Source organism: Aotus nancymaae, unplaced genomic scaffold, assembly GCF_030222135.1.
Source record: "Aotus nancymaae isolate 86718 unplaced genomic scaffold, 86718_ANA_hifiasm-v0.15.2.pri h1tg000006l, whole genome shotgun sequence".
Taxonomy (NCBI): Eukaryota; Metazoa; Chordata; class Mammalia; order Primates; family Aotidae; genus Aotus; species Aotus nancymaae.
Window position 1 is genome coordinate 9,606,217 of NW_026988417.1, and position 64,026 is coordinate 9,670,242.

The 64,026-nt window shown below is 42.4% G+C and overlaps 2 pseudogenes; one reads left to right on the forward strand and one right to left on the reverse strand.

Moving 5' to 3' along the window:
- Nucleotides 1-25,237: 25,237 nt before the first annotated feature.
- On the reverse strand, nt 25,238-25,534 carry LOC105727226 (cystatin-B-like; annotated as a pseudogene).
- Nucleotides 25,535-52,906: 27,372 nt separating this feature from the next.
- On the forward strand, nt 52,907-55,830 carry LOC135269467 (dynein light chain Tctex-type 1-like; annotated as a pseudogene).
- Nucleotides 55,831-64,026: the final 8,196 nt, after the last annotated feature.

Below are 64,026 nucleotides of genomic sequence, written 5' to 3' on the forward strand. Positions count from 1 at the left end.
TCTGAGGGTAAGGAGACCACTTTGGCATCTTTGGTGTTGAGCTTGGGATTAGGGGGTTATAGCTGGCTAGGGGCATTGTACAATATCAAAAGAATTTTCAAAGGCAGGCCCTTAGTGCTAAGGTACTGCCTGATTTCAGAGACAAAGCATCATGGTAATCCAGAAAAGTTCTCATTGTCTTTGCCTTGTTGTGCAATCTAAAGACTGACAGCTGGTCTCTTTTCAAAGCTGGAGGGCAATTGGCTTTATATATACAGTCTTCATCAGACACCCTACTGCCTTTGTGTATAATAGCATTATCCTCATTCATCCTGCCTTAAATCATGGTGCACCCTACTCTTCCTTACCAATTTGCTTTGTGGCATCTATTGACGTTAGGGTACTCTTATCTGCACTAGAAACCTATTCAGGCCAATACCCATTTTCCTCAATGATTAATTGATGTCTTAGAATTTGTTTGCTACCTCCTTGTTGGCAGAAGCTACCTCTCATGTTACCTTAAACTTTTTTTTTCTTTTTTTTCTTTTTTTTTGTCCTCCTTTCTTTCTAAAGAAGAAACTATAAACTTTTTAAAGCTGAACTTCTCTAAAACTAATCAGCTAACCATCATTTTCTTCCATCAAATGCTCCAGCTTTAAATTCTTCACATTCCTTTTGCTAGAAGTTGTCATAGGAAGGACATTACTTTTTCTAAATATTAGTCTATAGGTATGCCTTAGTGAAATCCTGTACTACATAAGCTGCATTTAGTATAAGATGAAAAGATTTTATAAAAAGTACAAGCTTTTCCCACCTGATTATATAGTTGCAATGGATGGCTTCATGAGGATTTTTAACTGTGGTCTTTATGCTAAATTCATTTATCTTGAAATGGTGAGCAACTGCAGCAGCAGACCTCAATCTTTGGAACCAATAAAATGATAAGCCTGGTCAGATGAGAATGGTGATCATGCTTGACAATATGATACCTTCTCTGGGCAGCCAGGGTCCATCTGGGGGAAGGAATTTTTAAACCATTGTTGTTCCATGGTGGCCACACTACAGAGAAAGACTTAGCCCAAAACTGATCCAAAGACCATTTTCTGTGTAAGAGTTAGGTGTCGGTTATGCCCTCTAAGCATGAGTTCCTGTCTTGAACTTGATGGCTTTAGAGAGAAAAGCTTGAGGACATTGGTGGATGGCTAGGATAAGAAAAACAGTGGTAGGGCTTTTCCTAAGAAACTGTTTGTCAGTGTGCACATGGGTATATTTTTTATTTTGGCAGCTTTGCCCAATAACCATATATAAAGCAGGGAGCTCACTGTGTAGCTGTGAATCTTGAAGGATCATGCCTGTTAGTATAACTTGTAGAGCTGGTGAGGATTCAACCAGTGGACTTACTGAATCTACTTGGTCCTCAGTGATATAAGCCCTTTGGGCATCTGGGCAGCCTAGCCAATTTTTCTGGGAAAAAGTTCAAGGGAATCATTACTTTGAAAATATTTTTAGCTTCAAATTGACTTCTCTTCCATAGTTTAAGTTCTTGCTACTGGAAAGGTGGCTATGAGCTTTCCTGAGCCACGCTGGATTCCATTGAATAGAAAGAAAAGATGCTGAAAATCCATCGTGACAGCCAACCATTGAAGACAAACCAAGGCAAAGTGCTTGTAAGTCTCCATGATGTTGTTGTTGTCTGCTAGCTCGTAATTGCCCCATGAAATGACATGTTCAGACTTGCTTCATTTCATCTAACTTGTTATTTGATTCCTGTTTGCTCATCCTACTGCTGGGATGGGCCACATTGTTGAAAAAGAGGGTGGAAAGTTAGTTCTTCATTGGTATAAGGTGAAGGTGTCTGAGAGTGAAAATAAGGTTTCGATGGCATATCTTGCTCTCTGAAAACTCATTAGAAGACAGAAGTCTGGACTCTCTCAAAAGCTGGTGGTAGGACAGAGGCTGTGTGTCTCTTGAGTAGAAAATTAGACCAGAGAGCTCATTCCTGGCCTCTACACATCCACATGCCTAAGAGTAGTCTCCTGAAAAACTCATTGTCTGATGTGGACTACCTGGCTCAGGAGCTTAACTTGCAAAGCACTTAGTTTATGTCTAGTCAAATGTGGGAAATGAGACACAGGAATCTTGGGTGTTTCTCAAAACAGTCTCTTATCCCAGTCAGGGAGGATTTTATTGCAGGAGCAGATCCCTGCAAGAATGCAGCTATTCCTCACTGCTTCCTCCACTCACACAGCATCTGGAAACGGATGGGATCATCAGTAGGCCTCAGCCTGAAGAGCAGCAAGATGCTGTCATCTTGATCATCTGTAGATGTATATCTACGGTCTCAGATTCTAAACTCTGTTGATTTCCTGGCTCTTGCCATCGGCTGTGCCTTGGCAATTGGGTAGGTGAGCACCCAAAGTGGTGGTATACCAACTACAACTCTCCTTAAACCATGACTTTCTTAGCCTTAATAACATTCACTACCTTAAATCATTTCAGGGACTCCTTCATGGGACCTAAACCACTCCTACAATGACAAATCATTAGTGATAATTATGTTCTCCCTTATAAGTTTGATGTAGGTATTCTCTTACCCACCTGCTCTAGGTCATTAAAGCTACCTTGGTGACATTATCACTATCTTGTTGTAGTCTTCCACTAATAAGACTTAGATTTTTATGCTTCTACTTGATCGTTTTCTGGAATTTGCATTGGGCAGATATAGCTCATGATGACTCTTCCTTTCATCCAGAGTTCGTATATATAATAACCTGGAAGATAAATTTTCTTGGAAGAATGGGCTAGACTAATATCTTAACATGCAACAATTTCACCCTGAATCTCATAGCTGAAAGCTTGATTGCCAACTAGAAGGTGCTAGTAAGATGAAAAATAGCAAAGATAGTTAAGAATGTTACTTAGTATAAATACTTATGACTTAACTCTTCATCTTTTGCCTGTTCCGGGGGTTATGACATGAAAGTCTCTTTGGGGACCACCTACAATTGAATAAGAAACCCTCTACTCCTGAGTATAGTTGTAATTTTTCCCAAAGTGGGCTTTGTGTTAGCTGGCAATTGAGGAGCTCTTGGCCTTGGAAAAGAGCCTAGGGTACCTACCATAGTTCCTCATAGGCACAGAGAAGCTATAGTTGTAGGCCTAGGGCCTTGGCCTCAGCAAAGTGGACAACTAGAAACTGCAGAGGAGGTGAGAAGAGGGCTCTATTCAAATGGATTGGAAATGCTTTCAAGGTACTCTCGGCATATACTGTGGGGTATATAAACTGAAATCACTTCCTTGTCCTGTTGATGTGACGGGTTTTGCTTGCATCTTTTTGGGAAGGTTTTGTTGGATTTTTGCCATACAGAGCGTGTGCCACTGTTGGGTTCCACTTTTCAGACATTGCAGAAAACACTCTGCATGGTTCTGTTCCCCTGTACCTGCTACCCAATAGCTGTGAACAAGCTTCCAGGTCATTTTTTGCAGGTCCTTGTGGCACATTTCACAAAGCCAGTGGTCAAAAGTAATATAAGGAGTATATACCACCCCCGCAAAACTTAAGGACAGGCATGTGTTGTCTTTACCCACACTTGTATTTGTTTTGGACACTTCTAGTTTATCTCCCTGAGCAGTCTGTTCTCAGGACTGACAACTGTAGTCTTTCTCCTAGAAGGAATAGCAGAGAGGAGACTGCATTCCCATAATGTAAGGGTAGATGAGTCCTCATTCAACCTGAGAAGGTGTATTGCCCCATGGTCAGTAAGCTGGGGACGTAAGTTCTATACACTGGGTTGTGAGGTCCAGCTGAAGGTGGCATCCAGACTTCAGGATCTTTTCCCCTGACTTTACTGCTGTGACTGGTCAATGGGATCTTCTGGTGTACTTGGGAAGAAAAGCCAGTACTCCTTTGCAGAGAACAGGGTACAGTTTCTGGTGCATGTTAGTGTGTAGAGAACATCCTCTAGTTTATAACACAATATATGGTATGTCTCGTCTCCCCCCAACCATTATTGAAAGTATGACTGTCCAATGGGATATTAGTTCTCACTCCATCTTAGATTTCTTTAAGGATGACCTGAATCTTGACCTCAACTAGTTGCACAACTAGTAGTGTGGTGAGCCTCTGTTTCCCATTTTGATGTAGCTGCTCTCCCCCTCTGGTTATAGTTGTTCTCTTCTGTATTGAAAAGACCTGACATCCTACCAATGTCTCTTTAAGATCCCTTCCCCTCCATAGGACATGGAGGATTTTGTTTATAGTCCAGGTGGCTGGCCCTTATGGCTGGATGTTCCTAGAATTCCTTCCTGTCAGATACCTTGTGATACCACCCACCTTACCTCTCAAACTGAATGAAAAATAATGTAGATGGGAAGAGAAGTCTTTTTAGAAGACAGTTGTGAAGAGAACTATTCTGTCATCTTCACACATGCACACATACAGCAATCCCCCCTGAAGTGGAAAATGAATGGTGTATTAGTCTGTTTTCATACTACTATAAAGAAGTGCCTGAGAATGGATAATTTATAAAGGAGAGAAGTTTAACTTACAGTTCAGCATGGCTGAACTTGGGAGGCCTCAGGAAACTTAGAATCATGGTAGAAGGGGAAGCAATAACCACCTTCACATGGCAGGCCAAGCATGAGGAGGGAAGGGGGAAGAGTCTCTTATAAAACCATCAGATTTTTGTGAGAACCTGGCTCATTAGTAGAACAGCATGAGGAAAACAACCTTCACAATCCAATCACCTTCTACCAGGTCTTTGCTTCAACACCTGGGGATTACATTTGGGTGGGGACACAGTCAAACCATATCATGTGTATTTTCTTGAAAGCAGAGTAGTCTAAGTGAATCCTTAAAATTCAGCCATGATGGCAAGAAGAATGATGGGTGGGTGGTGTCCTAAGCTGCCTCTTTGCTCATCTGGCCTCTACTGCCTTGTACAAGAGAAAGGGTGTAGAGGGTCATTGACCTGTGGGGTGGGCAGCAGAGAAGATGCCAGTATTTCTGAAGCTCCACTAATGGGGGTCACATTAGTTCCTTGGGGGTTAATTCAATGAAATATGATTTGTCTGCTATTTTGAATCTATGATCACATTACTTGAATACGCAGAAGTTGTGTCTGACCTTTCAGGGTCATGCCTTTAAATGGGCGAGGCTTCACCTTCCTGTTATTAGGTGTAAGCTTGAAACTGACCTTCAAGGTCTTGTTCCTGATGTACTGCTTATGACTGCTCAATTTAATTCACCCTTGATCTTCAAAGTATTCTCTTGTAGGAAACCCTGTACATTTCCTGGCTCATGTTGCAGAGGACATCCTCTATTTTGAAATGTTAATTTCTGCTACAGCTATTCTTCCAGAACATAATTCTAAAGGAATTTGTTATCTTCCTCCATCATAGGTTGTTGGAGAATTTGAACCTTGACCTTTAGTATGGGAGAAATCGACCATCTCTCTAGCAACATCAGAGTGGAATGAATGCTGAGGTCTTAGTTTTCTTTCTGTGAATATCTTAATATCAATTAATACACTGACACTAATGAGTGATAGTCTTCACTATCTTACTGTTGAGGGAAAAGACTGAATTTCTCCTGTGCAGGTGATATTGAAGGTTTGTACAAATTTGAAGGAATCATAGCTTGTGTTTAAAAGATGGTAACTTTAATTCTGCCTTCGATATTTCAACTTCAGCCTCATGGATTATAGTGACCCATGAGAACCCCTTCCCCTTGGGTCCTCTGAGGACTGAATCAGAAGGAAATGAGACACATTTGAAATCATCTGTGCTGCCTTGAAGGGTCTAATCAGGTGTGGCGTTAGACTGGACACTGCACTGACCCACCAAGGCAAAGCCTTCCAAGGCTGTCTCCCATGCCCACAGAGGAGGTCTACATGGCTTTTATGCTTCTCATTCTGTGAACCTAAGCGTAGTAGGTTGCCCTTTAGCTTGTGTGTCTGATGGTCTTCTTTGTGTTGAAATGAGTTCATTCCTGTCGAAGTATTTCAGATTGTCCAGTGAGGTTTTCCACCTTCCTGATGCTCTGGAAGAAATTTCTGCTTCAAATTGTTCTGAAAATGTCCACAAGATATTGATTTCAGACACTGATGGTGATTTTAGCCCATGCAGGTTGTCTTCCTACAGATTGCACACACTGTATTCTCAGATGTGGACTTCCTAATGTGTTCTGCACATTTCCATGAGTGTGCTGAGCTTCAAATTGCTGAGTTGGATTTGGGAATAACGGAGAAGGGAAGAGGCAATGTATGCTGCTGTGTAGAAGCTCAAAACTACTCCAGACGGGTTTGAGGAATTGGCTCTTCTTATTCATGTATCTCAGTGGACTGAGCTTGGCCCTAATCCATGGCTTCCCAGGCACATTGTACCTGCTCTAGGCCTTGCCTTGATCCATCAGTCTATAGGTAGAAGGGCCTCTCTTCTGTACTCTAGGTGGGTCGGCAGCTTTGAGTAAAAAAGTACATACATATGTGGACCTCTGAAGGTGCTGCTTCTCCTCTGAATACACCTTGATGCTTTTGCATTTCTCCAGCCCCACTCCTGTGCTTCTGGAACAGTCCATCAGGATGATGTACCTTAGGGAAGAGGCCCTGCACTGGACCTGTGCTTGAAGCCAGAAACACGTGGTTTAACTTTCCTGCTTTGTGTTTATAGCTTATCTTCCGATACTGGACACTGGAATGTCTAGAGAGGTTGCAATGACTTTCCTCTAGCTCAGCTGGAGATGTGGTGCATTGGCTATGCCAGGCCCTGTTTCTGTGTGGGATCTGGTGAGTTTGACAGTTCTGGCCTTGTTCATTTGTTTAATCTGAGTGGGGAAATAATTTAGGCACTGTCCTAGTAACCTCAGTGAATGGCTCTTTTCTGTAACTGTTTATTTTTTCCTGGACTATTCAGCAGAACTTTGAGTCTCATCAATGTCAGTATATTTGTAAAGTAGGTGTTTCCATGTATTAAGACTGTTCTGAAAACTTCAGAGAAACTCCATGGTTTGGAGCAGCAGCTTCATAATTCATCCAGATCAAGAAAATGAGTGTATGAATAATCAGTACTGTCCCTAGACTTGAGAATGTTTGATTCATAGCAGACACACTGAAAGAGAAGCTTACAGCTCTATGGTTAACAATTGCTCTTTCTCTGGGCAGAAAGGGCTCATGATTCTTCAATCCATAGAACAGAATTCTCAAGTCATTCCCATCAGCATGTCTTCATGCTGGGCCTCTCTGGCTGCTGTGGAGTAAGAGCATGAGCCGGAGTGCTCTTGTGATGTGGAAGCAGCTGCTGGTCTTTTGCTTCAAGGCTTAGCTTTCTTCCAGATACATATTTAAAAATGCTTTCTGGTGGAGGTTGTCAGGAAACTTGAACAATGGGTGCTGCTAGGGAAGGTACTGCTGTGGAAATACCTTACTGTGAGGTGAGAAATGTTCTTTCTCTGCTCGCAGCTGTGCTGACCTCAGCTCATGAGACCTCAGCTCAGGTCTTTGGTCCCCTCTGAAGCATGGGGCCTGTCAGCACAGCAAGCCTTTCTGAGCTGAGGATGCAGAATGCATGCTGCAGTGGTCTTGGTCAATACAATTTTGTCTTCAGGGAAAACTCGTGTTTTTCAGAGGCTTTTTTTAGCCAGTTACCGGCCTCCTTGTTTTCCAGCAGTTCTTGTGTATCTTGCTAAGATCTAGAAGGGTGGAGAGATAGCCTCAGCCTACATGAAGTTGATCTGATCTGGGTTGTTGATGTGAAAGAAAGGAAGGAAGTGCCCCTCCCATTGGCTCATAAAATGAGATGCCATAAACACTGACAGGGACCTGGAAGCGGAGTGGGTTTTTACCCTGCATTCGGATCACCTCTGGGACCATTGCCTGTGGGTTGCCTCAATGTGCTGAGAACCACTCCAGTGTGACTTTTGCCAAACCAAAGTGTCTCCAGTTTCACCAATAGACCTTCATGGAGAAACATATTGTTGAATTTTATGTCTCTCTGGATGATCTCTGTGTGCAACTAGTCCCTTCCCTAGCTGCCTGCCAGGCAATGTCAATTAAATAGAACGTCTGAAATTTGGTCTCCTGGACATGCAGGTAGCTATAGCGGCTGCCTCTACACCACTGAGTCACAATGCTGGGTTGTCCTGTGTCATGGACCCCAACAAAAGCAGAATGTTCACATGCCCTACGCTGCTCAGGACAGCCACCTCCTTTCTGAAGGCCTGGAACTGCTCTGGGGGTTGGGTTGACAACTTGGAAGATCTTGACTGCAATGTCTCTGTGCCTTTTATCCTGAAACAGTTCTGATGGATCCTGACCCGATCCAAGCAGAACGTGCCACTACGTGGGCTTGTGTCTCCCATGAGTAGCATGAATCTGTCCATGAGGCCTAACACATTTTTCTCCTGGGTCCCAAATCTCAGTGACTTTCCTTGTGTGCTGGTACAGGGGTTTTGGGCTGTGACCAGCTCGCTGGGCTGAGATGGCTAGAACTACTGGGTAGGGCTGTGAAGGTAAGGCGGCAGATTGGCTGTGACTTGGAGTTGCATCCTTAATCATCCTCCTGTCCACAGGAAGATGCTGATCATGTGGACATGAAGCATGGATGTTGACCTCTCTCCCTGGGAGAGGAAACCTTCAGAGGGCTGAAGGAGTTGAACGTAAAAGCATAACGCAAAGAACACCCATGTTGGGAACAGGCATCCAGGAACCAGACTGTCACATGCATACATTGTCACAGAAGGTAGTGCTGAGACCCCACTGTGGCCAATTTGGAAATGAATGATCTGATATTACTGCAGCCCACATGCATAGTGGGTACTTGGGTGCTATAGTGCTCATGAAACTTGTAGCCATGAGCATGATGCTAAAATCCACTGAGCAGGACTTTCTGATGTTACAGAAGGTAAACCTCAGGAGTGTCTTCTGAGAAAAGTTGTGTATTGTACAGGAAACATGATTCAAGAAATCTAGCTGAAGCTCCTCCCCCATCAGATGCAGCATCAGTGTTCCAATATAAATGCCTTTTTAACCTCATGTCCATTAAGTCTGAACACAACACTGCACTTGCAGCCTCTTGCCTTGAGGCAGCCACCTGAGCTCCTTCCACTTTGCACACTGACCACTGTTCCTTGCTCCTTGGCAAGAAAACAGTGTTGCTTTCCTTAGAAGAATCTGAGTTGGCTGTGATACGATGCCTGGTGCTGACAGACAAATGGCTGAACTCTATTTCAAGTGAGATGTAGCTAGAGCCATAAAACTCCAAGGCTTAGAATACAAAACCCTTGCTGCTGGTTCAAGCTCCATTGATACCATTTAAACAACCACTATACCCGAAGGAGCCAGGCTATGCTAGTGTCCTGTTGCTGAGGGCAGCTTTCCCCCCATTCCTTCTCTCCACAGTGTGTGGGAGAGCCAGAGGAGTTACATTTGGTTCCAAGCCCAGAGGACAGGCCTTGAGGCAGCCCCAGTGTCTCAGTACTGGAGCTCCTTGCCTCAGGGAGCAGGACCTAAGGCCCAGCCAACTGACTTTCTGGACCTTGAGAGTAGTGCAGAAACCTTCCTACCTCATATTTCTATCCTCTTATTCGGAGGCTAGAAGCTTCTGCTCTTTACACTGTGAGTAATATCCACTGCCTCTTGCTTTTCATTGCCACATGACCCACTCTTTTTTTATGGAGAAATGGGACTTGAAATACTTTGTGTAGTTGTATAAGGGATGCTTCTCACCATTCTCAGAGCTGGTAAGAAGTATGTGTACCTTGTCTTACTTGGACCATTAATGCCCTGTTGATGAAAGACGTTATTCTCTCCTGACACCACTTTCTTGCTCATGATTTGAGGAAGCTTAGCCAATGTCTCACTGCTTCCTCTAGTGGAAGCAGCTGCCACTCATGCTGGCCTGGGCTTTGCCTATTTCTGCCATTTGATCACTGCCATCTGGGCCACTGTTACAAACTAGGTCATGCTTTGACCTTTGACAGACTCGTTGATTATGGACACATATGGAAGTCATTTTATCTTTTTTTTTTTTTTTTTTTTTTTTTTAGAAAGAAAAGAATAAAGAAGAGGAGGAAAAAGAAAGAGAAAAAGAGAGAGAGTGGGAGTATTGCTTTCTTGCCCAGGCTAGAATGCAATTTAGTAATGAGTTTTGAAAACCTCTTTTATATCGATAATTATACTTAATGATGTAGTCAGGAAAAAATAAGGGAAGAAAATAACAAACAGCCAACCAATATTTCATTTAAACCTATGATATGCTATGCGATTACTGAGGAGTGATTTACTTCCAATTATGTAGTCACTTTTGGAATAAGTGTGAGGTGGTAATGTATGTTTTGTGTATTTGAAGTGGAGAGTTCTATAAATGTTTATTAAGTTTACTTGTTCCGGGTCTGAGTTCAAGTCCTGAATGTCCTTGTTAATTTTCTGTCTCGTTGATCTATAGAATCGTTAGCTCTTCTTGTTACATGAATCCTTTTGCCATTATGTAATGTCCTTCTTTGCCTCTTTTGATCTTTGTTGCTTTAAAGTCTACTTTATCAGAGGCGAGAATTGCATTTCCTGCTTTTTGTTTATTTATTTTTACTCTCTGTTTGGTTGGTAAATCTTCCTCCTTCTCTTTGTTTTGAGTCTTTGTGTATTGTTGCATGTAAGATGAGTCTGGATGCAGCATACCGATGGGTTTTGGCTTTTTATCCAATTAGAATATATATAAATTTAATACTGGTATTTGATGCTAGCTGGCTGTTTTGCCCATTAGTTGATGTAAATCTTTCATTGTGTTAATGTTCTTTCTTTTTGATATATTTTTGGAAAGGTTGATATTGGTTGTTCCTTTATATGTATAGTGCTTCTTTCAGAAACTCTTGTAAAGCAGGCCTGGTGGTGGTGAACTCTCTAAGTACTTGTTTGTTCGCAAAAGATTTAATTTTTCCTTCGCTCATAAAGCTTAGTTTGGCTGGATAGGAAATTCTGGGTTGAAAGTTCTTTTCTTTAAGGATGTTAAATATTGGTCCCCACTCTTTTCTAGCTTGTAGGGTTTCTGCTGAGAGATCTGCTGTAAGTCTGATAGGTTTCCCTTTATGGGTAACCTGACCTTTCTCTCTGGCTGCCCTTAGTATTTTCTCCTTCATTTCAACCCTAATAAATCTGGCGATTATGTGCCGGAAGTCATTTTAAATCCAGAGACTAGGATGGTCTACTGAGATTTGTCACCACCTATGTGTTCTGGTGGAGATTTTCTCCCCTAGGGAGATTTCATGGATGTGGATTTCATGAGTACCATTGATGGTGGACATGGGTTACCATGGTCTCTGCCTTTGGCTCCCACATCCATGGTTCTGAATCTCAAGATTTCAGTCTTCTGTGGGCTCCATTTGAGTGGTGAAAACCTGAGGTTAAGGACCCAGCAACATGAATTATGTGTATAGATCTGACCCACTGGCAGTTCCAATGTCTGACAAAAGCATTTCCCCTCTGCCCTGATCATTGGTTGAGCTTCAAACACGGTTTCCAGAAGGTTGACACAAATTTATCCTCTTTGGGAAACATCCCTGCTTTTCCTTCCTGTGGTGAGTTTGGTGAATTGAGGGATATGCCCAACTAGAAAATCTCCTTGATACTTTATGCTGCAGAAGGATGGCGTATAGCCTTGTAGCTTCCTGACAATCATGGGACAGATGACTGACAGATGTTTCATGTCATTCTAACTTTGGGTGGTTGCCTCATGTGCTACCCCCCCCCCCATTGAAAGCCATGAGTTCCATCTGAAATTGTTCTACTAGAGTCTTGATCCCTAAGTCCTACTGGATGAATGATTTGTCTACAAATGAAAATAAAATTTAGCACTGCCTGTCCTTTTGAGCATCTGAAGTCACTTCAAGATTGACTCAGGAATTCAACACTGGATATTTCTGGTATGTGTAAGTCCTCAGAAATTATGAAGTCCTGAACTCCAAAGAATTCTGCATCAATGCCTACGTTCCAGTTAGTAGGGATGATAGATTATACTAATGGAAATTATTTTAAAAGTCTAACAGAAAGGAACTGTTTCATTGCCTTCTGCAAGCCACACTGATTTCCAGAGACAGACCTACTATGTCATCAGCAGGTCCCATTGCTTATCTTTCAAGATAGATGAGCTGTTTCAGTGGAAGAGAACCTTTGTAAACCACAGGTCCATGACTGTGGGGTGGTATCCTGAATCAAAATGCCTGGGAGTCTTGTTTCTTTCTCTATAGTGCTAAAATGAGAGGAGCGAGTGACTTAACACATCAGCCCCTTGTTCCTCCACATGTTAGCCTTCCCTCCTCTGCTTTTACGTATAGGAACTTTTTTCCTTGTCTTCAGCTATACTTAACCCATTTATTTCATTTTAACAAGTACCATCTTTTTTTTTTTTCTTTACCAGCCTTTAATGAGTTGATTCTCTAATGTCTGTTTTGTGTTGCTATAACACTACCTGAGACTGGATAATTCATAAGGAACAGATTTGTTTCTTACAGTCTGGAGGCTGGGAGGTGCACAGTTGAGGCCATGTATGGTGAGGGTGGAGGGTGGAAGGCCTGGAGAGTGCATGAAGGGGGACTGAACTCATCCTTCCACCAGAAGCCTGGACGCCACCCTTGAGGGCAGCCAGAATCCCTTATGACCACAGCACCTCAAAAGGCCCCGTCTCTCAACACTGTTGCATTGAGGATTAAGTTTCCAACACAGGAACTCTTGGGGGGAGCACATTCAAACCATAGTGCCTAGTTAAGGTAATTAATGAGTTTTAAAAACATGTTTATGAATCGTGGGTGTAAATATTTGTTTCAGTCCTTTACAGTTATAATCCGCCTGTCCTTCCAATTTCCGGTATCCCAGATCATCTCATGTAGCAAGTTTCCCCGGGTTGACTCCTTTTTTGACACAACCTTAGTTGCCTTTAAAACTTCCTTGACTTGTGCTACAGTACAGTGTCTGAAGTTCATCCTGTACCATTTTCTGCCCTGGACCCAGAATCGGGCATTTTTGAAAGAACCCAGTCCCTTCCCTTTGGTATGAAAAGGGTGTTTAGAGACCACAGTGTGGGCAGAGGTGGGGGGACGCTCATTGCTACTGGGTTCCATATCTTAAGCTGAATGCTTTCATGGATGTTTGACTTCATGTTCTTGGTCTGGCCACCATCTGCTGCTTTGTCTTTGAGGTGTGATCAACTCTACCTTGAACTTAATTTCCTTCTTGCTCTATAAGTTTTCTAAAAATGATTGTGCACCTTAGGTGACTACCTGGTCCTGTGAGTTCTTGTAGTGACTTTCTTGCCCAAGCTTATAAACTGATAGGCTCTATTGAGAAATATTTGGCTTTTCTAACTGGCTAAAGTGACCTCCATTTGTGTTGAAGGTCATTACGTACTGAACCTGGATGTCCTCTGAAGCTATGACATCTCTGCTACTCTTAAAATTGCCCTGAGGATGCTAAGACCTAAATACTAGGAGACTAGAGCTCTGGACCTCACTGACCCGCTGTGAAGCCTGAAGATTTAGGTATGTTAGTTTCTCTTGGGAGTAAAGCTGGTGAGGATTCAATCATCAGACTTGGTGGGGCTACTTCGTCTTCAGCAATGAGTCCATTGTAGTTTATACCTTTAGGTGATATAAAATTTTGTACCACAGCAAGACACCCTCTTTACATCTTCATTGGACGGCTTAGGAACCACTAAAAATAGAGTGCTCCCATGGGCAACACTGCACCTTCTGTGGGTGGACAGGTGGCAGCTGGAGACATGGGGTAGAATTCTGAAATCATTAGTCTGCAGTGGCACTGTCAGATGAGCCAAGCTTTGGCCCAAACTTTGAGCCAGTGAAGTGTTCTAGGTGGGACAAGCAGCTATTCATATTGTCCAGTCATTAGCCTTTGTTTTTCTGGGGAGAAAGGCTAAGAAGTCCTGCGGGGCATGGCTATAAGAATAAATTTGGGGCTAGTTTTGTGATGAACTTTCGGTCAGTAGAGTTGCCAGAAGTTGCAAACCTTTCATGCTGCACTTACTACAAACTACATGACAATCGGACCTCATTGGCCGCTGTGAAGTCTGAGGACTTGGGCATCTTAGTTTCTCTTGGGGGTAAAGCTGGTGAGGATTCAATCATTAGACTTGGTGGGGCTACTTTGTTCTCAGCAATGAGTCTGTTGTAGTTTACACCTTTTAGGTGATAGAAAAATTTTGTACCATAGCGAAAGCAGCTTGTCTTCAGTACCTTTGTCTACCAGATGAGGCTGTCAATGTGACAGTGGTGGTACATGTGTTAGGGTCCACCTCCTGAGAAGTGGTCAATGCCTTTGTGGCAGCCACATCCACATGTCACTGGGACCACCACCAGTGAGTGGTCTCCTGCTTACATACATAGTTTGTGATGAGTACCTTCACCTGACATCTGTGGCAGCAGACCAATTGCCCACAACCACTTGGGTTGTACTAGGAAGGCCTGGTTGTACTAGGTCATACTAGGAAGGTGTGGGGATCTGATGTGCACATTCATCAGCTTATAACTATCTCCTACCAATTTCCAGTGATGACATTTTGGGCTTTATTGATGTGATTTCCACTTCCAAAGCATCTGACATCTCAAGTTTAAAGTTCTGGTGAGGCTGGATGCAGTGGCTGATGCCTGTAATCCCTGCACTATGGGAGGCTGAGGCAGCCAGATCACAAGGTCGGGAGATTGAGACCATTTTGGCTAACATAGTGAAACCCTGTCTCTACTAACAATACAAAAAATTAGCTGGGCGTGGTGGCAGGTGCCAGTAGTCCCAGTTACTTGGGAGGCTGAGGCAGGAGAATCGCTTGAACTCGGGAGGTGCAGAGGTTGCAGTGAGTCAAGATGGTGCCTCTGCACTCCAGCCTGGGTGACAGAGCAAGACTTTGTCTCAAAAAAAATAAAATAAAAAATAAAGTTCTGGTTGAGTAACTTTGCTTCTCTGCTCATATCTGTACCCAAGTTTTTTCTATTTCAACACCAGAGGCTATTGTGTAACAAGATCATCTGGGAAGAGCCACTTGCCCCATAGCTACAGAATGGGGCTATTGCATGAGATCTGGTCTTTGACAGTGAAGGTGGGGAGGGACCCATCTTGCTTTATGCCTGAAGTCTATAAGGAGTCAATGAGGTCAGTGCAGGCATGTACCTTCTTTCTCCTGACTACAGGTGTGTCTTCATCTCAGTGTCCTGATGGTTCTCAGCTTTACTGGCAATCTCCATTTGGTAATAGGTTGGTTAGAGAAAGTGAGTTACATTTTGAGATTTCCTCTTGGATGAACCATCTTCTAGTAAAGCTGATGAGAAGGCCACCTGTAAACTGAGTCTGCATGGTGCCCAGGAATGGGCCTAGGCAGCCTGATGCACATGGTTTGTCCTTCCAACTCCTTTTTAATGTCTTGTCTGCTAATGTTGGCCACTATCTGGAATGTCTTCAGAGCTCAAAGTGAATTCTTTCCTGCCTGGCTGACAATGTGGTGTAGGGTTGTTAGGTCCTGTCTGTGCATGGGTTCAGGTGAGTTTAATGTTTCTGGCTCTGTTGAATTGGTAAACCCCAGAGTAGGGAAACAACTTGGGCACTCGGCTAGGCACCCTAGTGAATGAATCTTTCTGTCCCTTTGAACTGTCCAGAACATGGACTAAAATCTTAGTACACCTTGCAATGGGTGGGTATTTTCACATAGTGACAGATTAAATGTGCCCTGGGAACTTTCCTGAAAACTTGATGGATAGTGCCATAACTTAGAAACTTCCCCTAATGATAAGAGAAATGTTTCCAGAATGAATCACTAATAATTGCACCATATTTCATGATAGGACATTGCATTATTACCATAAGTGCCCAAAAAGAGATACTTCTAGCTTCATGATCAACATAGCAGCTTCTCTGGCAGAAGGTACTCGGTATTCAATCGGAGGGGCATGATTCTGAAATCGTTTCCACCATGTTGTCTGAATGTTTGGTCTGCCTGGTCCCTCCAGGGCAAAAACCACGTGAACCACAGCTGTGACGTGGAAGTAGCTGCTGGCCTTGCTTCCCAGGTCTTAGCCTTTCAGATTTGTACTTGCAGATGTTTTCCGGTGAAGTGATCAGAGCCAGAACAATGGCTGCCACTAGGGGCAGGGTTGAGGAGGTTCAGAGCCCTCTGTGGAAAGGTTGACTGTGGGGGCATGTGCCTGAGAGAAATGTCCTGCCTCTTGCATCTGTGCTGACCACAGCTCATGAGTTGCAGGGACCTCATGGTCCCCTGTGAAGTGTGAAGCAGCATCAGTGGTATAGAATGAGGATGTTGCAAATGCTTCTAGTGGCCTGGGTCAATGTAGTGGGCTCTTCATGGAAGATAAAAATTGAGTTCTCCCATCTTTGTTAGATGGAATAATTTGGATGTGATTGTATTTCTACCTTTTGGTGGATATAATCAAGTAAACAGTTTTCTGGGCCCAAAGAATACCTTGCAGATAAGTTTTAGTTGTACACTTAGTTCCTAATGACTTTATATGTGTACGTGGCAGTTCTGTGGAGGTTAGTCAAATCATTTTATGAAATAAAAGCCAGATCATGTCACCTATGTGTTTCACTGACAGCTGACTCTTCCAGTGTTTTGCTTTGCTGTTCTATAATCTTGAATATCTTGTGATCCCTTATCCTCCAACTTTTATAATGCTGATCCTCAAATTTCTACATTTTTCTACAAAAAAACTTTGATCTTCCTAAACGTTTTCAATCACAGCACTCCATTTGCAAAGCTCATTAGAGATTGCTAAATGGATGTTTTCTCCACTAAGGTTTCCTTCCCTCTTACTAAAGCGAAGATGTCCTGATCACATTTATTAATTTATCCTAGAGGTGATTTTCTAGGAAAAAGCATTAAGTCACTCTTCCAAAACCACTGTCTATTATCCCAATCAAGGAGTTCATTGTGGGAGCGGATTGCTGCTGGCCTCAGAACATGGCTGGTCCTCACTGTTGGCTCCACTCACATGGCATCTGGGGACTCATGAGAGTGCTTTGTTTTGGATCATCCTGTAAATGCATCATTGAGGCCTCAGTCTAAACTGTCCATTTTCTGGCTCTTACCATTGGCTGTTGCTTAGCAACTAGGTAGGTGAGTACCCAAAGTAGTGGTGTACCAACTATACCTCTTAAAGCATGGGCTGCACTTGAGACTTCCAATTCTCACTGCCTTTTCAGATTATTCAAGGAGCACTTTCTTATAGCCTAAACCACTCCTACAATGACAAGTTAGCACTAGTGATGAATCACTTTTTTTCTTTGCAGTGTCCATTTAGCTGCTCTCACCCACTTTTCCATGACTTGTTCTTACTGAAGTGCCTTGGTAACGTTACCATTGTCTTACTGGGGTCTTCCACTAAATAGATTTAGGGATTTATGACTTAGCTATTCTGTTCCTGGAATCTTCAGACACAGCTCATGATGAGCGCTTTCTTTTTCCATGTTCTATGAATATGAGAGAATAACTGTCTCTTTGCAGAACGGTATTTGGAATGAGACCAGTATCTTCTTCACATGGGCATAACAATCCCACCCTGAATCTCACAGCTGAGAACTTGTAACTGGAGAGTGCTAACAAGACAAATAGCAAGCATGAGTGATGCTCGTAAGTTCTTGAGGCTTACATCCTTACCTCTGCCTGTTCTAGGGATTACTATGTAAAATCTTTTGAGGCTACCATTAACCTCCGACAGTTAAATGCTCTGCTCCCGAGTCTATTGGTAAATTTTACCAGATGAGGCTTGCTCTGAGCTGGCAGTTGAGGCATGCTTAGCCCTGGACAGGAGCCTATGTACATGCTTTGTCATCTTGGTGCAAAGCAGCTAGAGCTGCAGCCCTAGGGCCTTGGCAGCTTCCCACTGTCCATTTAGTGTTGATGTTGGAAGTAGGAGCATTGTTCAAATAAAGAATTTTAGATGGTACTGACAAAATGTTGTTTGCATATACTGTTTGATGACAGTGGCTGCAGTCTTGTCATTTGCCCGTTGAAGGGATGGGTCTTGATTGCATCTCTTTTGAAAGGTTTTGTTCGAATTTGCCATAAGTGGCCTGCACCACTGCAGGGTGCCACCTTGCAGAATTGCTGCATAAAGCGTGCACTGCTCTACTGTCCTCTTGCCTCCACTCAGCAGCCGTAGGCCAGTGAAGCTTTTCCCTTTGCACCTCAAGTTGTACGTGAGATGTCCTACAAGGGTGTAGCAACATGAGGATTGTGTGCATACACCCAAAACATGAGATACACATCTTTTTCTACGTGGATTTGTCTGGCTGCCTTTAGTTAACCTTCCTAGTGCAGTCTGCTTCAGGAGAAGACTGGAGTTGTCCATGCTGAGGAAGGATGGCAGAGAGGAGCCTGAATTCCTGCAACTTGGGGACGGATGAGTCCTCATGATTCAACCTGAGAAAGCCAATTGCCTTGTCAGTAAGGTGGGGACATCAGTTCTGTCTGCTTTGGGTTGTGAGGCAGAGGCTTGAGTGGCATCTGGTCTTTCAGGATCTTGACCTTGACTCTGCTGCTGTGACTGGTAAACACGGTATTTTGACACTCAAGTTTGAAAGTGAATGCTCCTTTGTAGGGAACCCTGTACACTTAATAGTTCATGTCAGCATATAGAGGTTATCCTCTAGTTTGAATGACAACCATGAATTTCTACCACAACCATATTTTAAAGCATGATTCCCCAGTGGGACTAATTTTTGTTTTCCCTCCCTCATCTTAGATTGTTGGAGGACCTCCTCTTTGACCCAAACTCCTCAGTTAGCAGTCAGCACTTAAATTTTCCTTCCCATTTTGATATAGCTGCTTGCTCATGCCTTTGGTTACAGGCTCCCTGTTCTGTGCTACTGAAATGAACTTAGCACCCAACATGTGTCTTGTGAGAATCCTCCCCTAACTAGGACATCAAGAATTTTATGCAGGTAGTCCAGGCTGCTAGCCCTAAGAGATACATGTTCCTATAACTTTATTGTAAGAGTTTGTGATAGCACCACCCACCCCAGCATCACCCATGCCATGGCTAGTTCCTAATGGAAGCTGCTCCCAGGTTTGCTTGACTTTGACTTTGCCTGCTTCTATGGTTTGATAATTCCCATGATCGGGCCACTGCTGTATATGACCAAGGTCATCCTGAGTCCTGCTTGCCCAACATGTGTTGTTTGTGTGTCCATATGGGGGGGTCATAAAGAGTTTGGGGTGATCCAGATGAGAATTCTTACCACCTGATGTTTCTGGTGGAGCTGTTCAGTCTTACCAAGGGAAGACATATTGGATGTGGATCATACGGACATTATTGACTGGGGCCCTGGGTCACCATCAGGGATTTGGGAAAAGGAGAGCATTAGGACAAATAATGAATGCATGTGGGGCCCAACACCTAGACGATGGGTGGATAGGTGCACCAGACCACCATGGCACACATTCACCCATGGAACAAACCTGTGTGTCCTGCAAATGCATCCCAGAACTGGCTTTATGGCTGTCTCCTCACTCTTCATGTTCCAGGGCCCTTTCCTTTCCTCCAAGGAGGTCACCAGGTACTCCTTGGAGACAGAAAGACCTAGAGAACATTTTTATAGTTCTCTATCATTATGTTGCTATACCAAGCCTGCTGAGCAGGATTCAGATATTTCCAATCCAAGAGAATTCTGTGGCCATGTCCCTGAATATCTACAGTTCCTATCAGTTTGAGCCTCCAGACCACCTTACATGTTCTTCACTCAAGTATCAGGAAATTGGAGCAACTCCTATTTGAACATCAAATCAGGTGATTCCTTCCTGCTGTGGACCACAGATGCATTTTGCTTTGCAGGTTCTTGCACTGCCTTATTGGGATGGGTTCTTCTTGTCCTTGGAAAACAAATTACTTCACAAATCACAGAATTCAGAGGGCAGGAATCATTCCTGACTCTTCTCAATACCAGCATCTGATTTGCTGATAACCAATATGTCATTTCCCAGCGTCCAGGATGTCCTGGCAACTTAGCTATGTGTCTCCCGGAACCTGCAGATGACAGGGCAACAGAGTCTGTGATAAAAATCACTGGGAGCTCCTGAGGTGGAGGACATGGAGCAGGAGAGAGAGATCCCAAGCTCTTGAATTTTCATTAACCCACTGCTTTTGTACCAAAACAAAATCGGTTTGTCAGTTGCCGTGGCAAACACCCAGGCTTAGGTGATACACTACAGACTGTGTCCCTTAAAGGCTAAAAAGGTCAGAAGCCTGAGTTTTCCTCAAAGCACAGTCCCAATGTCATACTGGGGGAGTGTTCAGAGCAGCAGGTGCTTCCTGTCAAACATGGAGAGGGCAGGACTGGTCCTTTCTGTTTCTGCAGATGTGGAGCACCTGGGACTCGGGAGCAGTGAGATGACCTCAGCTCATCCTGGAGAATCCAAGGGCTAACATACATGACATCAGAATTTGAACCATTTATATTTCCTGCTACCCTTTTTCAGGGGTTATTTACGATTACTGTGGTTCATTTCTACTGTAACCATTTCTGAACATCAGTAAGTCCCAGGACTAGAGTTTTCTCATGAAAGGGGCAGTCATCTCTACCACCACATCTCACACTATTAGAAACTACTACACTGTATTAAGTTTTAGTATAACCTTTAAACTTGTCTTTAAAGTGTCTGTAAAATACTTTTAAAGTGATACAGCTCTATTCATATTTTAATAAGTACTATATCTTAAGCTGAATATTCCAACTGTTTTATCACTTAATATTCTCTAGTTGGCCACTGTCTGCCACTTTCTTTATTAGGGAGGCTACATTATTCAGTGGTGCTTGTGAAAACACAGTAAGAACACTTCATACATGACCACTGGGATAGGTAAGGGGACCGCTGCAACTGGATTTTACAGTATGAGAATAACTGGACTCAAATCTGAAAACAGCACAGGCAAATGGGAATTAATAGCTAAGTAGTAGTATTGGGTCAGTAGACCCTGATGAGATACCAAAAGTGAAGAGGAAGTTTGCAAAGCAGAGTTAGGATTCTTTGCTAAAACTGGATTTTACAAGGATGTACACAGATGGGCCTAAGACTCAGTCTGATTCCAGTTGACCCAGCAAAGAATCTTGATCACTCTACCTGCTGTTTAATTTTTGAAGGATGATTGTGTCTTTATCACTGTCTCTTCAGGTATTTCCACTATATCCTTAGGTTTGGGTTGATGTGCATAAACAGCTGTATGTCTCTAGAGCTCGTTCTTATTCAGAGACAGCTTGTGATGTTTCTACCTTTCTGACTTTGAATAGGGGGAAGTTGATAAGGTAAACTACCTCTTTGCTGAAGGCAGTTTTGGGAAGTGAACACAACTGCCTCTTATAAGCACAGAAATCCCTCAGTGAGGCTAAAACTATGGTTATGATTTTTACCCCTGGAGCACTGCAGCCTGGCTCTGAGTAATGAATTCAATATTGGGAGGTCCACAAGGAGGGAATGGCAGGTGTGGGGGGTGTGGCCATCCTCAGAGTTCTGCTTGAGCTGCCTTTTAAACTGTCTGGAGATGCCTGACCCAGACAACGTTGGTCCAGATAGCTGATCTTCAGAGACGGTCTCAGAGGAGGCCATTATTGAACCTACCCTGAAGTCAGTCCTGTTAGTTGCTCAGGATTCAACTTGAGTAGACAGAACTATCTATTTTGCTTAGCTGTAGTTATCTAATTTGATTCTGTTCCATAGGTTATGAGTGAAAGTGACATATAACCTTTGGGATCATGCCCTTAAAAAGGAGGTAAACCTCCCTTCCTCTTCCACTGTCTTTATGGCTGAGTCCCCCGCTCTGGGAAAAGGACATCGGAGGAGAAATGCGACTTAGGAACCTCCTTGAAGGTGTCTGTGTAAGATGAGAGTGGTGGTGGGGTGGGACTTTCCAGCAGAGTACTCGCCCATTAAGGTAGTGCTGGGTTTGGTAAATGGGTCAAGGACGGTTCAGTGGGGATGCATGTTGGTTCCTACAGAGCACCCATTCCCTCATACCCAATTGTACAGCCTTCCAACATCTTCCATGCAGAAGAAATGGAAAGTGGCTCAGGTAGCTGGAAAACAACCTCTTCCTAGAGGCATCTATGCCTGCCCAGACAGAAACACTGTCATCTTCTTTCCTGCAATGATGTAGCTAGTTTACTGCTGCCTTTTAACTAAGATCTTGGCACTCTGATGGAGGTTTCCTGGGAGACATCTTTCTTTGTTCAGATGTAAACAATGGAATATGAAGACAAAATATGGGTCAAATCTCTACAATCTCTTGTGTATGTTGAGTGGAATATTCAAGAGGTTTCAGTTCCCTTTCCTTGAGGACTGTTTAAATATTTGCTAATGACTCATGGCTTTTTCCCCTGGTCTTGTAGGTATGAGTTTGTTACAAATGGGTTAAGACATGGTTCCTAAGAGCATTCACACATGTGGAACTGATGCCTTTAAAAGACTGGATATGTGAAAAGATGTTACCAATGCCAGTAAAATAACCTGTGATATTGAGCAGTGAGTTTGTGACAATAGAAGCAGAGAGCTGAGAATAGGAAAAATGTGGAGGTATTCCTCTGTTGACTACAAGGGTCTGAGCATTTACCCCCGCCTCCGTAAACCAGGTCACTGAAATTTTTCTCCTCCTGATGAGCTAATTGCCTTCTGCTGAGATGTTTATGCATGAAAAACAATGAACTGGAAGGGTTGAGGTTGTGGCCTTGGGCAGCCCATTTATTCCAATCAAATGTCATACTGCTTGGATGTCTCTTTAGGTGAAGGATGGGCTCAGTGCCTCCTGAAGCATTGAGAATAATGAATGCAATAACTGAGTAAGTCAATAGCCAACTGAGGCTAACTCGAACTGAAGGTTTCCTCATTTGAAGTCATGCTTTCTTCAAAACACGTGAGATTGTGTACTCAAGTATCTAAAATAGGTTTACATCATTTTGCCAGATGTCCCCTTCAAATTATGGATTGTTCTAAAATGACTATGGAAGATATTCACAACTGTCATTCCTCAAGTGCCGTGAAAGTTAGAAAGTTTTGGTCTCTCGACATGGCATCCTGGTACTATTGATACCCAGACACCAGGTCATTCATTCATGTTGCTCTCAGCCTCAGCGAACTTTTTCACCAATACCCTTACTGTGTACCAATGGACGAATGCCTTGTAGCTGAAAACTACAGTAAACTGTTCAAAGATAGGCTTGAACAGCTCTAAGATGCATGTGAGAATTGTAGTGTTCATCACTTATTGCTTTTCATTGGCACCCACATCACTACCTATTAGGGGAAATGAGATGTGAAGTATTTTGTGAACATGCAGTTGAGTGAGGGATGCTTCTCTCCATCCTCTGAGCTCACAGGAAAGGTGTGTATCTCATTTTAATTGGACTATTAATGCTTTTATGGAAAGGACTTCTCTCTGTCACTGCCTTGAGCTCCTGTAATGGGAGGGAGCCTTGCCAATGTCACATTGCTTCATAGAGTGGAAGCTGCTGCCAGACGTGTTTGGCTTGGCTTTGCCCACTTCTGTGGTATTGTTGGACCCCCATGCTGGATGCAGCCTAAGTCATTCTCTGACCCTGATCTGCTGGACATTCTTTGTCCATGATTGGGGGCACATCCAAGCCTGGGATTGGGATGGTGTCTTGCTTGTTCTCACTCATGATGAAAATGCTTTAATAGAAGTTAATACATGGCAAGAATAGTGAATGCACACACGGAAATCCTAGAACACACTGTAGGTGAATAAAGAATTGATACTGCTTGTACCCTCCCCCAGTAACAGGCCCTAGGCCACTGGCTCCTCAGCCCACTCCTCAAACTCTATCCTTCCTCCTTGACTGTGGTGTCCTCATATTACTAATATTCAGAGACCAGGTCATTAATGTTTGCTCTCGGCCTTGTGGTAAACTCCATTTCATCCTGAAAATGGAAGTCAGTTACTCTAAGATGTACCTGAACAACTCTGAAATGTGCCAGTTGTTACTAATAAAGGCCGTGGACGTTTTTAGTTACATCACGAGTGGCTACTTTGTTTTTCCTGGTCATGGGGTATAAGCAGATGTTAGTGTCTGGCATTCAGGAACACAATCCTTTGAAGGGCAGCCTTCCCTTTCTCTCCCTTTGTGGCTGTTACTCAGAGAGGCCAAGAGCGACCCTCCAGAGGAATTTGAGGAGAAGCACAAGGTGTTCTCCTGAGTGTTTTTGTTGTACATTCTAAGAGCTGTCTGGTAGGTCAGGACATCCATTAATGAGCTGCTCTCCCATTCATAGGCCCTGAGCTGTCCTTGAGAGACAAGTTCAGAGTTGACAGTAAACACTGTTACCTGCTGTCCAAGGTCCTGTCAGTAGACAAGTTCTCTGGTTGCTAAAGATAACCCGTTCTCACCAGCCCCAGGAGTGTGGTCATCAGGCACTTGTCTTATAGGTGAGATAGAAGGCGGCACAGAGCGAGCCAGCATAGAGCCTCATCAGAGGGGGAGAGCGCTAGGCTTTCCCCAAACAGGCACAGGGTGGGCTGCTCTGTTCTCTTGAGGTCCTGAAGTGTCAGAATACTGCTTTTCACTAAACCGCATCTCCTCATTCTGAGGAAAGCTTTCAGGCAAGCTTGTCTGTTTCATCCCATTCTAAAAATGATGGGAAATATAATGGAAACACATCAGGAGGAATAAGTCTCTTCTGCCCACCTTAGGGTGAAATAAATGCTGAGGTCTTAGGTTTCTGTTCATGTGACTGTTGTAATGTCACTTAATGGATTTCCAGCATTGTGCTCATTGCTGCACTTCTAAATGGGATCTGAATGTAACTTAGCAGCTACCTTTCTCCTGTATGTCTTAAAACTGGCATACTCGATGTGAATATTTTGTAAAAATGATTAATCTGTCCTCAATATTCCGAGTCTTCAGCCCACGGACTGTAGTGAAGCCTGACTGGGAAACACTGGCTTCCAGGTGGATCACCTATGGATTAAATCGGAAGGAAGCTTAGGATGTGTCTGAAACATTTTAAAGATTTTAAAAATATTTTTTGAAAAAAACTTTGAAAGTAATTAAGATCCCTGATTGGGAGGGGGGAAAATCAACACGATGAAATTTAGGAACAGAAATGCAAGAGAAGCTGCTGCACTGGCCCCTTCCACCGAGGGGCACAGCCGGGAGATGAAGCTCATTTTATGATCCCAAGTGTACGCTCTGGTCGATGGAGAATCACCAGTATCAGCCTTATGGTGGAAGGGCCCTGTCCAAAGTCAGGATCAGAAATAGGCCAGCTCATCATGCTTGGCTTTGTTGGTCTTGTAGTTAGACAAGGTCAAGGGCTGGTTTTCGTGAGGGAGACTTTTGAATACTTACAAGTGGACAAAGTTGTCGTCACCAACATGCACCTTGATGAAGTAGTTTGTCCCCGCAGCCACCTGGCTCTTGAATGACACAGCTTTAAACACAGGGAACTTGGTGTTTTCTTTTTCTTCAAGCTGGGACCTCACCTGATAAGCGATGTTCTGAGTCTCGGCAGTGGCTGGCTGCATGGTGGAGGGCGCCCCGCACATCATTTTGGCTGCAACAGAGGGACCCGGCAAGGGGACTGGACTTTTTTTTTTCCTTGCTATAAAAATATTTTATTAGGTGAAACTATGCATGAGGAGATGTAAAGACAAAGAAGTGTATAGGGACACAATGACTATGAGCACATAAAGAATCCACACTGCTTTCCCCCTTTTACCTAGAAAAGGTATTCCCTACAAGTTTAATCAGGGGCAGGGCTGGACTGGACACTGCACTGACCCTCCAAGGGAAAGCTTCCCAGGCCGTCTTTTACCCTTGGAGAGGTGTACTTGGATTTTGTAGTCCTCTTCCAGCCTCTGATGGTGAGGATACAGGTTGTCTTGGTTCCCTGATGCTCCTACTCTTTATTCACCAAAATGGGCTTATTTCTACTAGAAAGCATTTGGGATTAATTGTTGTCCACCATCCAGATTTTCTTTAAATTTGAGCTTCAGCTTATCTCTGGAAACATCTTTTGAATGGTGACTCTATGGATAGTGTTACTTGTGAGCCTGGATCTTCCCCTAAGGCTGGAACAACCTGGGCTCTCAGATGATAGTCTACAGGGGATCATCTTCCAATCCTTGTCTTCGAGTCATTGGACCAGCATCCTTAGATAGTGGTGACTTGAGAGACACTTGTTGATCTGTGGGTTTTGATTCAAGGGTTTAGGGTTTGTCTGAATACATTTTGGGGGAGGTGCTTCACCCAGAGTGTATGAGATCATGGTTGTGGATGAAGGGGCATCCACCTGGGTTGACTGTCACCCATAGTGCCCTAGCAGATGGATGGTTTCCTACACTTGGGCATATTGCTGCTTGAACCTTCAAATAGGAAGTGCAAGGCTGAAGGCAGGTAGGTTGCAGCCAGCTGCCTCCTGAGCTTTCCTTATTGACACCTTAGGTACCTCCTGCAGACAGGGTGAGCCATGGACAGCATGGCTGATAGCAGCATGTTCTCTGGGCAGACAGGGCCTGTCTGGAGACTAGAGCAGAATTTTGAATCTATTTCAGTCTCCCAGTGTCACCCCACTGAGATTCACTGACTATCAGGTAAGGGCAGGAGCACAGGGGTGTTAGGATGATGGAAACTATTCTTTCCGCCTTCCTGGTCTTAACTCTTTCCTAGGTCATGCTTCGTGCTGTTGTGGAGAGTGTGTTTCACACAATGCAGAGCGATGTCGGAGAAAACAAATTGCTCAAGCTCTGTATGAGACAAACTTGGTGTGTGTGGCGGGAAGGGTGGCTCTGCTGCCATTCAGCCTAATGTGAGTCAGGAGCCTTACTGGCAGTGCTGCATGTCAGAACCCCCCTCAAGCCTCACTTTCTCTGGCTGTAATGTTGGTGAGCATGAAACCAGTTCTGTGGGAGTCTACCTTCTTTAGAGAAATGAGCCCAGTGTGCGATGTCAACACTTTGAAAAAGGGAGTCTGATGTTTTCAGCTTAGTCTTATTCTGGGGACATTACTGTTGTGAGATGCATGGAAATAGAAACAAAACCCTTCGTATCTGGAAAACTATTTTTCTTTTCCTCTCTATGCAGTGTTGTTTTAATGTAGACGGTGGCAATATTTCATGTAAACATAGCTCTTAACATTGCAGTCAGTTAGGTCAACTTGACTTTGCAGGGTGTTTTTTATACCTACCTGGGACCTCAATATCTTGTAGTGGGCATGTTCTGTTTAGCTTCGCTGCTTGTGCAACTTTTCCACTAATGACTTCGGTCCTTGATTCTGGAGACAGCATTTCATTTTACAGTATTCCATCCATTTTCAAGTCTGCATAAAAATGGTCATACTCCAAGAAGGGCCTGAGGTTACTGACGATGTCCTTACACACGATGTCCAGGAATCAGAGCAAACAGTCACCAAGGGATGAGATGAACCCTTGACTGACCATCACCTCCTTTTCAGGTAGAGGCACTCACTTAGATTGGTACATGGGCAGTGTCTTGTAGTGGCCTCAGGTGTGAATTCTACCAGTTCCCTTTAGTCTGATTTAATAGTGTGCTTCCACTAACCTGTGAAAACATTGCCTGCATGAAAAACTCAGCTCACTGTACCTAGAGATGATCTGAGTCAAGATGACCATGTATTGAGGTAGGGATGGGTTGAGCTGGAAGATGTAGGTAGAGGTGAGGATGGACTTCAGTTCCCCAGTGGGGGACCGAGAGTAGTATGACCATACAGAATACATAGATCTCCCACAGCCATGCCCTGGAAAAAATGGTGAGAAGTGGAGTATGGCACATCCAGCTTGAGTTGTCACCTTTTCTCTAGTGTGCTAATTTTCAAGTCAGTAACGAGGTCAACTCTATGGGTTATAGGGAAGTATCCAGGCCTCGTATGCTGCTGTGTGGAAGCTCAAGCCTCTTTACTCCAGATGGTTGCCAGGGCTTTCATCTTTCTGTGTGCCTCACCCAAGGGACAGAGCTTGGGCCCCATCCATGGCTGATCACATATGTTATACCTGCTGTAGATCTTGTCTCTATCTCATAAAACCTACGAACCCAACATAACTTTTTCCACTCTCAGATGGGTCTGCTGCTTTCTAGGGGGCCTCCTTGATGAAGGAATTGTGTATATAGATTTGTCTCATGTTCCTGCCTTTCCTCTGATTAAACCCCAGAACCTTTGTGTTCCCACTCTGGCATAGTACATGAGGGATGAGGTACTTGGAGAGGCCCTGCACTAGACATGTGTGAAGAGATGCTCATGGTTTGTTCTTGTGCCTCCCTGGAATGTCTGCGGAGCCCACTGTGAAGTTTCCCAGCTTGGCTCTGAGGTGTGGTGTATTGGTTGTGTTCTTTGTGGAGGGCTGGGTTCTGGTGAATTTATGTCTATTGGCTTTGTTCATCTTGTCATAGTGGGAAAATGACAAGGGTAATGTCCTTTGGAACATCTGTGAAAGGCTCCATCTCTGTTCTTTCCCCTCTGGACTGTTGGAGAGTATGATCTCTCCTGAGTCACGGGATACCTTATTGGAAGCAGGAATGTCTTCTGGGTCATAGTTTGCTATGATAACTTTTCCACAAATGTGTGGTGATGAGGGCAGTGCTTTGGAATTCAGTCTGAGGAAGTAAAGGACTGAATGTAGAATACATGGTCAGTATCCCTAGGCTTCTGAGATGTTTCATTTGTTCCAAAGGTATGAGAAGAGCAGGAAGCTTCCAGCTCCACGGTCAATAATGGCACCTTCTCTAGGCAGGAAGGACTCAGGTTGTAAAGGAAACAATTCTGAAAGCATTCCCGTGCCTATGGTGTGTGGGTGCTGGGCCTGCCTGGCTCCTCTGGGCAAAAGCATGACAGAGCTCACTCCTGTGATGTGACAGCAGCTGCTGGTCTGGCTTTCCAGGTCTCAGCCCACTTGAGACTGATACATGCTGGTGTCTTCTCTTGGCTCTGACCACTTCAAGAACAGTGGCTACCCATAGAGGATGGAGGAGGTTCATAGGTGCTTGTGAAAAGACATGTGTGTGTCTGTGCAGGTGGTTAGTGTCCTGCCTCTGCCAGCAGTGGTGCCAACTACAGCTCCTGATCAGGAGCCTCCTGGTCCACTCTGAAATGGGAGTCCTGTTGGAGCAGTTTAGCATCTGGGTGGAGGATGTTGAGAATGTGTCCAGGGGTCTCTATCAGTTTAGTTGATTCTACAGGAAAGGTGGGGGCAGTTTGAGAATGTTTCTACTTACATTGGCTAGAATAATATGGATGATTGTTTCTACTTTTACTGGTGGGTAGCATTCAGTGAAGTTATCCAATCCTGAGAATACTTTGTGGTGAGGTTTTTTTATTGTATACTTAGTTTCTAATGTCTTCACGTTTGGACTTGAATCTTCTGTAGAAGCTAAGAAATTAATTTCTGAAACCTCTTTGAAAATGAACTGGGCCATAGCCTTCTGTGTCTTCTTCCAGTGTCTTATCATGGTCTCAAATTGCCTGTTATTTACAAATCCTGGCAGCTTTCTGCCAAAATACTGATTGCCAAATTTCTAATTTTCTACATAAAACTACTTAACCTTAGAAAATAATGCAGAACCCATTATTCAAAACAGATGAGTGATTTCTTCCCTATAGTTTCCTCCCCATGTATCAAGGCAATGTTGTCCTAAGTAAAATATTAAGCATTGAGTTACTCTTGCCAATAGACCAGCTCATGTTAATTGGCAGGGTTGATAATGCAGCTGCTCTCTAGTTTCCTCCACTCACACAGCACCTGGGCATTCATGGGATCAGGACACCTAGGTCCATTGGGAGCAGCAAGGAGCTGTCATCTTTAAGATCATTGCATAGACACATAGGTGGGGCTTGAGGGTTTAAGCCCTGCCCATTTCTTGGCTCTTGCCATTGGCTGTTACTTGGTACTTAGGTAGGTGAGCGCCCCAGATTGGTGTATATCAATTACAACCTGTTTTCAAAGCATGAACCTCTCATGAGACTTAGTCATTCTCTAATTGCTGTTTGATTTTTTTTTTTTTTCAAGGAACCCTGCACTGAAGCTCAAACCATTCCTACAATGACAAGTGAGCAATAGTGACAAATCCTATTTCACCTTGTAGTGTTGATGCAGCTGCTCTCACCCACTTTCATCCCAGCTGCTCTTGGTTGTTGAAGGATTTTAGTTACCACTCTCTCATTGTAACCAAACACAGATCAGCCACTGGCCATTTGCAGACTCCAGTGGCAAGAGTGAGGTATGGTAGAGTGTTTTTTTAATTAACCAAAACTAGTCACGGAGAAGTAACCAGATTGCAAAGTAGCCACATGGCCTTTCTCGGGAGAAGGCAAGGGCTGATGAAGGGGAAACTTGATAGAGAGGGCATATAGGAGTTGTGCTGAGTTAAGCGTCTGTGTCTCATTCCAGTGGCTATCTCAGGTCTCAGTGCACCTGGAGCATGGGCTGCATCTCAACAATGGTGGGATTGAGTAGCTGCCTTGAGATAACAAAAAATTATAAAGCTGGGCTTCTCTACTGAGACCAGCTTGGCCATATAGATCCCCACCCAGGTGACACTGAAGGAACTGAGCAGACACTCAGATAGAACAACAAAGTGGGACTACTCAAGGGGCCAGCAGCCTTCCAAGCTGAGAGCCTTGAGTGGCTGACAGCCTTCCAGGCTGAAGGCCTCAAGCAGACTCTGACCCATGCATTTACTCCCTCTGAACAGTTATTATTACTAGCAGGTTTTTGGTATTTTCTCATAACACAAAACATGCCAAATAGGCAGCTGGTGCCCGCTTACCACTGATCAGACAAACTAAAAAGTATTCCCCACGAGGGAGCCACAGAGGCGGGGTCAGATGTCCTGCACTTAAGGAATTGTTTTAACTGGTATATGATATTTATGTATTGTCCTGCCACTTTAGAATGCCCAGGTAAGTTTCTACTGAGGGAAGAGGGGGTGGTGGCTAGGTTTTCCTTGCCATTGTTCTTCCCAGCAGAAAATATATTCTATCATACACTGAGCATTTCTCAATAACTTAACGTTTCTCAACACTTCTCCAGGCTTGGCCTGTCTGTCCAAAGATTAGCTCCTGGAACTGCTAAGTAAGCACATAATTAGAGACTAACATATAGTGAAATGCCAAAAGAAGTATATGGTGGGAAAGGGAGAGACACGGAGTCTATTTTAAGATGGGGGGAAAAGGCTTCTGTAGTTTGCTTTCAGGTAACACCTTGAGACTAGATGGGGAAGAGGCAACAAGTTTGTGTTTTGAAATCAACCTGCTTGGCTACATTGTCTTTAAATGAGACAAAGATTAGTATGCTGTAGAAAATTGTACTTGACATTACTTGTAAAAATACACTTTAAGAATAGGAGAAATAACAAATGCAGAGATTTGATATAAAATTATGCTTTCTCTCCCTCCTTTGTGGTCTGTTTATGGAATGTTCCTTGGTAGACACAGCTCATGGTGACCCCTTCCCTTCCTCCGTTTTGCATGAATATGAGAATAACTGTCTTTGCAGAGAATATCTGGGAAGAGACTAATGGCTTTACATAAACACAACAATCCTACCCTAAATCCCACAACTAACAACTTGACTGCAAACTAGAAATGACCAATGAGGCATGCAAATGGGAAAGTTACAGAAGAGAATTGTGATGATCTGACCAAAACTCAAAAGGCTGAAACAGTCACCTTTGCCTGTTCTGAGGGATAATATGTGAAAATCTGGGGCTATGCTAGACCTACAGCAGTTGAATGAGAAATCTCTACTTTTGGGTGTAGTTGTGAGTTTTCTGATAACGGGCATCTGCAGCTTCTCATTGTCCACATGTAGAAGTGAAAGAGGGGGTTTTGCTCCAATGAAGGGCTGTGAATGATGCTCATTAAATGCTCTTGGCATACACTGCAAGGGAACATGGATTTAAATCTTCATTTTTTTAAATTAAGGCAGTGGGCCTTGCCTGCATCTGTTTGGGAGAGTGTTCTGAAATGTGGCCATATGTCCTGTGCCACTGCTGGTGCCACCCTCCAGACATGCCACATTGAGCATCATGCTCCATTCCACTCTCCTCTTTCCTACTATCAAGCGACCATAGACTAGCACAGTTGGGTTCCTTTGCTGTAGGCCCTTGTGGAAGATTTCACATACCATGTGGGGTCCAAAGCAACGATGTCTTGTGCCTCTCCCAAAATCGGGTGTCAAGTGGATACTTTGTTCTGCATTTGGGTTTGTTTGGCTACCTTTAGTTAACCTCCTCTGTGCAGCTTGATCTAGGAGATACAATATTGTGAGCCCTGAGGGAAAAGTGGCAGGGAGCAGCCTGCACTCCTGTATGTAAAGGCAGATGAGTCCTCATGATTGAACCTGAGGAAGCTGACTGCCCTTAGGTGTAGGGTTCAGCCCTACAGGGTCCTGTGAGCCCCTCTCTACAGATATGGAGATGAGAAACTGGAAATAAGACACAAGACACCAAGAAAGAGTTGGGGCCCAGGGGTCCACTGCCAACCAAACAGCAGAGTGGATGCTCTTTGAGTACTAAGTAGGAGGCTGGGAAGGTAGGGCGAAGCACTGGTGGTCAGTGAAAGGGTCAAGTAAATAATGTGCCTTGGAAATAGGGGGCCCAGGACTTTCAAGTAGCTGAAGTGAGAAGAAAACTTACTGCATCAGTGCTTTTGGCATACTTGTCAAGAATATTAAGGACATTAAGATTTAGGTTACTATTACTAAATCTTCTAAGAAAATGAGGAACCAGGTGCAGAAGCGGAACATGAAAGTAGACATGGAACGTGACCACTGAAGCACAGAACCCATACAGACAAGGCCCCAGATGTTTGTGGGTATCTCTGACAGCCATCAGGCCTACCACAAGAACTTGGAGAAGCAGAGTTTTCTACTAACTCCCCAAGGAAGGAGAGCTCTCGGCCACTTTGGACGTCTCCTTCCCTAGCTGGCTAAACAGCAGGTGCTTTCCCAGCACTGGCACTGCTGCACAGCCGAGGCGCCCTCCAGTAGCCCTTATGTGGGTGTGACAGAGGGCTTAGAGCATCTTGCCTTAGGATCACTTTGTTCACAATGTCACCTCAGTCCCATGCTTCATAACCCAATCACTAGTAAAATTAAGATGTTATACTGAGTATATATATTTTTATGATTATATGTGAATAAATGCTTATATATGATTATAGGAATAACTATGTGCTTATATTTATAAGTCTCTTTTAATTCAATATTTATATGGAAACAGGCTGAGCCTTCAGACCCTTGTCAGCACTTGCAGGGGTCCCCCCCAACACACACTTAGGTCAGTAGGCAGGGACATGAGTGAAGTTCAGCCTCTACTGGGCTGTGAGGTAGGAGCCTGTGGCTTTGGCCTTCAGAATCTTACCCATGACTCCAGTGCTACTATTGGCCAGTGGATTATTTTGGTACACTAAGGTTTTGTAGGGAAAGGGGCCCAAACAACAAACCCAAATGAACTAACTACCCACTTGATACTCAATTTTGGGAGAGGCACAGAACATCATTGCTTTGGACTTTACATGGGCTGGCTAACCTCAATGTGTAGATTGCATCTGGTTTAAATGATTACACCTGTGAAAATACACAAGAATCATTTTTGAAAGCATGTGTCCTCAGTGGGACTTGAGTTTCTCTCTTCCCACCATCTTGGGTTGTTGAGTCAGGACCTCAACAGTGACATCACCAGTCACCCACGTGGAAGTTAGCACTGGTGACGAGCCTTATGTTGCTTATTCTGATGGAGTTTCTTTCATTCCTGCTTACAGGCATCCTGTTCTGCCTGATTGAAATGACCTCCACACCCATACCAGTGCCTCATGAGTATCTTCCCTAAAGAGGATGTGCAAAACTTAGGTATAGGGTCCATATTGGTGGCCATAAATCTGATTCTAGAATTTTCTTGAGGTGGTATGAAAACCACTCACCCCCATTCAAACTAAATGTGATCCAGGTTGGAAGAGAACAGCCTCTTTGTGAAGAGATCTGTTCCCTCTGACACAATCCTCCAGTGAAGTGGAAATGGGTTGTTTTGATTACCTGCAGTCAGTAGTTTTGAGTGACACCTTAAAATTGAGGCATGTCTGCACGAAGAGTGGTAGGTGTGTGGTGTCTTGAACTGTGCTGAATTTCCTCGATTGGCCCCCTCACTCACCCAGCCTCTGATTCCTCATATGGGAGGATCTGGGTGCTACTGACTTAAGGAGTGAGCAGCGGAGGAGGAGAGGCCATTTCTGTAACTTTGACAGGGTCATTAGTTCATGGGACAATATCAATAGAGATGACTTTCCTGCTGGCCATGGGGTTGAAGCAGACATGGTGGCCAACCTTCAAGAACGTGACCTTGAGAAAGATGCAGCTGGTCCCTGCTTTCCTTTGTGGCTACTATTGAGTGAGGCATATTTTGTTAGAGGCATGGCAGAGAAAGTGTAGCACTGTGATCCTTGAGCCTTCTGATGGCTATACATTCTCAGAGGTGACCATTAATCTAGAGCATGTCACTGATGAGTGGCTCTGCCATTCTCGAACCCTGAGCTCCATTTGAGGGGGGAGAATGGTAAGAAGTTGAAGGGGGGCATCTGAACCTTAGTCAAGGATTTGTCAACGGATAAGTCTGCTAGTCTCAGAAGTCACCTATTCTCACCAGCCCCAGGGAGTGTGGATGTCGGGTACCTGCCTTGCAGGTGTGATGGAAGGTGGCACAAAGTGAGCCAGCATAGAGCCTCACTGGGGATGAGGTGGAGGAAGAGCTCTAGGCTTTTCCCAGGCAGGTAGGAGAGGCTTGTTTTCTTTCCTGGGACACTGAATTTTGTCATGTTGCCCCTCAGCTCTATAGGATCTTCCCACTCTGAGGAAAACTTCCTTTGAGGCTTGATTGTTTATATTTCATTCTGCTATGAAATTCCATTTGACCCAGCAATCCCATTACTGGGTATATATCCAAAGGATTATAAATCGTTCTACTATAAGGACACATGCACACGAATGTTCATTGCAGCACAGTTTACAATAGCAAAGACCTGGAACCAACCCAAATGCCCATCGATGATAGACTGGACAGGAAAAATGTGGCACATATACACCATGGAATATTATGCAGCCATCAAAAACGATGAGTTCGCGTCCTTTGTAGGGACATGGATGAACCTGGAAACCATCATTCTCAGCAAACTGACACAAGAACAGAAAATCAAACACCACATGTTCTCACTCATAGGTGGGTGTTGAACAATGAGAACAGATGGACACAGGGAGGGGAGCACTATACACTGGGGTCTGTTGCGGGGGAGGGGGGGATAGAGGGGAGTGGGGAGTTGGGGAGGGATAGCATGGGGAGAAATGTCAGATATAGGTGAAGGGGAGGAAGGTAGCAAATCACACTGCCACATATGTACCTATGCAACAACCTTGCATGTTTTTCACATGTACCCCAAAACCTAAAATGCAATAAAAATAAAAAAAAAAATAAATAAAAAAAAGACAAAGCCTTTGTTTTTCCAGGCTGGAGTGTGCAGTGGCATGATCTTGGTTCACTGCAACCCCCGCCTCCTGGGTTCAAGTGATTCTCCTGCCTTGTCCTCCCAAGTAGCTGGGACTACAGGTGCCCACCACCTGTAGTCCAGCTAATTTTTGTATTTTTAGTAGAGACAGGATTTTGCCATCTTGGCCAGGCTGGTCTCGAACTCCCAGCCTCCCAAAGTGCTGGGGTTACAGGTGTGAGCCACCGCACCCGACAGTATTGTGCTTTTTTAAAAAAGTTCTAGTTTTAAGATACATAATAGTAACTTTAGAGGTAGAATAGTATGATTCTCGAGTTTGCCTTAAAATAACCCAACAGTGGGATTGGGTGGTAAGTGAGAACAGAAGTAAAACAAGATGAAAGACATACATTGATGATTGTTGGAGCCAACAATGGATACGTGGGCGTTATGCCTTTCTGCTACTTTGCATATAATTTTTAAAACTTTATTACGCAATTTTTTGTGCTTTTTGATAATATTGAGTGGCGACCTTCCTGACAAATTAGCTGCAGCTGTTGTCAAAGAAGTTCTTAAGGCTCACTATTTCCCCTAAGAAAGAAGCTGAAAATTTTTCTTGGTCAGTTACAGGTTTAGAGTAGAAGGTCTATGGGATTCTGGGAATAAAGTCACCTAGAACTCACTTGATAACTGCTTTTTGTTGAGTCTCCATGATTTGCTGATGGGGCTGTCATCTATTAAATTGCTGAGAGAATTGCCCCATAGGCTTCAACCTTTGACAAGATTGTTTTAGCAGCTGTAAGTTTACAGCATTGCATAAGATCTCAGGGGCATCACCTCAGCATACACTTGGGGAGGGATAGCATGGGGAGAAATGCCAAATATAGGTGAAGGGGAGGAAGGCAGCAAATCACATTGCCACGTGTGTACATATGCAACAACCTTGCATGTTCTTCATATGTACCCCAAAATCTAAAATGCAATTAAAAAAAAAAAAAGCAGCACCTGCTCCCAGATGCCATCGGCTTCAAAGCTTTGGTTTATTTCAAGCAGAAAGAAAGGAAAAAGAATTGTTATTGCAGTGTTTGGGGCCACACGCAGTCCCACAGGTGCAGCCATATTCTTGCAGGTTCAAACAGTATTCATGAAAGCATCTTTTCCTGAAAATACAGGGGGTAATGGTAGGGGAAATTGACATTAGAACACAGCGAAAACATTGCAATAAATCTTCCACGGCAGCCATCTCAGTATCATCGACATAAACATCAATATTTTCCACGGCAGCCATCTCAGTATCATCGACATAAACATTAACATCTTCCACGGCACCCCTCTCAGTACCATAGACGTAAACATTAGTATCTTCCACGGCAGTCATCGCAGTATCATCGACATAAACATCAATATTTTCCACGGCAGCCATCTCAGTATCATCGACATAAACATTAACATCTTGCACAGCAGTCATCTCAGTATCATAGACGTAAACATTAGTATCTTCCACAGCAGTCATCTCAGTATCATTGATTTAAACATCAATATCTTGCACAGCAGTCATCTCAGTATCATAGACGTAAACATGAATATCTTCCACAGCAGTCGTCTCAGTATCATAGACGTAAACATTAGTACCTTCCACAGCAGTCATCTCAGTATCATAGATGTAAACATTAGTATCTTCCACAGCAGTCATCTCAGTATCATTGATTTAAACATCAATATCTTCCACAGCAGTCATCTCAGTATCATAGACGTAAACATGAATATCTTCCACAGCAGTCATCTCAGTATCATAGACGTAAACATGAATATCTTCCACAGCAGTCATCTCAGTATCATAGACGTAAACATTAGTATCTTCCACAGCAGTCATCTCAGTATCATTGATTTAAACATCAATATCTTCCACAGCAGTCATCTCAGTATCATAGACGTAAACATTAGTATCTTCCACAGCAGTCATCTCAGTATCATAGACGTAAACATTAGTATCTTCCATAGCAGTCATCTCAGTATCATAGACGTAAACATTAGTATGTTCCACAGCAGTCATCTCAGTATCATAGACGTAAACATTAGTATCTTCCACAGCAGTCATCTCAGTATCATTGATTTAAACATCAATATCTTCCACAGCAGTCATCTCAGTATCATAGACGTAAACATTAGTATCTTCCACAGCAGTCATCTCAGTATCATAGACGTAAACATTAGTATCTTCCACAGCAGTCATCTCAGTATCATAGACGTAAACATTAGTATCTTCCATAGCAGTCATCTCAGTATCATAGACGTAAACATTAGTATGTTCCACAGCAGTCATCTCAGTATCATCGACGTAAACATTAGTATCTTCCACAGCAGTCATCTCAGTATCATCGACGTAAACATTAGTATCTTCCATAGCAGTCATCTCAGTATCATAGACGTAAACATTAGTATCTTCCACAGCAGTCATCTCAGTATCATAGACGTAAACATTAGTATGTTCCACAGCAGTCATCTCAGTATCATAGACGTAAACATTAGTATCTTCCACAGCAGTCATCTCAGTATCATTGATTTAAACATCAATATCTTGCACAGCAGTCATCTCAGTATCATAGACGTAAACATGAATATCTTCCACAGCAGTCGTCTCAGTATCATAGACGTAAACATTAGTATCTTCCACAGCAGTCATCTCAGTATCATAGACGTAAATATTAGTATCTTCCACAGCAGTCATCTCAGTATCATTGATTTAAACATCAATATCTTCCACAGCAGTCATCTCAGTATCATAGACGTAAACATTAGTATCTTCCACAGCAGTCATCTCAGTATCATCGACGTAAACATTAGTATCTTCCACAGCAGTCATCGCAGTATCATTGATTTAAACATCAATATCTTGCACAGCAGTCATCTCAGTATCATAGACGTAAACATGAATATCTTCCACAGCAGTCATCTCAGTATCATAGACGTAAACATTAGTATCTTCCACAGCAGTCATCTCAGTATCATTGATTTAAACATCAATATCTTCCACAGCAGTCATCTCAGTATCATAGACGTAAACATTAGTATCTTCCACAGCAGTCATCTCAGTATCATAGACGTAAACATTAGTATCTTCCATAGCAGTCATCTCAGTATCATAGACGTAAACATTAGTATGTTCCACAGCAGTCATCTCAGTATCATAGACGTAAACATTAGTATCTTCCATAGCAGTCATCTCAGTATCATAGACGTAAACATTAGTATTTTCCACAGCAGTCATCTCAGTATCATAGACGTAAACATTAGTATCTTCCATAGCAGTCATCTCAGTATCATAGACGTAAACATTAGTATGTTCCACAGCAGTCATCTCAGTATCATCGACGTAAACATTAGTATCTTCCATAGCAGTCATCTCAGTATCATAGACGTAAACATTAGTATCTTCCACAGCAGTCATCTCAGTATCATAGACGTAAACATTAGTATGTTCCACAGCAGTCATCTCAGTATCATAGACGTAAACATTAGTATCTTCCACAGCAGTCATCTCAGTATCATCGACGTAAACATTAGTATCTTCCACAGCAGTCATCTCAGTATCATAGACGTAAACATTAGTATCTTCCACAGCAGTCATCTCAGTATCATAGACGTAAACATTAGTATCTTCCATAGCAGTCATCTCAGTATCATCGACGTAAACATTAGTATCTTCCACAGCAGTCATCTCAGTATCATAGACGTAAACATTAGTATCTTCCACAGCAGCCATCTCAGTATCATAGACGTAAACATTAGTATCTTCCACAGCAGTCATCTCAGTATCATCGACGTAAACATTAGTATCTTCCACAGCAGTCATCTCAGTATCATAGACGTAAACATTAGCATCTTCCACAGCAGTCATCTCAGTATCATCGACGTAAACATTAGTATCTTCCACAGCAGTCATCTCAGTATCATAGATGTAAACATTAGTATCTTCCACAGCAGTCATCTCAGTATCATCGACGTAAACATTAACATCTTCCACAGCAGTCATCTCAGTATCATAGATGTAAACATTAGTATCTTCCACAGCAGTCATCTCAGTATCATAGATGTAAACATTAGTATCTTCCACAGCAGTCATCTCAGTATCATAGACGTAAACATTAGTATCTTCCACGGCAGTCATCTCAGTATCATCGACGTAAACATTAGTATCTTCCACGGCAGTCATCTCAGTATCATCGACGTAAACATTAGTATCTTCCACGGCAGTCATCTCAGTATCATAGATGTAAACATTAGTATCTTCCACGGCAGTCATCTCAGTATCATCGACGTAAACATTAGTATCTTCCACGGCAGCCATCTCAGTATCATCGACGTAAACATTAGTATCTTCCACAGCAGTCGTCTCAGTATCATCGACGTAAACATTAGTATCTTCCACAGCAGTCGTCTCAGTATCATAGACGTAAACATTAGTATCTTCCACAGCAGTCGTCTCGGTATCATCGACGTAAACATTAGTATCTTCCACAGCAGTCGTCTCAGTATCATAGACGTAAACATTAGTATCTTCCACAGCAGTCGTCTCAGTATCATAGACGTAAACATTAGTATCTTCCACAGCAGTCATCTCAGTATCATCGACGTAAACATTAGTATCTTCCACAGCAGTCGTCTCAGTATCATCGACGTAAACATTAGTATCTTCCACAGCAGTCGTCTCAGTATCATCGACGTAAACATTAGTATCTTCCACAGCAGTCGTCTCAGTATCATAGACGTAAACATTATCTTCCACAGCAGCCATCTCCGTATCATCGACATAAACATCCATATCTTCCACAGCAGCCATCTCAGTATCCTTAACATAAACATTAATAAAGCATTATAGTTTGATATGGTTTGTCTCTATGTCCCCGCCCAAATCTCAGGTCGAATTATAATTCCCATGTATCAGGGAGGGCCCTGTTGGGAGGCCATTGGAACATATAGGTGAATTTTCCCTTGCTGTTCTCGTGATAGTGAGTTCTCACAAGATCTGAGGGTTGAAAAGTGTGTGGCACTTCCCCCTCTGGTACATGCACTCTCCTTTCCCTGCCACCATGTGAAGAAGGCACTTGCTTCCCCCTCACCTTCCACCATGGTTGTAAGTTTCCCGAGGCCTCCCAGTCATGCTTCCTGTTAAGCCGGTAGAACTGTGAATCAATTAAATCTCTTCATAAATTACCCAGTCTCAGGTACTACTTCATAGACGTATGAGAGTGGACTGATTTGTAATCCCAACAACCAATAAATGTGTTACCTTGTCAAATCTAATTTCACAAATTGATTATATTAAGAGCATTGATTAATTTTTTCTTTATGTCTCCTTGAAATTAGATCATTTCCAGGTTTAGGTGTGCCTCCCAGCAAATAAATTCTGTTTTCAGAACAGCATTACCCCCTGTATTTTCAGAAAAAGATACTTTCATGAACACTGTTTAAACCTGCAAGAATGTGGCTGCACCTGCGGGATCGCGTGTGGCCCCAAACACTGCAATAGCAATACCTTTTCCTTTCTTTCTGCTTGAAATAACCCAGAGCATAGAAGCTGATGGCATCTGGGAGCAGGTGCTGCTTTTTTTTTTTTTTATTGCATTTTAGGTTTTGGGGTACATGTGAAGAACATGCAAGATTGTTGCATAGGTACACTGTTTGAAACCATTCAAGTTATTGGATTAATTTTTAGAGTACCTTAGAAATTTACAAAAAAATCCCAAGACTTTTTATCCAGGGGTGTGCTAGTAAATGCAGCTCCCTCTCTTAACATGTTCTGATTTGTAGTGTTTGCTGGTTTTCATGACATAAATTCTCCCACCATGGCCTATTTGGAGCTACCAATGTGACATCGCTGAACACAGAGATGGAAAGAGAATAATTAAAAAGAAAATAATTTTCCACATCAGCATTCTAGAATAGGTTTTTCTTGAGTCCTTATGGTCATATTGTGCATACTTGCTACATGGTTCCCTTAACATGTAAGAGTCAAATACTGTTCTTTTATCTGGGATTTTACGGCTTATAACTTCTCCCACCGGCCGCCTAACTCCACCAGGTCCTTCAATATTTTTATCACACAATTGCATATGGTGATTCTGCCTCTGACCCGTGCTGGCAGTCATATCTGTTTCTACCACATTTTCTGTACTGTGGGGTTCATGTGCCTCATGGCTCACTCCAACCTCTCCTCTACTCTTAAAATGCATCAGTTAAGTTTATCAGCTTACCTTTTTCAACACGTAAATCTAGCATTATTTGCTGAATGTATCTTTTTTATTTCTAGTACTCCTTTGATTTTGTTTTGTTTTAACTCATGTTAAGCCCCAAAAGGGAGAATCTGGAGTACGTTTGAAAAACAAATCGGAATACAGTGCCTCAAAGCCTCTGTTCAAACATCCCACTCCTAAGTGGAGTACAGTTATGAAGCCTAATTTTTTTTTTCTCTGATTCACCAGGCTTCTGTTCTCTGGAGGTAATTATTTATCTTAAGTGTTAACTTTACCTTGATATAATTGTGAATGCAACACACATACATACACATATAGTCAGAAGTCAATGTTTATGGTACACTGATTTTAATAGTCTTGAGTGCTATGGATTTATAAGTTCACAAGAAACTAGAAAATCATACATAGAAGCAATGTGGACTATGAACATTATTTTTTAGAAGTACTATCCTAGAAATCCCCAGAAAACTAAACTATCTCACTATGGTATTAGTCCGAGTTAATTAGGCTTTTTTTTTCTCTTTTTAAATTGTATTTTAAGTTCTGGGGAACATGTGCAGATCTTGCAGGATTGTTGCATAGGTGCACACATGCCATGGTGGTTTGCTGCCTCCATCCCCCCATCACCTACATCAGGCATTTCTCTCAGTGTTATACCTCCCCAGTCTCCCCACCCCCTGCTGTCCCTCCCCTAGGTCCCCACCCCCAACAGACCCCAGTGTGTGATGTTCCCCTCCCTGTGCCTGTGTTCTCATTGTTCATCACCCACTTATGAGTGAGAACATGTAGTGTTTGGTTTTCTTCCTGTGTCAGTTTGCTGAGAATGAGGCTTTCCAGATTCATCCATGTCCCTACAAAGGACACGAACACATCATTTTTTATTGCTGCATGGTATTCCATGATTTATATGTGCCACATTTTCTTTGTCCAGTCCATCATTGATGGGCATTTGGGTTGGTTCCAGGCCTTTGCTATTGTAAACAGTTCTGCAGTGAACATACATGTACATGTGTCTTTATAATAGAACAATTTATAACACTTTGGGTATATACTCAGCAATGGGATTGCTGGGTCAAATGGAATTTCTATTTCTAGATCCTTGAGGAATCGCCACACTGTCTTCCACAATGGTTAAACTAATTTACATTCCCACCAACAGTGTAAAAGTGTTCCTATTTCTCCACATCCTCTCCAGCATCTATTGTCTCCATTAATAAGTGCCATTCTAACTGGTGTGAGATGGTATCTCAATGTGGTTTTGATTTGCATTTCTCTAATGACCAGTGCTGAGCATTTTTTAATGTTTTTGGCCTCATATATGTCTTCTTTTGAAAAGTGTCTGTTCATATCCTTTGCCCACTTTTGAATGAGTTTGTTTTTTTCTTGTAAATCTGTTTTAGTTCTTTGTAGATTCTGGATATTAGGCCTTTGTCAGATGGGTAGATTGCAAAAAAAAATTCCCATTCTGTTGGTTGCCAGTTCACTCTGAGGATTGTTTCTTTTGCAGCACAAAAACTCTTGAGTTCAATTAGATCCCATTTGTCTAATTTGGCTTTTGTTTCCATTGCTTTTGGTGTTTTAATCATAAAGCCCTTGCCTATGCCTATGTCCTGAAGGGTTTTGCCTAGGTTTTCTTCTAGGGTTTTTATGTTGTTAGGTCTCACGTTTAAATATTTAATCCATTTGGAGTTAATTTTAGTGTAAGGGGTAAGAAAGGGGTCCAGTTTCAGCTTTTTGCACATGGCTAGCCAGTTTTCCCAACACCATTTATTAAACAGGGAATCCTTTCCCCATTGCTTGTTTTTGTCTGGTTTGTCAAAGATGAGATGGTTGTAGATGTGTGGCATTGCTTCTGAGGCCTCTATTCTGTTTCATTGGTCTATATCCCTGTAGTATAGTTTGAAGTCAGGTAGCATAATGCTTCCACCTTTGTTCATTTTGCTTAGAATTGTCTTGGCTACGTGTGCTCTCTTTTGGTTCCATATGAAGTTTAAAGTGTTTTTTTCCAGTTCTGTGAAGAAGGTCAAATAAAGGGTATTCAATTAAGAAAAGAGGAAGTCAAATTGTCTCTTTTTGCAGATGACATGATTGTATATTTGGAAGACCCCATCATCTCAGCCCAAAATATCCTTAAGCTGATAAGCAACTTCAGCTAAGTTTCAGGATACAAAATCAGTGTGCAGAAATCACAAACATTCCTAAACACCAGTAACGGACAAACATCCAAATCATTAGCGAACTCCCATTCACAATTGCTACCTGGGAATACAACTAACAAAGGCCGTGAAGGACCTCTTCAAGGAGAACTACAAACCACTGCTCAAGGAAATAAGAGAGGACACAAACCAATGGAAAAACATTCTATGCTCATGGTTAGGAAGAATCAATTAGGCATTTTTGAAAAAAAAAAACCACGATATTAAGAATTTGTCAGATAAATTTAACACACACTCCTAGCAAAGTTTTAAGGAAAATGGAAGAAGGTGTAGAGCCACATAGTTTGCAATATAGTATGAGTTTCCAAGAAATAATAGATACTAGGTTATGTTCAAATAAATTGAACATCTGTTTGCACTTAGATAATAAATGTTTAGGTTATAGCAAATTACCTGCTCTTTGAGGCAAATGTTAGGATTTAGAGGCATGTTATATAGGCATTGTTTTAAAAGCCAAAATCTTGCATGAAATAAAATCTAACATGTTGGGTTTGCATTTTCATTTCACCTGATAGTCATATATGTTCACCCTGATTCTATCTTTGAAATCCCCAAATCAAGGCAATTTAAATTGTCTAATGTTTTAATTGGATTATGTTATTATGTGAACTAGAATTACAATGTAATTATTTTAAGTCATTTTACCTCATAATCTTCAAACCCTCTAAACTATGTTCAGAAGAGTTCCCTACAGGTCTTTTTAGGATCTCTAACACTGGATCTAATGCCAATTTTCACATTTTTGTTCTTCTTTAACTCAGTGGGGATGCTGAGGATTTTACACTTCAATTAGATCTTTGCTTTTCTCATGGAAAAGCTTTAGAAAAAGAAACAAGGAATTTCAAGGCAATTCCATTAACTTGCATCAAGAGGGAAAAGAAGCTATGAAAAGCTTACAACTTGGAATAGTATTAATAGCATTATCAGATGGAATGTGAATCATGTAAATTTCACACCTAAAGTAATCTCAAAATAGGGTTTAACTCTGGCCAGCAGTGGACAGGTAGGTGAGGGAAGAGAGTATCTTATAATATCAATACTTTCTATCTTACAAAAATGTAAGTGAAGATAAATAAAATATCAACAATTCTTAAGTGTTTGTTTTGAAACAATTTTTAAAATTTTAATAGAGGGTTCTCCCCATTTATAAACAAGAATTTCCTACAGGTAGACTAGTCCTTAAGTCCCAGGAAAACTTCTTTGGGAGCTGGAGAAGGCAATGGTTATAACAGCCTCTTACGTACAGTGCCCCTTGTCCCTTAAACATCATTTCTCCTTTTTTAAAAAATTAGATTTAAAAAAAATTAAGTTTTATACATATCAGGTACATAAAACATTTGATACAGGCATAACATGTAAAATCACATCAAGGTAAATGGGGTATCCATCACCCGAAGCATTTATCATGCTGCATTTGGCAGCAGCATAATGGCCTGGGCCCATTATGGGTCGAGGGATCAAGATTTTTCCCTGGAATCAAAAATGTGGTAAAGCTTCCAGAGAAAAGGAAAACTCCTATAAGCAATAAGAGTTGATACCTTAGCTTCTAGGATAGAATGATAGAATTTATCCAACCTGAAGAATAGGGAAAAATACTGGAAAAAATGAAGAGCCTCAGGAACTTGTGGAATAATATTGAAAAAGCCAATATCTAGGTAGCAGGAGTCCTAAAGACAAAGAGCAGAGAATGACAGGTAAAAATATTTGAAGAAATGACAGCAGAAACATTTTCAAATGTAGGGAAAGATATAAATGTCCAGATCTAAGAAGCTCAGCAAACCCTAAGTAAGATAAACACGTGAAAATCATGGCGAGGCACATCTTAGACTGGTATCACAGGGCTTAATTTCTCCCTGCTTTGTTTTTTCGGCTTGAATACACATATTGTCATTAAACTAGTTTTAGAAGAGTTGTTTTGAGATAGTATAACAACACGGAACACATAATGGGAGATGGGAGGAAGGCTGGACAGGAGCGTGGTCCAGTGGACAAGAATTTCTCATGTGGGAGGAAGAATGAGAAGCATCCCCATTATCTTTAATACTCCTTTAATCCACAGAGGTATAATTCACAGTGCTAACACTGAACTAGAAGCCAGAAGACCTGGGTTCTGGGTCAGCCACTGAGTTTCTTGTCACTAATATGAAGTCAATTCACATCTCCCCTGGCACTCTAGATGACTTTCATAATATAGTGATACTATTTAAATTAGCTGACAGTTTATAAAGTACTACCAGGAAGCACTGAGGGTTCATGGAGCGATATAGAACTAAACAGGAAGTCCACAGGCTAGAACTTTATTTTGACTAATTGAACACTGCCATCTGCTGCACAGATCTGGGAAATAGCAGGTATTAGATCTCCAGGAGAAAGCAGATTCCTTCAAAATAACAAGTTTGCTTCCTTTATTTCTTGTCCCTTTGACTTCACTTTCCAAGTAAAAAGGCACAATATATCTAGTTCAATTCCTATGAGGTAGCTGTAACACTTAAAACTGAAATGTCAACTGTAGAGTACATTCGACATTGAAAGAATAATTAGAAAATAACTTGGTTTTGAGGGGGTCATGATTAAGAAATGATATATTGGTTCTATTTGTAGAATTATAGTGCATACAAATCAGCGACCAGTCAGCAAAGAAAACTGAAAACTCGATTCTTTTTGTTGTTGTTGTTCTTTAAGTTCTGGGGTACAGGTGCAGGTTTCTTACATAGGTATTCACGTGCCATGGTGGTTTGCTGCATCCATCCCCCCATCACTTACATTCGGTATTTCTCCTAATGTTATCCCTCCCCAATCTACCCACTCCCTGCTATCCCTCCCCTAGCCTCCCATCCCCAACAGATCCCAGTGTGTGATGTTCCCCTCCCTGTGTCCATGTGTTCTCATTGTTCAACAGCCACTTATGAGTGAGAACGTGCGGTACTTGGTCTTCTGTTCTTGTGTCAGTTTGCTGAGCATGATGGCTCTGTATTCTTTTGCCTTCAGTCTGTTGTCTTCAAAACAAACAAACAGCTTCTTGTGCCTTTCCCTCCCCTCTTTTCTTCCATTATCTTTCTGCTTGTATGCACAAGGTAAGACTTATTTCATAAGAAACAAAATGCCAGTGTTTTCTTAAGCCATAATGTGAAACCAGTGACCCTGTGGCCACATGGCACAGAACACTAAATTTTGGTCCCATGGCTGACATTTGAAGGTGACTAAAAGTAATGCCTGTGAAACATGGTATCTATCTGGGATGGCCATTTGATCTCTGAATAAAAGGAATTTTGTATACTCCACAGAACTCCTACCTATAGTAAATTAATTTTCAGTTTTAAATGTGGGCAAAAAGGCATTTTTTCTAAGATTTTAAAACTAATTCTTATTTTTAAATGGCTTACCAATATTTGTCAGTACATTTTACATGTAGAAACATTTTAAAAATCATTTCTAGCAAGCACTTTGGCATCTCGTCAGCTGTCTACTCCTTGATTTTATCAAAAGATTAAGAGTTTCTTTGAATAAAATAATTTCTCAATTAAGCAGCAGAACATCTATCTTTACAAAGTATGAGGGATGCCAGATGTTGATAAACTTATTCCTGATTTGGACAAAGTAAACTTAACAGATTCTTCTGATGAGCATGTTTTATGAATCCTCCGTTGTGCTCCATTCCATCACATGTGCATTTTTCATGTTAAACTACAATTACTTAAACTCTTCCCCTATCCTTCTAAAGTAATTTTCCGAAGTTGGAGTGTAGTCTTTTCACCGTTAGGCTATGCATTAATCGAAGCTTTCTTTGCACCATGACTTTATAATGTCTAGTATACAATATTTCTACTTCCCACATCTTTGCTTTACACAGTCACCTTGCCCTTCCTCCCACCACATAAGAAAAAAGATGGTCATCCTAACAGGCGAAGTGTACAGGGCGTCTGTGTGTGTTGTGTAGCTTCAGAGTTAGATTGAAATTACCAGGCACAGATTTAGTCTTGTCATTTTGTTTACACGTTGGGGAAAACAATTCAGCTTATTAAACGTTTCATGTAACTGCACTCAAGTTTTGCTAAGCTGGAAACTTGGACCTCTTCTGTGTAGTGACTTTTTAATTACAGTTTTCATAACCTGGAGATCAGACTGTTACTTTCACATGATGTATGTAGTGTCTCATGACTGGAGTTTGCTTTGTTTTACAGTATGTCTACTCCTTGTATTTTTCAAGAGCTATTTTGTAAACAGATGGTGTTTTATCCATTGAAAATGCAATTTAAAAAATGGCACACAGAAAGGTTAAAATAGCCTTGCATAGGCCACTCTGACTTACATGAAAGGGTAGAACTGAACTTTAGAGGTCAGGTAGAATTTGAATAAGCCTCATGGTGAAAGGAAGAGACGGTATGAGGAGAACTAATAGGATCATAGTTAGCAGCCCTGGGGAAAACACTGGCCTGGAGTCAACCCTGAGCACCGCCACTTCCAGCTGTGTGCTGAGGGGAGGTCCCTGCATGAATAATATTGGGATAATAATGGTGCCGACCTCTTAGATTGTGAGATTTAGTGAAAGGAGTTATGTATTGTTTTTAGGACAGCACCTGTTAGTAAGTTGATAACAAATATAAGCTGCTACTGGCGTAACTCAGACTGGGAAGAAATAAAGGAAGTTGATTAAAAATTCACCAGCACCTTTGGAATAAACTCCATATTAGTCCCATTCTCCTAGATAGATTTGGAAGAAGGAAGTGAAAGGACTCAGGTGATGAGATTTTTCAACTTCAGCAGGGTGTAAACACAGAATGACAATAGCAGTAACAACTACCTTTCAATGAGACTTTACTGTGCACCAGGTGTAGCTCTGGTGTTACATGTATTAACTCATTTAATTTTATATCAACTCATGAGGTGGGAACTTTTAATATTCCTACTTTATAGATGAGGAAACAGGCATAAAGAGGGGCTGAGTGTATTCAAGGCCATGTGGCCAATGAATGACGTAGCTAGTGTGATAGTTCACTGTTGAGGCTAAGAGATGCCCAGGTGGCCAGTTGGATGTTACTTGTAAGGTCTTTCTGGAAGAGATTGGCATTTGAATCGGTAGACTGAATAAAGATCATCCTCACCAATGTGGGTTGGCATTACCTAATTTCATGAGAGCTAGAATAGAACAAAAGAAAGCAAATTTGCTTTCTTCTTGTGTTGGGATAGCCACCTTCTCCTCTGCTCAGTCATTGGCTCCTTTGGTTCTTAGGCTTTTGAACCTAGGCTGAATTACCACCTGCTTTCCTGGGGCTCCAGGCTGCAGATGGCAGATCATGGGACTTTTTGGCCTCTGTAATTGTGAGTCAGTTTCTTATAATCTTTCTGTATATGTATTAATATATCTCTTATCCATCTACCTACATTCTATTGGTTCTGCTGCTCTGGGGAACCCTAACTAACATGACTGGAATGTAAATCCATGGGAACTTGCCTCACATTTCCAGTGCTTAGTTGCTGTATGAACCGTAGAAAACCAAACCTATCTTCCTGTGGGGGTAGTGGGGGCAGGGAGCTGTAACTATATTATTACAATTCTTTGCATTTAAACTCTGCCAAACTTGTACAGCATCTGGCAACACACAGTGCAGCAGTGAGGATGACCACTGTCACTCTTGTTGCCATCTTGGTTTTGGTGGGTTTTGGCCAACGTCTTTACTGCAACCTGTTTTATCAGCAAGGTCTTTATGACCTGCATCTTGTGCTGACCTCCTGTCTTACCCTGTGACTTAGAATGCCTTAACTTTAACTGTCTGGGAAAGCAGCTCAGTAGGTCTCAGCCTTATTTAACCCAGTTCCTATTCAAGATGGAGTTGCTCTGGTTTAAATGCCTCTGACAAAACTGTTTGCCTCAATGTTGCTTGTTTGCCTCAAAACTATGTGTACAGAAGACACTCCCAATTTGGGTTTCTAGATTTAGCAAATAAAAATAAAGATGCTCAGCCAGGCATGGTGGCTCACAACTGTAATCTCAGCACTTTGGGAGGCCTAGGCAGGCAGATCATGAGGTCAGGAGTTCGAGACCAGTTTGACCAACATGGGGAAACCTCATCTCTTAAAAATACAAAAATTAGCCAGGCGTGGTGGCATGCACCTGTAATCCCAGCTACTCAGGAAGTTGAGGCAGGAGAATCAGTTGAACCAAGGAGGTGGAGGTTGTAGTGAGCCGAGATCGCACCACTGCACTTCAGCCTAGGAGAATGAGACTCTATCTCAAAAAAAAAAAAAAAATTAAATTAAAAATACAGATGCTCAGGTAAGCCTAAACTTCAGATAAAGGATGAAGTTTTTCTTTGATAGACCATGTGACATTCAATATTTAGAATATACTTGTTTAGAACATACTAAAAACAGTAGTTGCTCTGAAATTCAGATTTAACTGAACATCCTGTGTTTATCTTGCAGTCCTACATTGACTACACTCAATAAATGTGGTACATTGCTAAAACTGCCAGATACATTTCCTACTGAACAGAGCCACGTGCCATGCTTCTCAAGAGGTGACAGCTGACAGTGAGCTGGGGGCTGGAATGTCTCAGTTGCTTGAGAGAGTTCAGAAGTAAAGTCAGTTGTGGGGAGAATTCCAAGCTTTTCAGAGTGTCAGTCCAATGTGGTGGTAGAAAATAAGACTTAAGTGAGTTTATTTCAAGGTATGCTAAGGCTTGGGAAAAGTGGCTCACCCTTCCTGATGCAAGTATGGGGATGAGTGCATTAGAGATGTCTTCCAGGGCTTCACCCCTTCACCGCCACCTGGGGATTTCCCTCACCTGGCCTTTGTTCTATTCTTACTTGATTTACTCTCATTTTGAGAAGCACATAGTTGAGTAATTTTCTAGGGAGCTCAGATATGCCCTCTGGCCAGGATTGACAGATAGTCCAGGAGGCTGTTCTAGCACCAGGCAGCTTTGTGTTCAGAAGAATGGTAGGTTTTATGAATAGGAGGGCCTGATGGCGGCATAAACTGTCAGAGGCAAGGTAGACACATGTAGAAATAGGCAACAAGGCTAGAATCACAACCAGAAGGTCTCACCTGTAGGAATCTACAATGATAGATAATACACCACCAAGTTGCTAGGGGCAAGGTCGACGGGCCAACGAAAACTACTAATAGATTCATTAATACTGAGACTGACTTCAACCTTCCCAGTGGAAAACCATGATTCTTAGTTTCCAGAACTGAGCCATTGATTAAACAGAAGCCTGAATCTCCTTGAGGAAAGATCCTTCAATAGGACAGCAAGTATATTCACAAGTTATTTTTCCAGTCCTTCCTCATAGGAACTTACAGTCTTTAATCAACTTAGCTGTGCACTGGGGGAAGGGAAACACCCATATCTTTCAAGGCAGTTGGATATAGGGTCTAAGAGGATGTTAAAACTATGAGGTCTCACATGCCTTCATGCTTCCTTCTTAGATTGGAAGAGGCACAAAAAGGCCAGGTGGCAAACAGAGTCCTGGCCTAAGGGCATTTCACAAGGCATCAGTGTGTTCATGGACTCACCTGTGTTGACTTCCCTGATCCTTTGGTGGATTAATTAGGATGATTGTACTTAGCAACTGGCAGAATGCTCACACCAAGTCCTTAAACTGTGGAGTAGACCCATGTAATCGGAACATCTAAGTGGAACCCTCTGCAGTTACCCAACCTCCAGGCCAAGACAGTAAATATGCAGCAATATATTATGTAGGGTGGAATGGCAAGGAGTGCTATTGGAATGCTGCCCTCAAAGATTTTAAGGAGGTGAGGTTGATGGTTCCCATTACATCTCCATTTCATTTGCCAGTCTGGCACCTGAAATAAAAAGGCAGCTCATGATATAACTACTATCAACTCCATCAAGTGGTAGCCTAATTATAACTATTATTATATTGCAGTTTCATAATTATCACAGATAATTATGACATAGCTTCTTCTACTTAGTATGTGGTCACTGATTTGGTGAATGAATTCTTTTCAGTCCCATCACAAAGGAGGATCAAAAGCTTTTGCATCCACTTGGGACAGATAGTGGTACGCAATCTGTCCCAGGAAATTTTAGTCTCTCTAATGCTTTCACCAGCAATATAGTTTAATGGTTGTTCTATCATCTGGATATTACATAGAATATTATGCTGATCCATTATATTGATGACATCATGAAGATCTGAACTAAAAAGGAGAAAACAACCAGAATGGTGGAAGTGTTGATAAGGTATATGTGCACCAGTGGGTAGAAGAAATCCCTACAGAATTTCAGCAGCCTGCCAAATTGGTGAATTTTTAGGGGAACAGTGGTTATTGCATCTTACATGTACTTCCTATTGTAAGTCAAAGGAACCAAGACTAGGCGTAGGCCTTCTGATCTGGAAGATCATACATCATGCTTAGGAATATTGCTGTCATCCACTAACTGGGTTGACTCTGAAGGCTGACAGTCTTGAGGGACCAAGGGCAAGAAAGCAATCGGCAGCACATTAAGCTACAGCTCCAGAGGCTCTGCCACATGACTGGAAAATCTCATGGTGCTAGAGCAGGACCAGCATGCATTACCTGTGTGTCAGCTGACCATTTTTGTAAATAAAGAACTATTTGGTTCTCTAAGAAGTTTTTCCACCTTTGTTCTAGGGCAATGGCTTTCAAATTTTAGTGTGTGTATGCATATGTATATGTGTGTGTATTCCATCTACTCAGAGGGGCCACAAATGCATGAATGGGGAGAGGTGAAAGCTCTTTTTGTTTTGTTTTATACAATAGAATAACACCTACCAAATATAGAAGGAATGGAGCTCAAAAGCAGCAGTGGATGCTGTGGATTAAAGTTTGAGATACACAGTCTCAAAGTGTGCTGTGCAAGTTGCCTATTGATCATAAAGGGGAAAATATTAACTTTAAAGTGGAGAAACCTAATAGACACCACCTCAACATATGATGAACCCCACCTGGTGCCCTTATCTTGGTTTCTAAATGTCATGACCAACCGAAAGGAAGCTTGTAAGTAACTTGGAGGAGAGGCTGATTTCAGGATTGAGACAGGGCAAGATGAGCCCGGGGCAACTTGTCCAGAAAGTAATGAAGTGTTCAAAGAATGATGGGGATATATCAAAAGTACATGTAGGCCATCTTCAGGAAGGTCCCATTGGACAAATCTGTGAACATTTTAATGGCAGTAAATGATGGCAGTAATGAGGAATAGTTGTCTTTTGGTTTCAGCAGGGGATTGGTTCTATGACTCCCCATGGATGCCAAAATCCACAGATGCTGAAATCCCCAGTATCCCCTCTGTATCCTTGGGTTCCTCATCCATGGACTCTGCCAACCACAGATCAAGTTCCCATGGATGTAGAGAACATACTGTGTACATGCTAAAAACCATGCATCTCTGTCTATGCAAATAATCGAGTAAATACATAAATGGGGAGAAGTGAAAACTTTTTAAAAAATAGAATAATGTCTACATACAGAAGAAAGGATAGAGTTCAAATATCAGCAGTGGTTGCTGTGGACAGAAGTTTGAGATAGTTACAGTCTCAAAGTGTCCCCTACAAATTGCCTATTGATTACAAACAGGAAAATAGTAACTTTAAAATGGAGAAACCTAACAAACACCATGTAAACAAATGATCAAAGTTAACACTAGCACTATTGGAACAAACGAATGTCATGAGTCTTTTGATCAGAGGCACCAAGAAGGACACACCATCACTTCTGGTATAATCCTGCCCTGTGCAACCTGAATCAAATGAAGAAAACTCAGACAAACCCAAGTGTCTTCCTCTTTTTTATGGTGGCGGGGCGGGGGGGCTTGGACAGATATTCTACCAAAAAGTGACCCTAACTCTTCAAAATTATCAAAAGGAGAATGAGGAACTGTTTCAGATTAAAGACATGACAACCACACAATGTGATTATTGCATCCTGCATTGGGGGTAAGAGGAGCTAGAGCAGACATTAAGACAATTGACGGACATTTGATAAAAACTATGAATTAGATAATCAGTGTAACTTCCCTGGGTTTCCTAATTGTACTGTGGTTATATAAGAACATTCCTATTCTTAGGTAAAATGTTTTGATGTCTTAAGCTTAATCTCAAGTGGTTTAGAAAAATATATGTGGATCCCCATTTGTGTTTGCGGGTGAATATGAATACATGTACTTACATTTACACACACAAAAGGGGAAAGGTGAACAACTGGTGAATCTGGGCAAAAGCTGTATGGCATTTATTATACTATTGATGTAATGTTTCTATAGTTCTAATACCATAACAAAATTTAAAGCTTGAAAAAACTACAAAAGTAAGAAGGAAGATGAGATTGTGGGAATGCAAGATTACAATGCAATGGTCTGGTGGGTCACAGTAGAGCCAAGACTTTACCGGTGGAGCCAGTAGCGTGGGTTGTAGGTTGGGGGTATTTTGGAGAGATGACTTTATCCATGGCATACAGGAGGAGGAAGATTGGAGACAGAAAAACAGTTTAAAACAGTAGCAGCACCAAGAACAAACATGAAAAAGCCCTAGACTGAATGGTGGAATTTAAGCCACACAAGCAGCAGCACTTCTCCCTGTGAACCCTGATTGTGTCCCTTTATTCCTGGAAAGCTGAAGTAAGGAGATGTACTCAGTAAACTTGACTAATACATATCCATCTGTTTATGGACATCAAGAGAGTAGTGATGTGGCTTGCTCAGTGGCACGTAGTAAACAAACTTCGAAGGTATGACATGCTCTCACTCTGTTGCCCAGGCTGGAGCATAGTGGCACAGTCACGGTTCACTGCAGCCTCATTCCCCCCAGGCTCAAGGGATCCTCCCACTTGAGCCTCCCAGTAGCTGGAACTACATGCGTGTACCACCATGCCCGGCTACTTATTTTTTTGTTTTTAGAGATGTAGTCTCACTGTGTTGCTCATGCTGGTCTCTAACTCCTGGGTTTAAGCCATCCTCCTGCCTTGTCCTTCTGAAGTGTTGGGATTACAGGTGTGAGCCACTGTACCCCGTCCGTAGCAAAATATATTAACCCTGTTTCTGGATGACCAGACCGAGGCATAGCTCATTTTCCATGCTTTCATTAGGAGTTTGGTTTTCAACCACCTGCAACATTTTTCCTGGGCATTTGTGAGTATTTATCTTAGAGGAGACGCTGCTTTTGGTGGGTTTGTGGGTTACGAAAGAACCCAACTGGAACCAGGTGTCCTGGGGCCCTGAGGACCTGCTCTGCTTAGCATCCTGTAGCCGGGCTGGATTCTCAACTCATTTCTTTAACTGTATGGAGGTCTGTGTGGAAATGGCATTGACTTCGCCAGGCTAGTAAAGATACGTTTTACCACCTTTCATCTTTCTCTGCTACCCTCATTTCTAAAGTGGAGATAAATAATAGCACCCAGATGAGATGAATAAACGTAAAGCAACTGAAAAAAAAAGGAGGTGGGCGGTGGGGCGGGCACGCGACTGTGGGCGCAGGGAGAGGCTGGCAGATGCTGGGGGCTGAGTGTGCCTGCTCGGTCGGCGCCACTCAGGGAAGCGGAGGCTATTCGCTGGAGGAAAATTGGGGGACTACCAGGCTTCGGAGGAGACTGCCTTTGTTGCTGATGAAGCGAGCAGCATTATAAAAGAGGCTAAGGAAAGCGCAGTTTGTGGTAACGCTTATCAACACAACAAAGTGAACCAGTGGGCCACAAATGCAGAACAAACTTTAAGCCAACTCACCAAGCTGGGAAAACCATTTAAGTACATAAATACATTGTGACCTGTGTAATTATACAAAGGAATGGAGCTGGATTACACACAGCAATTTCCTGCTTCTGGGACAGCTCTCCTGATGGGAGCTGCCCTGCGCGACCAGAGAGTAAGACCATTTACTGCATCGTCAGCTCCTTCGGACTGTCTATTTGACCTCCCAGTCCATCCTACAACCTTTCTGCTTCTGTTTCTAGTTCACTTCTAACCACTAGCAGTGAAATCAGTGAACTCCTTTCTCATTCTTTAAGTGTGTTTTGTGGCACTCTCAAAAGGTAGAGGAAAAATCCAAGTGGCTGCACTGTGAGGTGAACCCCACCGAAGTCAGATGAGTATCCCTGTGGGTCACCTGCAGCCTGCGTTGCCACTTGTCTTCACTCTGAATATTTCTTTTCAAAGGCACTAAAATCTGAAATCTGCTAGTGCGAAACTTGCTTTACTCTTGAAATGATTCAAATACACTAATTTTTCATACTCTATACTGTTAGAATAAAATATTCAAATATTAATGAGTTGATTACTTTTGTGCTCTTTCAACAAAAGCTGTTTTCAAAAACTGTTAAACACTTATCCAGAGTTTTCCAGTACCTAAGCTAGATTTAACTTCATGGGGTCTGTGTGGAAATGGCACTGTCTTCACTAGGCTAGTAAAGATATGTTTTACAACCTCTTAAGTTTTGCTGAAAGATCCATTTCCAAAGGTGCCTTCCTTTGCTATTCAAAGGATCTGAAGCAATATATATTAACTGTGAAAGCGGAGACCATTTTCCCCAAGAGATGACATAAGATTATCAGCATCTGTGTTAGTCAACCGTGGCTCAGAAGCTCAAGTTTAACTGTACATCCAATGAAGTTCCATAATAGCTGTGCTGCTATATAGTAAATTATTTGTCCTATATTAAATGATAATACAGAGAAATCCATAGCAAGCTTTCTTTTGCACTCTGTAATGATAGGGAAAAAGGAGGATAGCGAGAAGTATTTTCCATAAATTTTCATTTTCCTTCCTTCAGTAGACGTTAACATTCTGTCCCCTTTGGATCCCTTTTACTATTCTCTGTACATCCTCCCAACAGACATGCATTTTCTCCCATGGCTCACATTTACCTCTTTTCTTCCCAGGATTGTACTTGGGTTACTGGATCTGCCTGTGTTGCCCATACCACAAAGCACACAGAGCTACAGGTGCTAAAGTGTAAGCCCCTTGCAGCAGGACTAAGGCATCTCAGATTCTAGCCTTCAAATCTGGATGAGCTCTAAGATGCTCTGAGTAGATTCTCACCCCTGAGTGATCAGGCTTGTAGCCACACTCGAGAGGACCCTGACATTACACTCCCCTGACTTCTGCCCCTGCCTTGTTCTTCTTTCCCAGTTTTGTTTGGGAGCACATCTTTAATGAACCACTTACTCACACATCTTCATCACAGGCTCTGATTCAGGAAACCCAAACCAAGATCTTCCTAAGCTCATTCTCCTGAGTGCTCAGCAGATGTGGATTCTCATACGTAAAGCCCTCTCTCCTCCTCCTCTTGGATGTGGCGATGAGTAGGGGGTAGGAAGGCAACAGAGCCCTGGTTTTCTGTGCAGTTGCCAATTGCCGACGTTGTCAAATCCACATCTCATATTCCCTGTGCTTGTAAGTGATAGTTTAATAACTACAGATTTTATTTTTGAAGGAATATTTACAAGAGGAGGAAAGCTTACTGGTCAAAAAATGTGTATAGGTGATCTCAGGGCCAGAAACCTTTCTTGCAGGCACTTAACAGGATTTTTACACACAGAGGCTTCCTGAGACAGTCATGCTCTGGGAACCAAGAGACCTAAAGTCTAGACCTAATTCTATCAAGGCCTTATGGTATGAGTTGGAGGCCCATGGAATATAAGTGACTAATTTCCATGTCTGCAAAGTGAGGGTACTTGGATTCATATACTTTCAAGAATTCAAAGAATAGTTATTCTTCCCATAAAAAAAATCCATTGTGCACAAACATAATTTTGCATTCAATTTCAAGGGTTTCCAAATAGATCCCGCTGAAGTCCATCACTGGATCTTTTACTAGATGATTTCTAATTATCTTAGTGCTCACATTCTACATTTCTGTTTTCTCAAGTCTGTAACTGAGACCCATGTAATCAAGAACAGACTGAGAATGCTTGAGTAAGTATAAATTCTTCTGAAGCAAGAGGATCAGAACTGTTTTTAATTTGGTTTCTTTGTGGAACAAAGATGCTATTTACTGCCAAGAAGAAAATATGTGTTTTAAAAATAAAGCCTCCCACGTGCTAGGAGAAAACATCTTGGAACAGGGTACATTTTAGGTCCTTGGTGGGGAGTCTCTTATCTTTCTAGTAGAATGGAGTTGGAGTCTCACAAAATATTCGAATCCCAGCTCGACCACTTAGCAGATCTGTTTGATCATGAGCAAGAATAATAGCTCAGATTCAAAGTAATTTTACTGTTAAAATGGGAAAAAAGAATCCTTATGCCCTCTTTATAGGGATGTACTGGTAATGAAGTTAAATGAAACAATGCTCATGCGTTCTTTGGCACGATTCCTCTGCTCCTCTGTTTTCTCTCTTGTTTCTGTTCCTCTTCCTGTCTTAAAGAGTGGTATTCCCTGAATTCTTTCATCCTTGGCTCTATCCTATCTATACTCTCCTTCAGTTTTAACTTCAAGGGTGGCTGATGACTTCCAAGTGTTTACCTTCAACCTTGTCCTCTCCCTCTACGTTCCGCAGTCATATAATCAGATGTTTTTTTTTCCCATGGAGTGGGTTTCTGTTGCTTTGGCCTGTTCACTAGACAAATCTATTTTGGTAATGGACTGCTCTTCCTTTCAGAGACTTCCCTGACTCTACTTCCTCCCACCAGCAGGAAGAACACATAATCCAGAATCGCTGATCACTGTTCAGATTATCTCTTCCCATCCACTCAGTGATTTTCCAGGGGGCAGATATATGAGCCAAGTGGGAGCTGTTCAAGTTCCTTCCCAAGAGTTGATATGGTTGCTAAAAGCCAAGCCTCTTCAGCTGTGATGATGATTGATCGGAAAATAAAGCCTGGCAATTGTTATCACCACCATAGTGAGCCCAAGGGTGCTACAAAAGGAAATTCCAGCTGAGAGAATGGAGGAAAAATTCTGATTGTGGTTGAGTCCCAGGATCCAGCTGTGACAGGTATAACCATGAGACATATCAAAGCCAAGTCAAACGAGCTGACATAATTTACGTAACAAATTTGCGGAAATTAGCTTATGTAATTAGGAATCTATTGTGTTAACTGAACTCAAACAGTTCTCCTTCTGCTCTTTTTCCAGTTGGAGGCACTAACATTCACTTAGTCATTCCAACAAAGACCTGGAGTCACCCTTAACTCTTCCACCTCCTCCTCCTCTTCCATCATGCCTACACCCATTATATCCACCAGTCCTACTGTTCTTCAGTATTTCTCAAATTGTTTCACTCTTCTCCATCTGAGCTCCCACTGTCCTAATTCAGACACCCTCTTTCCTGGGTTACCATTAGATCTTACTAGTCTTTTTGTCTCTGATCTTGTTCCTCTCATGTTACTGCGGTGTGAGACCAAAGAGAATGAATTTACATAAAACACATCTGGCCATGGCATTTAACTGCTTAAACCTCTTCTGAGATCCTGTTGCCCAAGGATAACATCCAACCTCGTCACATGGTACATAAGAGGTTTCATGTGGCCAGGCTTGGTGGCTCACATTTGTAATCCCAGCACTGTGGGAGGCCAAGGCGGGTGGATCACCTGAGATCAGTAGTTTGAGATGAGCCTGGCCAACATGGTGAAACTCCATCTCTACTAAAAATACAAAAATTAGCCAGGTGTGGTGGTGGGTACCTATAAGTCCAGCTATTTGGGAGGCTGAAACAGGAGAATCACTTGAACCCAGGAGGCAGAGATTGCAGTGAGCCAAGATTACACCATTGCACTCCAGCCTGGGCAACAAGAGTGAAACTCCATCTCAAAAAAGGCCTCAGAAGCAACACTACACATCTACAACTATCTGATTTTTGACAATGGACAAAAGTAATGGGGAAACGATTCCCTGTTTAATAAATGGTATTGGGAAAACTGGCTAGCCATATGCAGGAAGCTGAAACTGGATCCCTTCCTTACACCTTATACAAAAATTCACTCCAGGTGGATTAAAGATTTAAACATAAGAACTAATACCATAAAAACCCTAGAAGAAAACCTAGGCAAAACCATTCAGGACATAGGCACAGGCAAGGACTTCATGACTAAAACACCAAAAGCAACAGCAACAAAAGCCAAAAGAGACAAATGGGATCTAGTTAAACTCCAGAGCTTCTGCACAGCAGAAGAACAGTCATTAGAGTGAATTGGTAACTAACAGAATGGGAAAACTTTTGCAATCTACCCATCTGACAAAAGGCTAAAGTCCAGAATCTACAAAAAAATAAAGCAGATTTACAAAAAAAACACAAACCCATTCAAAAGTAGGCAAAGGATATGAACAGACACTTTTCAAAAGAAGACATTTATGCGGCCAAAAAACATGAAAAAATGCTCATCATCACTGGTCATTAGAGAAATGCAAATCAAAACCACATTGAGATACTATCTCACACCAGTTAGAATGGTGATCATTAAAAAATCTGGAGACAGATGCTGGAGAGGATGTGGAGAAAAAGGAATACTTTTATACTGTTGGTGGGAGTGTAAATTAGTTCAACCATTATGGAAGACAGTGTGGCAATTCCTCAAGGATCTAGAACCAGAAATACCATTTGACTCAGCAATCCCATTACTAGGTATATACCCAAAGGATTATAAACCATTCTATTACAAAGACACATGCACACACATGTTCACTGCACCGCTGTTTATGATAGCAAAGACCTGGACCCAACCCAAATGCCCATCGATGATAGACTGGACAAAGAAAATGTGGCACATATACACCATGGAATACTATGCAGCCATAAAAAATGACGAGTTTGAGTCCTTTGTAGAGACATGGATGAATTTGGAAACCCTCATTCTTAGCAAACTGACACAAGAACAGAAAACCAAGCACTGCATGTTTTCATTTATAGGCGGCTGATGAACAATGAGAACACTTGGGCACAGGGAAGGGAACAACACTCACTGGGCTGGGGGTGGTGAGTGGAGGGACGGGGAGCAGGGAGGGACAGCAGTGGGGGCGGGGAGGTTGGGGAGGGATAACACTGGGAGAAATGCCTGATGTAGGCAACAGGGGTGGAGAGAGCAAACGACCATGGCATGTATGTACCTATGCAATAATCCTACAGGATGCAGGATGTGCACATGTACCCCAGAGCCCAAAGTACAAAAAAAAATTTTCATGTAATCTTGAGCCGCTCTCTGCTTCCCACATTACCATCTGGAAACAGCGCTCTTTGTAGTCATTACCCTCTGGTGATATGCTGTCACCCACATTTGGTACCTTCCTCATCACTTTGGGAGAACAGTGTAGCTTGTCTCTATCAAAAATGAGGCTTTAGAATCATTGACCTGAGTTCAAATCCTCATTCTGATGTGTACCACCTACTGTTTGGGCAAGCTACTTAACTTTTACAGCCTTATTGTTACATTTGAAAAACAGGCATGCTGATGATAGTGGTTTCATTGAGCATGGGGTCATCAGCGTTAACATTGCATGGAAAGCGCTTAAGACAACATCGGAAGGCAGCAGGCCTGATGGATGTCAGACATTTTGTTTGTTTGTATTTCCTTTACCTAGAGTGCTCTTATTGCTGACTTTGTCCCACTATTCATTTTGCTGGATCACTGCTGCACAACCTCTGACTTGGCTCAGATATCATCTTTTCCAGAAGGCATCCTCAGGTTGAGGAGTCTGCATCTGTTACCCGAGGTTCATAGCCCTCACTGCTCTTAGCACATGTATCAGACTTACATCCTTATCTATTCTGAGTTCCTTGAGGGCCCTGTTATCATCTTTGCATCTCCAGTTCCTAACAATTTTTGGATTGAATTGAATAGAAATGTTGTCTTCCTTCCTAGCCTCGGGCAGGGAGCATGAGAGAACTAAACAGCAACCATGTTAATTTCCTTGGATTGTTTTGCATGCTGTTTTTCATTTATTTTTCTCAATACCCATAATTTAAAGCCATCCTACCTGTCTGCTTTGTCCCGTTTGTCTCTGACAGGTGAGATATTGGGAGAGACAGGATGTGTGAATACAGATAAATAGTAACAACTTGACATTCTTTTCCTTCCAAGAAAAGCAGCTCCTTTCCTGTTTTTCACTGCCCTTGGAATGATGGATTGTGAAAATCGAATCAACATCTCCTTTTATTACAGCACATTAACTAGGCCCAACCAAAGATTCATAGCTTTCCGTAAAAAAAAAAAAAAAAAAAATCTAGGGGAATGTTAAATACTCAGTTTTTACTATCCTTTCTGCTCTTCACCCCTACCCCAATCCTGTAGAAATAGATGGTCAACACGTGGTGCTTAGGTAGTTACAAAGTCTGGGAATTACTAAGTCAGAACTAGATGCTCAGGAGAAAAGGCTGGTTAGCTTAGTTTGTTTCATGAATCAGACTTCTGGAAGCGGCTTGGTTCTTATTGTATCTTTTAAATATGGGGTCTACTCTATTGCCCAGGCTGTTCGCAAACTCCTGGGCTCAAGTGATTCTTCCACCTCAACCTCCTGAACAGCTGGAATTATAGGTGTGAGCCACTGCTCCTGGCTAGTTTGGTTTATATAAAAAAGCAGTGAGTTTGGAAATGGTTGAATCCATTTGTCCTTTTTATAGGTACAGAAACCAGGACTCAAGAAGTTTAACATTCACTAGCTGGGTGATCCTGGGGAGATCATTTTCCTTAAGTGCTATTGAAAGGAGAAAGTCATACAAGTTCTATGTTAACACCTATCACAGTGCTGGTGCACAGAGCACTTAACAGCTTTCTGTGTGTACACCTAGCAACTGAAAAGACTTGTCCAAACGTGTCACTGCCCAGTTCCCCTTTTAGGTTGTATTTCCCCTAAAGGAGATGTCCTGTTACGCTTATCCACATTCCTCACATTTTTACATAGAGAAGGGACTTTCTGTTTCGCTCTCCAGAAGTATATGAGGAGCACTTTCAGCTCTCTTCCTTAGGAACTTTGCTTTGGCTCAGAAGAAGAGTAGAGGGCTATAATGAGCCGAGCCTGTGTGGCTGATCACCTTGGTGATCATTCTTTTCCTGGCTACCCCAGCCCACAGGATGTGTGTTGTGTTCTGCTCCCTCTTGTGGGGCACTGACAGGACCCAGCTGATCCTGTAAAGAAGACTGGGATGTCCTGCAGGGTCAGTGACTGGGTGGCAGGTATCTGTAGCATGTGAATCTCAAGAGGCTTGTTAGGACCACATGTATCAACTGTGTTCTCCAATCTAGCTGCCAGGAATGAAGTTAAGGTGTTTAACTCCATCTGACTTCTGTGTTATTCCTTGGTTGATTTCCTAATTTAGGAATAGATACAAAAGTTGAAGGTGCTAGGCCCATTGCTTATGCCTATAATCCCAGCACTTGGAGAGGCTGAGGTAGCAGGATCACTTGAGCCCAGGAGGTCCAGACCAGCCTAGACAACATAGTGTAGACCCCATCTACACACACACACACACACACACACACACACACAAACACACACAAAATTGACCAGCCATGGTGGTGCATGTCTGTAGTTCCAGCTACTCAAAAGGCTAAGGTGGGAGGATTGCTTGAGCCCAGGAAGTCGAGGCTATAGTAAGCCAGGATCACACCACAGCATTCTAGCCTGGGTGACAGAACACGAGTTAAAAAAAAAAATAGTTGAAGGCTAATGTATTAGTCCATTCTCACACTGCTGTGAAGAACTATGAAGAAATACCTTAGACTGGGTAATTTATAAAGGAAAGAGGTGTAATTGACTCATAGTTCTGCAGGGCTACGGAGGCTTCAGGAAACTTACAGTCATGGCAGAAGGGGACACAAACACATCCTTCTTCACATGGCGGCAGCAAAGAGAAGTGCAGAGAGAAAGTGGGAGAAGCTTATAAAACCATCGGCTCTCATAAGAACTCACTATTATGAGAATAGCATAGAGGCAACCCTCCCATGATTCAATTACCTCTGACTGGGTCCCTCTTATGACACATGAAGATTATGGGAACTACAATTCAAGATGAGATTTGGGTGAGGAAAACCATATCAGCTAAGTAATATTAATGTCTTGTAAGATCTTGATACATTGGCCAGATGTGTTGAGAGCCAAATTCTGGTGGCTGGAAACAAAACTAATAAGGAGCCAGATCAAGGCTTTGGGTCTTGCCAGGGCCCAGAACCTCAAATTT